General features: G+C 36.6%; 1 long non-coding RNA gene and 1 pseudogene across 1 annotated transcript; one reads left to right on the top strand and one right to left on the bottom strand.

The window, feature by feature from the left end:
* Window positions 1-2,739: 2,739 nt before the first annotated feature.
* On the top strand, window positions 2,740-4,780 carry LOC100447646 (zinc finger protein 816-like; annotated as a pseudogene).
* Window positions 4,781-20,567: 15,787 nt separating this feature from the next.
* On the bottom strand, window positions 20,568-46,124 carry LOC129054931 (uncharacterized). Its single transcript, XR_008519556.2, has 5 exons — window positions 45,897-46,124; window positions 45,219-45,289; window positions 22,684-22,848; window positions 21,050-21,239; window positions 20,568-20,624 (listed from the first exon to the last, which is right to left on the bottom strand). It is a non-coding gene; the product is annotated as an uncharacterized LOC129054931 (long non-coding RNA).
* Between the last annotated feature and the right edge of the window lie 25,965 nt (window positions 46,125-72,089).

Genomic DNA, 72,089 nt, shown 5'->3' with positions numbered 1-72,089 from the left:
AACCAGGACAATTTAAAGTCGATCAATAATGATACAGCTTTTCTCACTCATTATATTGGCAAATACTTTACGTTTAAAAATATGCAACATAGCCCAGAGAAATGAATACAATAGTGGGACTATAGCTTGTTATGTCTTTTCTGGAAGGCAAATAGACAATATACAAACATTTAAAATATGCATTCTGAGGCAGACTGCTCAGCCAAAATCAGGTGGGAGCCTAGAAAGGCTCCCTAATGAGGTGATAAAGTAAGTGAGTGACCCCTAGTGGTACACATTCCCACCATGGACTGCTGCAATCTTAGCCACCAGAAAGCCTCTTAACCCCTGCATGCCCTAAGAAAAATGTAGGGAGCCTGGAGCTCACACACTCCCTGAGTTGTAAGCATCTACAGCAATGCATCATTTTGAGTGTAGCCCACACCAGAGTACGTCCTGTCTTGTGTCCCAACAGCCTCTGCACTTCTACATTCCTAGATGCCTGCATGCCGATGATGGCTATTGCTGCCAGGACCAAAGTATAAGCCATTGGCAGCAAGCCCCACCACCCCTGGCAGCAGGACCACCATGTGTTTTTATGTGCCCTGAGGAAAGGCTACCCTACTTGCAGCTGCCACCTAAGGCCAAAGCATGTGCTCCTCAGCTGCTTGTTTATGGCTGCTGCTACCGAAAGCAACCTTATACTCTCCAGCAAAAGGGGCGCACCATAGCTGCTGCCACTCCCACCTAAGTATTTCACTGGTGGTGTGGAGATCACCTTGTTCCTGCCTACCACAGCCAGCACCTATGTGTATCACCAGAAGGCCTAAGGATAGTTCCACCTGGTTTAGCTCTGCTACCTCCCAACCACTGCCCAGTTCCCTAGAACATTCCTGAAGCCTAGGGATCACCCTAAACTGTAACCCACTGTTAGGACCTGAACACTCTGACTGGGGCCTGAGGACAAGCTGACTCAACCTGCCATGCCACAATCTGCACTAACCTGTATGTATCACCTGCAGCCTGGGGATTGTCCCATCAACCCCACTAAATCTACTACAAACAAACAACAATGTGAAATGCATGGGAGACAGAGGATTGTCCTGTGACTGCTACCACCACTGTCCATGCCAGTCCCACTTCCCAGGGTTTCAAGAACACACCAACCAACCCGACCTATTGTTGCCACTGCTGGCACCAACCAAGCTGCCTGGAAACCTAAGAATCGGCACACCTGGACCCATTAACACCAGGGCCAGCATACAGTGTCCTGAAGCCCAAGGACAGGCATGCTTGGCCTGCCACCGCCACCACTGGGCCCCAAGGACTGGCCCAACTGATGCCCTATCCCAGCAGAACTTTATAACAGATCCCACTAACAACTGTGCCCTAAGCCACAGAGGAAATCACAGATAACACTGACACTGTTTACAGCTCAATAAATAAACAGAGACTACACTGCTGCACACATCCAGATGCAAAGCCAAAGTGCCCTATACAACGAACACCATGGATACATCTTCAGAAAAATATCCTCCCCTATAAAAGCAAATTTTAAAAATTGGAAGAATTGATAGCTATTCCAGATGTACAGATATCAATGTAAGGACACAGGAAATATTTAAAAAAGCGAGGAAATAAGAAAACTTCAAAGGAACACAATAATTCTCTGGTAACAATTTCCAATGAAAAAGAAATTTCCAAATTTCTAGAAAATAATTTAAAAAATTATATTTAAGAAGCTGAAAGAGATAAAAGAGAACTCAGAAAACAATAAAAATCAGAAAAACAAATCAGGATATGAATAAGAAATTTATCAAAGAGATATATCTATCATTACAAGAACAAAAGAGAAATTCTGGAATTGAAAAATTTGTGTTGAAATACAAAATACATTTAAAAGCTTCAAGATTAGACTAGATTAAGCAGAAGAAAGAATTTCAGAACTTGAAGAACGGTCTTTTCAGTCAGACAAAAATAAACAAAAAGATATTTACAAAAAATAAAAGAGGCCTACATGACATATGGGACACTACAAAGTGACCAAACATTTGAATTTTCAGTGCCCCAAAAGGCAGAGAGAAAAATGAAAGGGATTGAAAATCTATTCTATAAAATAATATGTGAAAATTTCCCAAGTCTAGCAAGAGATTTACACATCCAGATACAGGAAACTCAGAGATCCTCAAGTCAGCACAATGCAAAAACATCTTCTCCACAGTACACTACAGTCAAAATGTTAAATGTCATAGACAAAGAGAGAATTCTAAAAACAGCAATAGAAAAGCATCTAGTCACTCATTAGGGACCCCCATCAAAGTAACAGCAAATTTCTCAGCAGAAACCTTACAGAGTAGGTGATGAAGGAATTATATATTCAAAGCGATGTAAAAAAATTTAGCCAAAGATACTATAACCAGAAACATTATCCCTTACAAATGAAGAAGAAATAAAGTCTTTCTCAGATAAGCAAAAGCTGTGGGAATTAATCAGCACTATACCAGCCTGACAAGAAATGCTGAAGGGAGTTCTACACTTGGAATAAAAAGAAACAGGTTCTACACCTGGAAGCAAAAGGACAATAACTATTATCATGAAAATCCACAAAAGTGGTGGACTGAAGGTTACACCACAGCTGTATGCTTCCCAGTTCTCTGGTGTTGCTATACTGGCGACATGGGGTCCCCACAGACCTAGAAATTCAGGCCCCTCTTTCTCAACCCAGAGCAAATTGAGAGTCCAATTGATTTCCAAAAACTCATGTTATGTAAGGAAGCCACCAAGAAGAGCAAAGAAAAGGAGCCAGGGATGGCTCTTCCTCAGTGACACTTGACTTTCAGGGATGTGGCTATAAAATTCTCTGTGGAAGAGTGGAAATGCCTGAACCCTGAGCAGGGGGCTTTATACAGGGAAATGATGTTGGAGAACTACAGGAACCTGGAGTCTGTGGATAGCTCTTTAAAATCCATGATGGAGTTCTCATCAATGGGGCAAGGCAATACAGAAGTGTTCCACACAGGGACATTGGAAAGACATGATTTTTGCTTCCCAGAAATCAAGAAAGATATTCATGACTTTGAGTTTCAGTGGCAAGAAATTGAAAGAAATGGCCATGAAGCACCCATGACAGAAATCAAAGAGTTAACTGGTAGTACAGATCGACATGATCAAAAGTACACTGGAAATGAGCCCATTAAAGATCACTTGGATTAAGCTTGGATTAAGCTTTCATTTGCATCTACCTGAACTGTACATATTTCAGACTAAAGGGAAAATTGGTAATCAAGTGGACCAGTCTATCAGTGATGCTTCCTCAGCTTCAACATCCCAAATAATTTTTTGTAGGCTCAAAACCCATATGTCTAATAAGTATGGGAATAATTTCCTCCATTCTTCATTATTCACACAAATACAGGAAGTACACATGAAAGAAAAACCTTTCCAATGTAATGAGTGTGGCAAAGCCTTTAATTATAGCTCACACTTAAGGAGACATCACATAACCCATTCAGGAGAGAAACAATATAAATGTCATATACGTGGCAAAGTCTTTCCACAGAAGCAATACCTTGCATGCTACCATAGAGTTCATACTGGAGAGAAACCTTAGAAGTGTAATGAGTGTGGCAAGACCTTCAGTCAGAAGTCTTACCTTCAATGCCATCATAGACTTCATACTGGACAGAAACCTTACAAATGTGAAGAATGTGACAAAGTTTGTAGTTGCAGATCACAACTTAAAACACATAGGAGAATTCATACTGGAGGAAAAAGCATACAAATGTAAGGTTCGTGACAAGGCTTTCTGGGATAATTCATGCCTTTCACGCCATAAGAGAGTTCACATTGGAGAGAAACCTTACACATGTAATGAATGTGACAAGGCTTTTAGTAGAAAAGCACACCTTGCACTTCATCATAGACTTCATACAGGAGAGAAACCTTAAGGTTTGTGACAAGGTTTTTTGGCATGACTCATGTCTTGTACAACATCAGAGACTTCATACTGGAGAGAAACCTTACAAGTGTAATGAGTGTGGCAAGGCCTTCACTTGAAATTCAGCCCTTGTAATGCATAAGGCAATTCACACTGGAGAGAAACCTCACACATGTAATGAATGTGGCAAGGCTTTTAGTAGAAAAGCAAACCTTGCACTTCATCATAGACTTCATACTGGAGAGAAACCTTACAAGTGTGAAGGATGTGACAAAGTTTACAGTTGCAGGTCACACCTTGAAAGACATAAAAGAATTCATACTGGAGAAAAACCATACAAATGTAAGGTTTGTGACAAGGCTTTCCGGAGGGATTCATGCCTTGCACAACATCAGAGTGGTTCATACTAGAGAGTTCATACTGGAGAGAAACCTTACAGATGTAATGAATGTAGCAAGGTTTTCAGTCAAAAAGGAAACCTTGCATGTCATTATAGACGTCATACTGGAGAGAAACTTTACAAGTGTAATGAGTGTGGCAAGACTTCAGTCAGAAGTCATTTCTTATAGGCCATCGTAGACTTCATATTGGAGAGAAACATTACAAGTGTAATGAGTGTGGCAAGACCTTCACTTGAAATTCAGCCCTTGTAATTCATAAGGCAATTTATACTGGAGACAAATCTCACAAGTATAATGAATGTGGCAAAGTTTTTAATCAACAATCAAATCTTGCACAACATTAGAGAGTTCATACTGGAGAGAAACCTTACAAGTGTAATGAGTGTGGCAAAGCCTTTAGTGGGCAGTCTACACTTATTCATCATCAAGCAATCCATGGTATAGGGAAACTTTACAAATGTAATGATTCTCACAAAGCCTTCAGTAATGCCACAACCTTTGCAAATCATTACAGAATCCATAATGAAGAGAGATCTTACAAGTATAGTAAATGTGGCAAATTTTTCAGACATCGTTCATACCTTGCAGTTCATTGGTGAACTCATGCTGGAGAGAAACCCTACAAATGTAATGATTGTGGAAAGGTCTTCAGTCAAGCTTCATCTTATGCAAAACATAAGAGAATTCATACAGGAGAGAAACCTCAAGTGTGATGACTGTAGCAAAGTCTTGACTTCATGTTCACACAGCATTAGACATCAGAGAATCTATACTGGACAGAAATCTTACAAATGTCATATGTATGGCAAGGTCTTCAGTCCGAGGTTAATCCTTGCAGAACATCAGAAAATTCATTTTTCAGATAATTGTTCCAAATACAATGACTATAGCAAATCATGAAGCTTTAATTGACATTAGAGCCTTCAGCATTGACTTGAGATTGAGTTGACTTAACATTGAGTTCAAGCATAATTGACATTAAAATGTTTATGTTAAGTATGGGGGGATCCAGCCCCCAATATTTCAGTGTAGGTTCTTTCTAAGTGTTGGCCAGTCTGAGAAATAAAGAGAAAGAGTACAAAGAGAGGAATTTTACAGCTGGGCTGCCAGGGGTGACATCACATATTGGTAGGTCCGTGATGCCCACCTGAGCCACAAAACCAGCAGGTTTCTATTAAGGACTTCAAAAGGGGAGGGGGTGTATGAACAGGATGTAGGTCACAAAGATCCCATGCTTCTGAGGCCAATAAAGATCACAAGGCAAAGGGCAAAGCAAAGATCACAAGACAAAGGACAAAATTAGAATTACTGGTGAGGGTCTATGTTCAGCTGTGTACATATTGTCTTGATAAACATCTTAAACAACAGAAAACAGGGTTCAAGAGCAGAGAACCGGTCTGACCTCAATTTCACCAGGGTGGGGTTTTTCCCAACCCTAGTGAGCCTGAGGGTACTGCAGCAGACCAGGGCGTATTTCAGTCCTTATCTCAACTGCATAAGAGAGACACTCCCAGAGCGGCCTTTTATAAACCTCCCCCCAGGAATGCATCCCTTCCCCAGGGTAATTATTAATATTGCTTGCTGGGAAAAGAATTCAGTGATATCTCTCCTACTTGCACGTTCATTTATAGGCTCTCTGCAAGAAGAAAAATATGGCTGTATTTTGCCTGACCCCACAGGCAGTCAGACCTTATGGTTGTCTTCCCTTGTTGCCTGAAAATCACTGCTATTCTGTTTTTTTTCAAGGTGCACTGATTTCATATTGTTCAAACACATATGTTTTACAATCAATTTGTACAATAGTGGTCCTGAGGTGACGTACATTCTCAGCTTACCAAGATAACAGGATTATGAGTTTAAAGTAAAGACAGGCATAAGAAATTATAAGAGTATTATTTGGGAACTGATAAATGTCCATGAAATCTTCACAATTTATGTTCAGAGATTGCAGTAAAGACAGGCATTTCCTGTATGTTTTAAGTTAATATTTCAAACAATCGAAGGTAAAACAACATATTGTAGTTGGTTACAATATGTAGTGAATCATTTTTCCTCTTAAGTTGAAAATGGTTTTAATGCAAAGCACCTTGTTTGAGCAGGCAGAGTCATGCATCCTGCAGGCAGGGCGAGCTCCTCTCCATCTGGGGCAGAGCGGGGGAGAGGGGCAGGCACCTCAGTAAAGGAGTGGAGTGGGGTGCTGGTTGCAGCAGGGACTGACAATTAGAACAGCTTATTAAACTAGGCAAGGTCCTGGGTTGTTTGAGTGGTTAATGGAAACTGAAAGGTGACATACAAAACTGCCTATTACACAAAGGAGGTGAAGGAATATTTCATTTTTCATGGAAATACAGTCAGGGCCCAGAGCGGTGGCTCACACCTGTAATCCCAGCACTTTGAGAGGCCAAGGCAGGAGGATCACTTGAGCCCAGGAGTTCAAGATCAGCCTGGGCAACATAGTGAGACCTCATCTCTACTAAAAATCAAAAAAAAAATCAGCCAGGTGTGGTGGTGCACACCTGTGGTCCCAGCTGCTTGGGGTGCTGAGGTCGGAGGATCACTTGAGCCAGAAAGTTGGAGGCTGCAGTGAGCTCTGATCTCGCCACCACACTCCAACCTGGATGACAAAGCTAGACCCTATCTCAAACAAACAACCAAATAAATGTGAGGTATAGTATAATTCCTTTTTTAAAAATAAAGGAAGATATTTTCTTCCTTTTTGTCTCTTTTCTTAGGACATTTATTTAGAAAATTTGTAAATGCATTTTCTCTGTCTTCTGAGGTGTTTTTTTTTTTTTTTTTTTTTTTTTTGACGGAGTTTTTCTCTTGTTACCCAGGCTGGAGTGCAAGGCACTATCTCACCTCACTGCAACCTCTGTCTCCTGGGTTCAAGCAATTCTCCTGCCTCGGCCTCCTGAGTAACTGGGATTACAGGCATGAGCCACCACGCCCAGCTAACTTTGTATTTTTTAGAAACTAACTAAACCTTTTTTCAGCTTAATGACCCAGGGATGTATTTCTGAAAAACTTGGGAGCTGTCTTTGAAAGGCAAACAGCAAGGGAGATAGTAACTTTATCTCAGTAGGAAATTAAATAATTCAAACATCAGATAACTCCAATTTAAAGCTATTGACCTTTAGGTAATTCTGAGCCTTGAGAGGAATGTGGCCATGTAACCTGAGTCCAGTGGTATGCAGGAGCAACTTCTAAGAGTTTTCCTGTAAGTAATTAGGAAGACTAAGCAGCCCCAAAGATAAGACCTCCTCGGATCATTGTCCCTTCTCATGGAGTGATAAAGTATCCTTCTTGAAGTGTATCAATCTGTAACCAACCAAATTGCTGTAACCTATGCACTACTCTTGAACAGAAAATGTCGTGATTTTGCTAAGGCCTCTCTGTCTTTCCCTCTGTGTGTGAAACCCTAATGTCTCTACTTTGGGACGCTGATCCCATTTATTTAGAGTTGATGTTTCCAGGTGGCTATTTCCAAGCTTTATGTTTAAGTAAATTCTATACTTAATCATAAAAAAAAAGAAAATCTACAAAAGCATAAAACTCACCGGTAGAGTAAAAACACAAATAAGGAAGAGAAAAGACTCAAATGTTACCACTACAGAAACCCACCAAACCACAATAAAACAACAAGAGAGAAATAAAGGAATAAAGGATATGCCAAAAAAAACCCCAGAAATCGAGAAAATGGCAGGCATAAGTTCTCAAATATCAATAATAATCCTGAAAACTCTGAGATCTGATGAATAAATTTAGTAAAGATGCAGGATAGAGAATCAACATACAAAAACCAGTAGCATGTTTACACACTAACAGTAAACTAGCTGAAAAAGAAATTAGGAATGCTGTTGTGGTGTGGGGGGAGGGGGGAGGGATAGCATTGGGAGATATACCTAATGCTAGATGACGAGTTGGTGGGTGCAGCGCACCAGCATGGCACATGTATACATATGTAACTTACCTGCACATTGCGCACATGTACCATAGAGCCTAAAGTATAATAATAATAATAATAATAATAATAATAATAATGAAAAGAAAAATTAAAAAAAAAATAAAATAAAATAAAATAAAAATAAAAATAAAAAAATGAAAAAAAAAAAAAAAAAAGAATGAAGAAGGAATGAGTTCTGGTGTTCTATTCCACAGTAGGGTGACAATAGTTTACAGTAAGATTTAGTAAATTACAAAATAGCTAGATAAGAGGTTTTTGAATGTCTTCACCATTAAAAAAAAAAAAGATAAATGAAAAAAAAAAAAGACACATGCACACGTATGTTTATTGCGGCACTATTCACAATAGCAAAGACTTGGAACCAACCCAAATGTCCATCAATGATAGACTGGATTAAGAAAATGTGGCACATATACACCATGGAATACTATGCAGCCATAAAAAAGGATGAGTTCATGTCCTTTGTAGGGACATGGATGAAGCTGGAAACCATCATTCTCAGCAAACTATCGCAAGGACAGAAAAACAAACACACATGTTCTCACTCATAGGTGGGAATTGAACAATGAGAACACTTGGACACAGGGTGGGGAACATCACACACCGGGGCCTGTTGTGGGGTGGGGGGAGGGGAGAGGGATAGCATTAGGAGATATACCTAATGTAAATGACGAGTTTATTGGTGCAGCACAACAACATTGCACATGTATACATATGTAACAGACCTGCACATTGTGCACATGTACCCTAGAGCTTAAAGTATAATAAAAATAATAATAATAATAATAAAAGAAGCACCAGAAAGAAAAAAAAAAAAAAAAGGAATGCAATTTCATTCTCAATAGCTCCAAAAACATGTAAAGTACCTAAGAATAAATTTAACCTAAAAGGTAAAAGACTACTACTACAAAAAAAAAAAAAACACTACAAAATGCTGCTGAAAATTTTAAAGATGATACAAGCAAATGGAAAGACATCCCATACTCATGGGTCAGAAGTAATATCATTAAAGTGACCATACTACCCAAAGCAATCTAAAGATTTAATGGAAAGCCTGTTAAAATACCAATGTCATTTTTCATAGAAATAGAATAAAAGAATTCTATAGTTTGTATGAAACCAAAAAAGAGCCCAAATAATCAAAGCAACACTAAGCAAAAAGAACACAGCTGAAGGTATTACACTGTGTGACTTCAAAATATGTTACAAGGCCATAGTAAACAAAACAGCACGGTATTAGTATAGAAACAGACACACAGACTAAAGGAACAGAATAGAGAAACCAGAAATGAACCCACATTTTAGACCCAACCGATTTTTGACAAAGTACCAAAAGCATTAATTGGGAGAAGGACTGTCTGTTCAAAAAAATGGTGCTGGGAAAATTGCATATCCATGTGCAAAATAGAACTGAACCCTTATCTCTCACCATATATAAAAATGAATGTGAGATGGATTAAAACATTAAACATATATAATAAACTATAATACTACTAGAAGCAAACATAGAGGAAACACATTGGACTAGGCAAAGATTTTGAAGTCACAGCTAAGACCTCAACAAAACAGGCAACAACATCAAAAATAGACAAATGGGACCATATTAAACTAAAAAGCTTCTGCAGAGCAAAGGAAACAACAGAATGGAAAGAAAATCTATTGAATGGAAGAAAATATCTGCAAACCACTCATCTGACAAGTTACTAATATCCAGAATATACAAGGAACTCAAACAACTCAACAGAAAAAAAGGAAATAATCTCATCCAAAAAATTGTCAAAGGATGTGAATAGATAGATATTTCTCAAAATAATACATACAAATGACCAATGAGTATATTAAAAAACCCTCAGCATCCCCAATCATCAGGGAAATGCATGTGAAACACACAATGAGATATCATATTACTCAAGTTGGAATGATTATCATAAAAAGACAAAAAAAAAAAAAGATGTATCCTGGCAAGAATGCAAAAAAAAAGGAACTAATATACCGTTGGTGGGAATATAAATAAGTACAGCCCCCCTGAAAAACAGTATGGAGATTTCTTAAAAAGCTAAAAATAGAATTACTGTACAATTCAGCAATCCCACTACTGAGTATTTACTGAAAGAAAAAGAAATCAGTATATTAAAGGGATACATACACCCCCATGATTACCACAGCACTACTCACCATAGCAAAGACTCAGAATCAACCTGTGCTCATTAACAGATAGATGAATAAAAAAATGTCGTATGTATACACAATGGAATACTGTTTGACCATAAAATGGAATGAAATCATTTTATTTGTAGCAACATAGATGGAAGTGGAGGTGATTACATTAAGTGAAATAAGCCAGGCACAAAAAAAAGATGTCATATGTTCTCACTCATATGTGGAAATTTAGTTGATTTCATGGAGGTAGAGAGTAGAATTATACATACCAGAGGCTGAGAAGGATTGTGCATGATGATGGTAGATGAAGAGGTTTGTTAATAAGCGTGAACATACGATTAAATAGAATGAATGAATTCTAGTGTGTGATAACAGAGTAACGCATCTATAGTTAACAGCAATGTGTTGTATGTTTCACAATAATTAGAAGGGAGAATCTGAAATATTTCCAATACAGAGAAATGATAAATATTTGAGATTATGAATATACCAAATACCCTGACTTGATTATTACACAATTTATGCATGTAATTAAATATTATATGCATCCCATAAATATGTACGAATATTATGTATTAAAACTACTAAAACAACTACTAAAATGAAATGTGTTTCATTTGGCATAGCAATTCTGATTCTAAGACATGAATGAAAGACATACATGTACATACAAAGAGGGAAATAAAACAATGTTCATTGCAGAAAAAAATTTCTTAACAAAACCAAATGAAAAACAATATCATTACCTTTAAATGTAGGGTATGTATTTCATAATATGGGTATATTATAAATTATTTAAATAATTATTTAAATTTCTAGTACATCCATATTATGGAGTATTATGCAGCTGTTAAAACTAATAAAAATAACTTATATTCTGTGACAGAGAAATATATCTAAGACTCTTGTTAAGTAAAAGATCCAGGAAAGAAGGCGTATAATATAATATTATTTATGTAAATGTGTAGTTTTGTATATAAGTGTGGGCAAGCACATGTATAAATACAAAGAAAAATGATTTATTGCATACGTCAACATGTTAGCTTTGTTTATTACTTTGAGATAGAAAAATTCGTGGGGGGATGAAAGCAAGGGAAAAGTCATGTTTTCTCAAAAGAGATATTTCTTGATCTTCAATAAAAGCGTATTTATTTAATACTTCTGTGATAAATGAATTCACAAATAAAAGGACTCGTAATAAATGAAACTTCGAAATGATCTAAAAGACCAATACATGAATATCTAGTATATTTTAGTCTATCTTCAGCTGTCCAAAGAGGGTTTAAAACAAGAAAAAACTCATATAAGGAAAAGGTGAATAAATCTGAATATGTAAAAATTTAACATTTCTCCATGTAATAAAACACTGAAAATGAATTGAGAGTCCACTGGCATCTTTAAAAAGCATTGTCATAGGGGTGGAATTAGCATCTTTTATACAAAAACATTTCTTAGAAAACAGGAGAAAAGGATTAAAAAATATTAAGGTAGAAGGCACAGGATATTTTCAAAGGAGAAAAGCAGTTAACAATCATCAAATAAAAAGACATAAACTTGGATAACAATCAAGAAAATGTACATTAAAAAATCAACAAGATGCCATTTTATGTATTAAATTGAGAAGGAATAAATAATATTTAAAAATAATTCTCTTAATGGAACTATAGTGAAACAGACTCTCTCAGCTGTTGTTGGTGGGAATGTAAACTGATAGACATTTCTGGAGAACAATTTAGCAATGGTTTAGAAAAACAACAAAAAGAAATATGTAGGGAGGTTAACAGTGATTGTCCCTGGATTTTGGGATTAGGAATCATCTATTTTTTGTTACTTCTACTTAAAAAAATTAAAAATTATTAATACCTTGAGTGTCCACAATAAAGGTCCTTTTAAGCAAATGACCTTGCGTCTACTACACAGACTATTGTGTAACTCTGGCATCGGCTTGCCAGAAGTTTCTGATTATTGGGTGAGTGTTCATTTTTATAATGAGACCGCAGAACACTGAACGGAGGATGGAACACAATCCCAACCAAACAACTCAACATTATAAAGTGGACAGGAGGAGGAATACTAGACTGTCATTGGTTGCTGCCTTTGGATGGTAAAAATGTCCAAGCCAATTCTTTCTACCTTTTGAAAATTTTCAAGTTACCCAAATGAGTGTATACTACGTTTAATTTGACCAAAAATGTGTGTATAACTGAGATTGGGTATTTTCTGGGGGAAAAGATTGCCCTAGATCTACAGGATATCTTATGTCCTATGGTCATTTTAATCTATTTTCCATGTCTCAAAAATAGAACTTTCATTGTTTTATGTGCAAGAGTTTCCAGTGTTTTGTTTGTTTTTTTTAAGATCCTGATATCAAGAAAGCATTTCTATTCTTCATCCCACATATTTCTTTTATTAATGTCTTCCCATGGTCTTTGAAATGTAATTTCAAGAGCTCAAAGAAGTCAACCTTCCTATACGCAATAAAAGTTTGTGGTTCTTAAATAACTTTAATCTTAATACTTTTTACTTTTTTTTTAAGGTACTCCCTTTCATATTAGCTGATTTGCTCCTCTTTTTCCCGCATGCTGCCTACAGAAATCCTACTTTAATTATACCACTGTTGGAACTTCAAAAGAAAGCCTCAGCACAATGGATTTATTCTTTTTCAGTTTAATTTTACTTGTTAAAGAAGTTTTCTTTAGCTACCAGCTTAAAAAAAAAGGTAGAGCTGAGTTTTATTAAACCTTGTTCTACAGCAGTTTCAGTTCAAGCTCTTTGAACCAGATCTGCTATGATGGAGGTCAGCCACTACTTTTTTTTTTAAAGATGATAACACACACACACACACACATTCTATTTTTATTCTTATTCTTCCATTGAAGTTATTTCTGTGAAAGGGGATATATTCCTTACTCTCCTATAATATAGAATATTCCTCTAAAATCCTTTAAATTAAATAAGATAAAATAAATGTGGTAGCTTAAATAAAAACCAGCATGGAGAATTAAATTATCCATATACAGTTAAAGTTCAGAAAATAGAAATAAATACATACAAATTTAGAAGACTTGGTTTTATTAAGGATAACAAATAATGGGCCCCTGACCACAGAATATTTTTGAAACTTTTCTGCTTATAATTTTTGTTATTTAATCCACTAACCACCCACTCCTGGCCATATCCTATAAAGCCAAGATGTGGTCCATGCATTTCTTTTTCTTTTTTTTTTTTTAACTTTAAGTCCTGGGATACATGTGCAGAATGTACAGGTTTGTTACATAGGTATACATGTGCCATGGTGGTTTGCTGCACCTGTCAACCCATCATCTAGGTTTTAAGCTCCACAGGCATTAGGAATTTGTCCTAATGCTCTCCCTCCCTTTACCCCCATCCCCTAAACAGGCTCCTGTGTGTAATGTTCCCCTCCCTACGTTCATGTGATCTCATTGTTCAACTCCCACTTATGAGTGAGGAAATGCGGTGTTTGATTTTCTATTCCTGTGTTAGTTTGCTGAGAATGATGGCTTTCAGCTTCACCCATGTTCATAAGCCATGCATTTCTTTCTAATTTCATCTGATGCCATGTTACAATGCACCCTCACCATGCTGTATGGTTACTAGCTCCTAAAATACACCATTCCTTCCAGATTCAAGGTATTTTAATTTTCAGTTTCCTGTACTGGGAATGTTTTTGTTTCTACTTCACCTAGGTGATTCCTATATTTATTTATATAAATAAATAAAAACACACAAACAACCCACACTAATGAGAGCACACCTCAAGGGCTCTTCTGTAATGAGCCATGATTTAAAGATTTTATAATAATTTTTCATTTGCCTTGTTCCTGAGTGTGTATCCAAGCCTAAAGCAATATATAATAATTAAGGGAGGCAAAAAAGGGCAGAGAGTCACAGAAGATTAAGGTAGAAAAGGGCTTGAAATGTCTCAGTCTAACCTTTTACTCTTTACTAGAGCCTAACCTTTTACTCTTTACTAGAGCCTAGAAGAAGGTGGCTCCAGGCGACATTCTGGCTTAAATAAAACACAAGAATATGTGCCTCTACGCAGCAGTCCTAAAAAAAATTCAGAAGAGAAGGACTAGGAGTTATCTCCAAGAAGGGTGTTCAAAGGCCAAAGGTGAGATTAAAAGTAACAGAGAATGAGCTGAAAAACAGAAAGTGAATTCTAAAACATTCTCTTTGTTCCAGCCCTGACTATTTCTCTACCCACAGCCTACTCTCTCCCCCTCACTCACTGAATTCCTCTTACAAGAGCATTTTCTCAGTCATTTCAGGGGGACAAACTCTTTCTCAAATTTGTTTTTTTATCATTTTCTCTACCTGGAAGAATTTTCCTTTTATTTAGCCAGGTGACTATCATACCATATAATCCTCACTTTAAAACATCACCTTTAGAAAAATAAATCAGGTACCTTTGTTTTGTTGTGCTGCAGCCCCCATAATTTTCTTAGACAGAATCTATGGTAATTTTTACTCATGTAGTGTTTTTGTTTCTGTCTCGCTACTTGACTTTAGTACCAGTTGGGTACATATTTGCATCTATTTTCTCACAATCCTGGAGCTAGAAGTCCAAAATCAAGGTGTCAACAGGTGGGTTTCTTCTGAGGCCTCTCTCCTTGACTTGCAGGTGGCCTTCTTCTCTTCAAGTGGGCACACGGTCCTCTCTCTGTGTGTGTCTGTATCCTAATCTCCTTTCTTAAAGGACACTAATAATATTGGATTAGAGCCCATTCTATTGACCTTGGTTTAACTTAATTGCCCCTTTAAAGACCCTGTCTCTAAATATAATTGCATTATGTGGCACTAAGTGTTAGGATTTCAACAGATGAATTTATGAGAAGTAGAGAGGGAGACATAATTGAGCCCATAAAACCATTATATTCTCAACGCCTTCCTCAGAGCTTGGCACACAGTAGGTGCTATTACAAAAGATATATTTATAAAAGAAATGACTAATTTGGTGCATGTTTCTTTGTTAAATTAGAAGGAATGGGAAACAAACTACTTTGTTTGTATAAAAGATCATGTCTTTTATAATACCTTAAATATTAAACAGTAAAATTTTCTCTGAAAGATTCAGGTAGGTTTCTGTTATATAAACACCTCAGTAAGGGATAATCCAATAAAATTTTCAGCCAGAGGAGCAAGAGATTGATCTTGAGGCTAAAATCTATGCATGATTTCAAAGAATCAGATGTTTTAAAGTACAATGTTTAGTCTTTCTTTTTCAGGCATGTGAAGAGTTTTTAAAATGCATCTTAGGCCGGGCGTGGTGGCTCACACCTGTAATCCCAGAGCTGTCAGAGGCCGAGAATTCGAGATCATCCTGGCTAACATAGTGAAACCCCATCTCTACTAAATATACAAAATTAGATGGGCGTGGTGGAGTGCACCTGTAATTTCAGCTACTCGGGAGGCTGAGGCAGAAGAATCGCTTGTACCCAGGAGGCAGAGGTTGCAGTGAGCTGAGACTGTGCCATTGCACTCCAGCTTGGGCAACAGAGTGAGACTTCATCTCCAAAAAAAAAAAAAGCATTTTACTTATAAATTAAGTCATTCCTCTTAAAATCTATGAAGCAGATACATTTAGATTTGGCTTTTGTTAGTTCAATAATCAGAAGATAATCAGATAATCTTGTTATGGGCATAGTTAAATGTATCTATACATGTATTAAAATTCATAGAACTGCACATCAGAAATAAGATTTCTTCATAGCTTTGTCCCTGTTTTAGAATAATTATGGGAACAATCATAAATATTAATTCCTATTTAATATGTATGTAGTCTGGAATCCCGAGGTGTGAATAGCAATATCTTATTACACAAACTAGAGTATTCATTAAGTGCTTTTGGATAATCTTTAGAGAGTACATTAAAATTCAAATATTACTATGCATATGAGCAGTCTGCAGAACTTAAAGAGGTATTTCAGAAATAAGAGGAGAATACCTTCCTGGAGTAAAAACTTATTAATCAAAACATTCAAATGAATATCAGCATAAAAGAAAAGAAGGTCAAGTGATTACATGGAGCCAAATTTAACAATAAACTCAAGAGAAATATATTTTAATAAAAGAGAGATATTGTGCTTCATATTTGCAGAATTCCACAGTACTTTAGTCGTGTCAATGCAGTTTACCTCTAAGTGCTTTGTTGCCACTACTGTTCTTCTTTTCATTGTTATTTTGTTCTTTTTGATTTTGACTTGTTTTTATGCTAGCAAGGCATTTACATATTTTTGTGACACATAAGAAAAGAGACCTTTTGAAAAGTATAACTACTATGAATTTTGATTATTTCAATGCTCTTTATTTTTAAACTACTATATAATACAATTCACTTTTTTCTTCTGATGTACAGTTCTATGAATTTTAACAAATGAATAGATACATTTAACCATGCCCATAACGAGATTAAAACCAATTCCATCACCCTAACAAATCTCCCTTGTGTTATCCCTTTATATTTACACCCTTCCCTCCAACCCAACTCCTGGCATACAATGATCCTCCACTGTAGTTTTGCCTTTTTGACAATGTAATGTAAATGTAAACATATACTATTTAGCTTTTTGAGATTGGATCCTTTATTCAGTATAATGCCTGTGAGATCCATCCAAGTTGTTGCACGTATCCATAGTTCTTTCATTTTTATTGCTGCATAATATATTTTATAGATTTACTAAAGTTGTTTTATTCATTATCCCATTGAAGGATGTTTGCTTGTTTTCAGTTTTTGGCAATTATGAATAGACTTGCTATAAACATTCCTATGCAGTTTTTTTGTAAAACAAAAGTTCATTTATCTAAGATAAATGCCTAAGAATGAGATTTCTGGCTCATATGATAGATGTATATTTAAATTTATAAGAATCTACCAAATTATTTTTTAGAGGGGCTATGTAATATTCCATTCTCATCAGCAATGTCTCAGAGTTCCAGCTGTTTTACATCCTCATTGGAACTTACTGTCAGTATTTTTTTTACTTTAATCATTCTAATGATAAGCACAATAGTTACTCATCCTAGTTTGTTTTTTTGTTTGTTTGTTTGTTTGTTTTTGAGACCGAATTTAGCTCTTGTTGCCCAGGCTGGAGTGCAATGGTATGATCTCGGCTCTCTGCCACCTCCACCTCCCGGGTTCAAACAATTCTTCTGCCTGTAAGCAGTTGTGTTTTGTTTGTTTGTTTGTTTGTTTTTGAGACAGAGTCTCGCTCTGTTGCCAGGCTGGACTGCCGTGGCGCAATCTTGGCTCACTGCAACCTCCACCTCCTGGGTTCAAGCAATTCTCCCTGCCTCAGCCTCCCAAGAAGCTGGGATTACAGGTGCCTGCCACCATGCCCAGCTAATTTTTGTATTTTTAGTAGAGGCAGAGTTTCGCCATGTTGGCCAGGCTGGTCTCGAACTCCTGACCCTCAGGTGATCCACCCACCTTGGCCTCCCAAAGTGTTGGGATTACAGGAGTGAGTCAACGTGCCATTTGTGTCGTTTTATTGTTTGGTTTTGTTTTTCAGGTAAGACTCTATCTACAAAGTAGGGCTGCTGTGGTTGACATCCTTTTCATCTCGTTAAGATGACACCCTGAGTTCCAACCCTTTCCTCCAGCCCTCTCTGGGGAAGGAAAGAAGAAAATCCAATCAAGTGACCAAAAGTCCAAAAGTGGTTATTGACTGCCACAAAACACATCTCTTTTGAGAGCAATGACATTCACATTCAAAGAACTTTCTATCTGGGGTCAGCATCATTTTAACCTGTAATTTGGGTACATATTCTTTCCTTTTAGTCTACAAACTAAAATTGAAAGTTCCTTCTCTTTTAAATGTCTTGCATTAAAGGTTTCTTAATTCTTTTAAACTGTCCAGATGATCTAGACATAATTTAGCAAGCCACAAAAAATAATTCTGGAACAAATATCAACACACATAAACAGAATACATGAGATGCATGCTTATATACACATGCTATGTTATAGACTTGTATGCATATTACATACATGATGTGCATATATATATTTATATATGGATGCAATTGGATAAACTCCTCTTAAAACTGATAAGCAATTAATAATGCTTAATACTAATAGGTCTCTCAGTTGGAACTCGAGAAAAATCAGGACCATTTTAATGAAGAAAGAAAGCATGTACTGTAATAATGTTGACTCTCTATTCATATCCCAGAATTATATTAAAGACTCAGAAGATAATAGGTATAAAGATTCTTAAAATCTTTAGAGAAAGTTTTGTGTAAATTTTTTTTGTATTTGCATACCCATATGTATGCTAATAACAAAGTTTCTCTGGAGATGCTTTCCTGCCAGGGGCACTATATTTTAAAGATGATATCAAGTTACGTTTATCATGTGAGAAAATAAAGCAACTTTGGCGTAGCAAGAGGAATAATATACAAGCTCAAAAATAAAGTCATAGAAGGAAAAATGATGCACAATCTCAACAACATTTTACATTCTTATTGCACATTTCATCTTAAAGATCAACAAAATGTTCCAACTAATCTTAAATGTGGGAGTTATTCAACCTCCTGTCTTAAGAAATTGTCTGAGGGATAGAAGACTTATCTTTAAACCCACCCAGCCACGTGGTTCAATGACTTAGGATAGAAAGTTAAAATCTCAAGTAAGTTTATTGACTTTTCACATATCATGTCAATCAGAGCTTGAGTCAAAGTGGGTAAACTGACCCAAGAAAGTAATCAAAATCTACACATTAAATTTGTGCATCTGTATGTACAAATCTTGTTTTTAACAAATAAAAACAAAATTTACACAATGTAGTTGCTCATTGCTGTCTTTTTTCTATAGGCATTTTATCACAAATGTCTAATATTATGAACAAAAGCGTAAAAGAGCGATAATTGAGATCTCTTTCATAATTAGCCTAACTTTTTTATGGGGGAAACAGGTGATGATTTTTTCTATAAGATTTCCTAGCCTATGGAGTATATGAGTCTTCTGCAGTCTATCTGTTGCAAAGCTTCTCATCTTAAGTGAAATAGCATCCTCTTTCAGACATATTGTTGCTAGGTTACTATTAAATAGAATTATTATTGTGCAATATATTCATAAAGGAAGAGTCTGGAGATAAGTAAGAAAATAATTATAATAACTTTGTAATGTTTATGCAACTTGATGAATTAATATATATACAAAGGCATTATTTAGGGGAGGGAAACAAGGTAGATTTATTTTCCATTTTGAATATTCTTAGTGATTCATTGAAAGTTTCTCATGTATCCCAAGCAACTTGAAAGCATTTCAATTAAAGAGGATAATTAATCCACAATTCCAGGATTTCTCATAATCAGTATTGTAGCTGTTTGACACAAATGCTGTCATTAAACAGAGGAAAGTTACAAATGTTAGATTTAGAGGGAATTTTGAGTTGTATTTATTCTAGTCTATAACTATTACAAAGAAATGCAAAATACCCCAGTTTAGGGATTATGTGCTTTATTATTGAAGAGTTCTATTAAATATCACATCTTCTACCAATGGTTTGGTGGAGCTGATACTTTTACTTACCCTTGTTATAAAAAGCAATCATCATTTGTGTATCAGAATCACTTGACAACTTTTTTAAACATGAGATGCCCAAGCCAAAAATGTGTAGATGGAGCCTGGCATCCATACATCCATATGTTTTAAAAGCTGCATTGCTAAATTTGATAAGCAACCACAGTAGAGACCTACAGGTCTGTAGACTATTGAACAGCATGTTAATCCTCCAGAAGGTTTAAAAATGAAAGGGTAGAGGCACATGTAACTCTAAGATTATGCATCAGTTGTGTTAATATTACTAGAATATCAGGATCACAATGTATAATTTACACTCTAGAGGAACAATTTCAACTAAATTTATATCTTATACCAGGCCTCTAGAAACTTTCTCATTTGCACTCCAGAAATTATACTGCTTTAGAAAAAATAAAACGATACAGTGAGCCACTAACTCCATCTGCAAATTTTTAAAAATAAAATTAGAACCAAATTACACCTCTAAAGTGTAAGCGTTAGATTTGGACATTTTTTGCAAGTGAAGGGTAAAATATAAAACCTGGCAGGAAATGGAAAATAGAATTTTTTTTCACTTACCACTTTATAAAAGTGACTGTAAAATGTGCAAAATCACCATTGACATTCAGGCAATCCCTGAAAAATAGGTTTGAATAGGATTAAATATGAATTGAACTAGGTGAATTATGAGTGACCAAAAAAATAATGCAAAATGCTATAGAGTACACTGATTTTTTTTTCTGAAATCTATTTCTCTAGATTGATGATTCAGTGAGTAAGAACAAATGTTTTTATTTTTTTCTCCATTTCACAAAAAAGGTTTTATTTCATGCCTCATCATAGACACTCAGGCAAACTAACATAGCAATTGATATCCTTCGTTTTAAGAAAATTCAGAAAACTGGAGAGCTGGTAGGATTTTCAACAATCGAAAGAGAAATCATTTCAAATTTCTACTTTTGCCATTCTTCATACTTTTTACCTCTAAGCTGAAATGCAGCGAGCTAAAGACCAAGTTTTTACTCTAATTCTTCAATGGGAACAATCAGCCTGTTACTTACTTCTCTTTGCCTTTCCTCCCCATGTCAGCCTCAGGTAGACCAGCTCTGTCTCTGGAGAAGGGCAAAATTGACTTAGGGCCTCTCAGAGAGGCCTCTCATTCCTGCAACCCTCAGGCAAGGGCTTTATCGTCTACAGCTGAGCCCCAGCCTTGCAGCCTTGTTGTTACTGTTTACAGGTGATTCCCAAAACCTGCAATCGAATTTTAGCATAAATCAATGAGTGAGCAAGTTGTGAAAACTGCATATCCATGATAGGTAATACTTCCTAACAGGGAGTTATCTATCTTTCAGAGTTTATTATCAGTATTAAATTTTCAGATGTATGTAAATGCATGGAAAAATCTGAAAAGATAATGTACCTAACTGACAATAGTGGTTATCTCTGGGAAAGTGAGATTAAGGTTGGAGATTAAAGTGATCTTTAGTTGTTCTATAGTATTTTGTGTAATTAATTTATACTTTATGATATTTTAATTTTATTTAAAAAACTAATGTGAATTTAATGCATGGTTAACATTTAAAACATTTAAGAAGCACTCTATAGAACATATTGTAAAATAAAGACTCTATTGTTGGAAACCTTGCCGATGCAAAGGTGATCCCCTCTCTTTCGGAATGGAAATGCTCCTAACCTATTATGATTGATTCTAGTCAGAAATATGTTGTTCTGGGTCTACTAACCCAAAAGACTAGATATTGAATTATTGATTTTATAACTTTGCTCATCAACGGAGGGAGTAAGAGGAGGGTAAAGAACTGTCCATTTCTATGCCCAAGATAGACATCTCTGAACTTGCACATACTTTCAAAACCCTTCTCGGGCCGAGCGCGGTGGCTCACGCCTGTAATCTCAGCACTTTGGGAGGCCAAGGTGGGCAGATCATGAGGTAAGGAGATTGAGACCATCCTGGCTAACACGGTGAAACCCCGTCTCTACTAAAAATACAAAAAAAAATTAGCCAGTCGTGGTGGTGGACGCTTGTAGTTCCAGCTACTCGGGAGGCTGAGGCAGGAGAATGGCATGAACCCAGGAGGTGGAGTGAGCAGTGAGCTGAGATAGCGCCACTGCACTCCAGCCTGGGTGACAGAGCAAGACTGTCTCAAAACAAACAAACAAACAAACAAACAAAAAACTCTTCTCAATACAGTGCTCCAGATGGCCACTATTAGTCTGTATGTGTTGGTTCATACTACCTGATAAAGTTTTCTCTGGAAGCAATGGTGTCATAATATAATATATACGAAACTTCTGTACTGCATCTCCTTAACATGGGGTATATGAGAATAGTTAGGTGAGCTTTCTAATATACACATTCATAAGTTCCTATGCTAGAAAATTGATTTTGTAGAAATAAGATGGAATTTTAATATGCATGTGTTAAGTACAAAACGTCCAGCTTATTCTGATAGATTGGTTGTGAATTTCAGGTAGTATAATTAACATTATATATTTATAAATATTGATGGCAGTGTAGGCCTATTACATGTAACTTCAGATGACCTGGGTTGGAATTCTGATCCTAGAACTTATTAGTCAGAATTCTGACCTTGGGTCATCATAGAGTCACCCCAAGATTTAGGTTCTTCATTGACAAAATGGGATTACTTATGTTGCCTCTACTTCTCATACTTACCACAATGCAAAAGGATCCCTGGTTTGGCCATATCTGTCGTGGGACTGTGGAAAAATCACTTCACCTCTGGGTCCTCAGTTTATTCATGTTTGAAAGTTGGATGGTTCAACTAGATCTGTGATTCTCAATCTCTATTCTGAGTCGAGCCCTCAGGGGTGAAGTAACCTGGGGAAATGGAACGTAACATGCAGCAAGGAATAAGATCTCTAGTCCTCTTCCCCCACAGAAGCCACAATGTCATATGTTTTCATAATGGATATTTATGTGAGGTTCTTTATCAGCCAAATATATCTTAAAGCACCAATCAAGATAATCTCTGAGGTCATATCAGCTCAAAATTCTTTGAATCTAATTCCCAAGATTATAGAGCTCAAATTAGATCATGTTTGTTAGTTTGTCTTGTAAAATGAAAAGCTATCAAGCTGAATTGCTTTGAAAGTTTTATATAATAAGCTAAAATTTCCTGAGCTTCCTAAATGGACTAACCTCCGTACTTTTTTTTATTGTCAGTATTAGCTTAATTCCTCTTGCCCTTGCACCCTTATGCTGCTTATAAATGGACCCACCCTTTCCTGATCACACCCTTTCACCAGATTCTCTGCTTCCAGCCAAATGCAGACATCAGCCAATTTCAGCAGAAGTAGAGCACGTGTTTGTAGTAACCCTCTTCTCTCTCCTTTTCTATCTGGCAGTGCCTAGGAATAGCCATGTGTCAACCTTAGAATATGGATGTTCAAGGAAGATTTCTGAGTTTCCATATTAAACATCTTAACCTCTGCTCAAAATTGAATCTATGGCAGGCAGCACTTCCTTGAATAACATAGCTGAGCAAAAAGTTTTGTCTTGACAATTGGGTCACTTCAGAGTCTAGCTCAACTTGCCCTTCTCACACCTTATTCACATACACATAAATGTGTCACTCCTGAAGGTTCTCAACATGAAAATGCTGAATTTTGAATCTAGCCATTTTACACTAATAATTCACACACATGAATTAGTAATGACACAGTTCAACAAGAACTTAATTCATAATGTGCCTACTTGCATTAGGGTCACGGGTTACATAGATAAACAGTGATTGACCTTGATTAGCATGGAAACTTGTGAAGAAGTCAGATGTATAAGATTACTATAGATGCAATGCAGTCAACAGAAAGATAAAGGTCTGTGTGGTGTGTTATGTAGTATGGGGCATCCTGATCTAATTTCTATGCTCCAGGTAGGTATCATGGAAACATATGTTTATTCACGAAAACTAAATACGACTTAGCCAAATAAAGAGAATTGGGAAGAGTTTTATCCACTGAGAAAACAGCAACAACTTTAAAGCAGGCAAAACTAAAATTTGTTATTACTGGAGTGTAATATGTGAAGTCTGTGCAGAATGACTGAAAACATGGTTGAAGAACAAGAAAGTGTCTTGGAAGGACTTTGTGCTAACGTTAAAGCTTTTGGACTTTATTCAGTAAGTTTAAGACAACCCTTGAAGTGTTTTAAGCAGAGACGTGATCTACTTCCACAAATTCTGCTTAGTTTTACATATGTCTTGAAATGGTTTGTTTGGGTAAACCTCTGCTTCTAATTTGCTATTTATATTTGCACATCAAAAGATTTTTTTATGGAAAAGTACATGTAAATTATATGAGACCAGTGCTGTAAATGTAACTACTCTGAAAACATTTTGCAATTACTGCTGTGGAATATGTTAAAGCATATATGTTTACGTTGAAATCCAGATTCCTAAATGTTAACCTATCTCTGAATGTTTGCAATGATTCCATCTTGGCAAACACATACCTCATTTATTGAGGCTTACATTTTACTGACACTGGCTTAACAAGGCACTAGAGGCTTTAGTTTACATTTCTCCATAAAATGCTGTTACAATTATGCAGATCTGTTCCTACGGCCACCATTGCTCTACCTAATTATTTTTTCCATACTCATTTGAGTGTTTTGATTTTTTTTTCAACATATTATTGGCTTCAAAGTGTTCTGAGGTCCCCTTACACATTTGTGATATTTCTCTAAACTAGATTCTAAAATGTGACAGTTGGCTATCTTTTATGAGGCAGTTTGGAATTTTTGGATTCTCTGCACTTGGAGGTTGAATTGGTGGTATCTTCAGTATCCTCTTGGGTGTATTAGTAGGAAGGAGATGATAAAAGTCTAGCCTAGTTCTTCTTGCCCTTGTCCTTTTATGTTCTTTATTTCTCCTTGCCAGCCCCTTTCCCACATACTTTTGAATAATGTAAAAGAAGAGTTATCCAAATTATTTGCTCCATTTCACTTCTACATAATGAGTTCTGATATTTTTTTCCTATTTCCATTTAAGGCTATCTCAGCAGAGAAGGAATGTATTTCGGCTCTGATCTTTAACACTGAAAGACCGGCAACACACAAATATCACACTCTTCTAGACAATGTACTTTATTTTTATTTTTATTTTTTTGAGATCGAGTCTTGCTCTGTCACCCAGGCTGGAATGCAGTGGCGCAATCTCAGCTCACTGCAAACTTCACCTCCTGGGTTCAAGTGATTCTCCTGCCTCAATCTCCTAAGTAACTGGGATTACAGGTGTGTGCCACCATGCCAGGCTAATTTTTGTATTTTTAGGAGAGATGGGGTTTTACCATGTTGGTCAGGCTTATCTTGAACTCCTGACCTTGTGATCCACCCGCCTTGGCCTCCCAAAGTGCTGGGATTACAGGTGTGAGCCACCATGCCTGGCCTAGACTATGTATTTAAAACAGTATCTGAGTAGTAGGAGTAGTAATAATTACAACAACAATAATAATGGCTATCAGTGATTGAGAAGTGACTGTTATGACTTACACATGACTTGCATGAAGTATCACATTTAACTTTTATAACAATCTTATAAGGCTGTCGTTAATATTATCTCCAATTTGCAGAGGAGAAAACAGTATTTATTCAGATTGAATAAATTTTCCCAGGTAGCTAGTAAGTACAAGAGATAGTGTTCATCCCCAATCTCTCTGACTTTAAAACCTGTTGTGTTAGCCCCACCAGATGTCTGCTTTGCAATCCATACCTTCAGGGATTCATTGATTTCGTTCAGCAAATGATAATGGATAGCTCATTCTTAATGAGAACATGTATTACAAACTGCAAGGATACAAAGAGGAATTAAAACCTGGATTCTGCTCTCAGGAATCATACAATATAGAATAAAAATAAGTATAATAGGACATAGAAAAAGAAAACACTGAAAGAGCACAATGTACAGCATGTGTTATCTAAGTTCCAAGAAAAAGGACATTTCCCAGCTGGATGATGGAAGAGTTCTTAAAAGTATGGTCTCACTAATAATCCAGGAAATACAAACTGAAACTATGATTAAAAATTCTGCCAGCCGTGTTGACTCTCCCTTGTAATCCCAGCACTTTGGGAGGCCAAGTTGGGTGGATCACTTGAGACCAGGAGTTCAAGACCAGCCTGGTCAACATGGTGAAACTCTGTCTCTACTAAAAATATAGAAATTAGTTGTATGTGGTGGTGTATGCCTGGAGTCCCAGTTACTTGGGAGGTTGAGGCACAAGAATCACTTGAACCTGGAGGTTGCAGTGAGCAGAGATCATGCCACTGTACTCCAGCCTGGATGACAGAGTGACTCCATCTGAAAAAAAAAAAAAAAAAAAAAAAAAAGAAAAAAGAAAGAAAGGGAAAAGAAAAAAAAAATCCTTACATACTGACCAGATTGGCAAACATTTTTGAAACTACCAGTAGTGTTAAAGAGGATGTAGAGCAAAATGAATTAATGTAAAACCGATTTTTTGTAATCTAGAATATCTGAAAGTGCACATATTCTAGGGTACAGCAGTTCCTCTCCTAGGATATCCCTTACAGATACTCATTTATTTATTTATTTATTTATTTATTTATTTATTTATTTGAGACAGAGTCTCGCTCTGTCACCCTGGCTGGAGTGCAGGGGCGCAAGCTCGGCTCACTGCAAGCTCCACCTCCCGGGTTCACGCCATTCTCCTGACTCAGCCTCCCCAGTAGCTGGGACTACAGGCGCCTGCCACCACGCCCGGCTACTTTTTTGTATTTTTAGTAGAAACGGAGTTTCTCCGTGTTAGCCAGGATGCAGGATGGTCTCGATCTCCTGACCTCGTGATCCGCCCGCCTCGGCCTCCCAAAGTGCTGGGATTACAGGCGTGAGCCACCGCGCCCGGCCCCTTACAGATACTCTTGTACTACTGTACCAGGAGAGACACACAGTATGTTTCATTGAAGCACTGTTTATAAAAAGCCAAAAGTGGACAACCTAAATGTCCATCAATAATAGATCTGATTAAAAGAAAAATTGTGATGTATGTAATAGGATATTATATAGCAATTAAAATGAATAGACCATAGTTAAATGCATTAACATCAGGGCATCTCACAAGCAATGTTAAATGAAAGCAGATAAAATCATATAAGTGGAAATGATTCCTACTATAGCAATTTTTAAAAGAGGCAATGTTGAGCTATTTCTTAAAGGATAAACATATAGGTGACAAAACTGTAAGTAAAACCAGGAGAATGATTACCGCAAAGGTCAGACTATTGATGGTCTCTATTGTAGAGGCAGTCCCTTGTGCACTCAGAGGGCTTACATTGCTGTTGGCAGTAGTCTATCTCTTAAGATAGGTGGGAGTTACATGAGTGATTTTCAGTTAGTCTTTATACTTTACTATTATCTTTTTTGTTGCTTTTTAACTTTTTTATAGGTACATAGAAGGTGTATATAATTATGGGGTACATGAGATATTTTGATACATTCATGCAGAGTGTAATAATTACAACAGGGTAAATGGGGTGTGTATTAGTCCGTTCTCACACTGCTATTAAGAACTACCTGTGACTGGGTAATTTATGAAGAGAAGAGGTTTAATTGACTCACTGTTCTTCAGGCTTAACAGGAAGCATGACTGGGAGGCCTCAGGAAACTTACAATCATGGCAGAAGGCGAAGGGGAAGTGAGTGCCTTCTTTTTATGTTGACAGGAGAGAGATTGAGGGGAGAAGTGCAACACACTTTTTAAACACCAGATCTCAAGAGAACTCTCTCACTCTTATGAGAACAGCATGGGAGAAATCCAATCCCAAGATCCAATCACCTCCCACCAGGTCCCTCCTCCAACATTGGGAATTACAATTCAACATGGGATCTAGGTGGAAACAGCCAAACCATATCATGGGGTATCCATCACTTCAAGCGTTTATCATTTCTTTGTATTATAAACATTCCAATTATACTCTTTTAGTTATTGTAAGATGTCTAATAAATTAATGTTGACTATATTACCCTGTTGTGTTATTAAATACTAGATCTTATTCATTCTGTATAACTATATTTTTGTATCAATTAACCATATCCACTCCCCCTACCCCATTGCACTTCCCAGCCTCTGGTAACTATTATTTTACTCTCCATGAGTTTAATTATTTTAATTTTTAGCCCCCATAAATGAGAACATGCAAAGATTGTCTTTCTGTGCCTGGCTTATTTCACTTAACATAATGACCTCCAGTTCCATCCATGTTGTTGCAAATGACAGGATCTCATTCTTTCTATGGCTGAATGGTATTTCGTGGTGTATATACACCACACTTTCTTTTTCCATTCATCTGTTGATGGACACTTGGGATGCTTCCTAATCTTGGCTATTGTGAATAGTGCTGCAGTGATGAGAGTGCAAACATCTCCTTGATATAATGACTTCCATTCTTCTGGGCATATACCTTGCGGTGGGATTGCTTGTTCATATGGTAGTTCTATTTTTAGTTTTTTGAGGAAACTCCATACTGTTCTCTGTAGTGGCTGTACTAATTTACATTTCCACCAACAGTGTATGAGGATTCCCTTTTTCTCCATATCCTCACCAGCTTTATTATTGCCTGTCTTTTGGATAGAGCCATTTTACCTGGGGTGAGATGATATCTTATTGCAGTTGTAATTTGCATTTCTCTGATGATCAATGATGTTGAGCACTTTTTCTTATACTCAATTGCCATTAATATGCTCTTCTTTTAAGAAATATCTATTCAGATCCTTTGCCCATTTTTAGTTAGAGTGTTAGATGTTTTTCCTATTGAGTTATCTGAGCTCCTTATATATTCTAGTTATTAATCCCAATGCCTGTGGCAACTATTGCCTGGCTACCACTAATATTTATTCAAGGCCCAAAGGATCTTTAGTGAGCAGTTGATTAATTCAGCCAGGCTTGTGTCCTTCCCTTCAGGGTGGTGAGTTCCCTTCTAGTTCAGGGTGGGTTTAGAAATGTTATCTAGGAATTAGGTCCAGGAGTTGAAGACTTTAGGAATCTACTTGGTAGTTTATTTTACTGTGGCTGAGCTGGTGCCCAAGTTGCAAGACAAAGTCCTTTTTACTCTTCCCTCTCGTTTTCTCAAGCAGAGAAGTCTCTCCCCATGGCCACCACTGTCCCAGTATGGTGACAGGTGCTGCCTGCTACCTCTGATGTTTATTCAAGGGCCAAGGGCTCTTTAGTCAGCTTATGGTGAATCTTGCCAGGCCTGAGTCTCTCCCTTCAAGGAAATGGGCTCTCTTCTGGCCCAGGAGAAGTCTAGAAATGCCATCCAAGAGCCAAGGCCTGGATAAAAGACTTTAGTATTATGATTGATGTTTTATTTTACTGTGGCTAAGGTGGCACTTTACCGTGGCTAAGGAAGAGTAAAAAAAATCCTTTTTACTCTTCACTCTCCTTTCCACAAGCAGAAAGAGTCTCCTCCATGGCCACCATAGTTGTAATATGTTGGGTCACACCTGAGGCCAGCACGCTACAGGGTCTCACCCAAGGCCCATGATGAATACTGCCTGGATATCACTGATGTTGAATCAAGGCCCTGCAATTGTCTTTTAAAATGCTTACCTGTTACAAATATTCCTCTATATGTAAGAGATTGTTTTGTGAAAGGAAAATATCTTGGACCCCCAAAATCACTAAGCTAAAAGGAAAACTCAAGCTGGAAACTTCTTAGGGCAAATCTGCCTCCCATTCTATTCAAAGTTATCTCACTGCTCACAGGAAATAAATGAGTATCTGATACTTTCTTTGGAAAGGCTAATCAGTAACTCAAAAGAATGCGACCCTTTGTCTTTTTCTCTCACCATTCTGTGATCTGAAAGTCCTCTGCCCACTTCAAGTCTTCCTGCCTTTGCTTCAAGTTGTCCCGCCTTTCCAGACTGAATCAATGTACTTCTTATGCATATTGATTGGTGTTCCATGTCTCCCTAAAATGTATAAAACCAAGATGTCTCCCAACCATCTTGGGCACATGTTGTCAAGACTTCCTGAGGCTGTGTCACAGGTACAAGTCCTCAACCTTGGCAAAATAAACTTTCTAAGTTAACTGAGATCTGTCTCAAATTTTGGGGGTTCACAGTTCAAATACATACAATTTTTACTTTTGAAAGACTGAACTAAGAAAGATCTTGTAATGAAAATGTCATTTACCTAAAAATAAAAACATTTGGAACTGTGGAGAAAGACAGGAAGGGTATCATAAGCAAATTTTTGTACTTCCTAGTGATACTAATTTAGGCTGAGGTCATTATAAAACATTAAATGAATAATCAGAATCATTGTGAGAGTGAAAGACCCTAAGTAATTAATATGTGTGTGTTTAGAGAAAAATAGGGAGGTAACATATGCCTGAACATGGGCTTTTGTGAACAATAGTTTCTGGGGATGATTGTGTTTAAGCTGAAACAAGGACTAAAATCAACAAAATTAAATGTGACTGGGAAATTTTCTGTCTGTTGTAAGAAGGTTTCAGAATGTGTCTGAGATGAAGCAACACTTATGTAATAGACAGCAGTGCAAGATGTAGTGAATTAGACCATTTGAAGATTATAAGCCCTAAAATGCATTTACAACCTAAAAGCATATTTTTATATTAATTCATGTTACATAAAAGCAGAGGTGGTTAAGTAGTGAGCCTAAGAAAAAATAGGTAAATATTGTGATACAAAGAGTGCAATCTTTTATTGAAGAAAACTCCACCACAAATCCAATAGAGGAAAGCAAATAGTGTTCAAATCTTTGAAATTTAGATGTAGAAATGATGGGAAATATAAGTTTTTCAAGCTTGAACCAAAATTCTTATGTTCCTGTAGCTTCTGAAGATGTCCATCCCAAAGCAGTCTAGAGCTTACACATCTTAAATGCATTCAGAGGTCAGAGGAAACGCAGTGGTGGGAAATGTGATAAAATGAAGAGAACCCACATTATATACATGTACTCAAAGTCAATTTTGGAAAATAAGTAATACAGGTATCCCTCCTCCTCAATTCAATTCCATCTTCAGGCCACTAGACTGTGTTCTTTTTTGTTTCTTTTTGTTTTTTTTTTTTTGAGATGGAGTCATGCTTTGTCGCCTAGGCTGCAGTGCAGTGGCACAATCTTGGCAACCTCCACCTTCCAGGTTCAAGCAATTCTCCTGCCTCAGCCTCCCGAGTAGCTGGGCCTACAGGTGCACACCACCACGTCCAGCTAATTTTGGTACTTTTAGTAGAGATGGGGTTTTGCCATGCTGACCAGGCTGGTCTCAAACTCCTGACCTCAGGTGATCCACCAAGGTTGGCCTGCCAAAGTGCTGGGATTATAGGTATGAGCCACTGCGCTGGGCCAGACTGTGACTCTTGATGGCCAGTTGCCTTGGATGAAGCACAGAGAATGGTTTGCGGCCACATAATCGGGAAGTGGCATAGCACCATGTAAGTCTACTTGGTCTACTGACTTATGGTTCATCACTTTTTCAATTAGCGTAGCATGTTTTCCCTTTCTCAGTATTATGTTGTCAACTGAGAGTGGTAGGAGGTTGGAGAAGATAAAGTGATTTCTATTGTCTATCCTTACATGTGGTGTAAGCTAGTCTTTCCATTTCAAAAGTACTATCATTTCGAAGGCACGTGAACCTAAATTAACATACAGGTGTGGATTTTTAAATCTCATGAAATAAATGAGGTCATTGTCTTCAGCACATTCTTGACATTTTAATGAAGCATATTAACAAAAATTATGTTCCAAAGTCATTACGCCGAGCTATTATTCTTTGTTATACTAGAACATCACTGGATCTGAGGGAAAAACTCCCACTAAAATTATGTTATGGTAATATTATCAATAATGACATAATTACCATGATATTAATAACAATATGAGGGACTTCATTCTAAAATATCACTTCATAGTCAAACAGGTTGAGTGTAAATAAGAAGCAATCATTTGTAGCTCATGGGCAATTCTCTGCTTAAATTTTCATAATGTAATTTGCAATAAAAAATGACAGTACTGAGAATCACACTTTACTTGCCAACAGGAAAGCTTCACTTTCCCTATTATCCTTCACTGAAACTATCCATTCCAGGTCATTCAAATTTTTCACTCTTCCAAGATTCTGACACTACAGTGAAAATATTAACATACTCTAAACTTGGATCCATATAAATAAATTATAGTGTCTTTTAATATTGCTGCCCTATCTATTCCACTAGTATCATTATTATTATTACATTGATCACATGAAATTATAATTGGCAGATTTAGCGATTCTGAGATTGAAGCAAGTCTAAACTGTCAAGCACTTATTCTTTTACCATTATTGTTGATCCATCAGGTTAAACAACTCTTTTCACTAACTAAGGATATTCTCCACTAAAATATAAGATAGAAGAAGCGTTTTTGGCTTCCACACTTAACAGTTAAAGGGCTTAAATGGTACTGAAATTTTCTGATGCTTACTTGTATGTTCTATAAAATGGGACGTTTCAAATGGAAGAATAGCATAGCAAAAAAAACAAAGAGAATCACCTGGGGGAGACTGGCTGGCCACATGCACAAATGAATTCACCTTTTCCAAGATCATGACCTTGGTTCATCAGACTTAGACCCAATCATTCCCAAAGTTCTGGAGTTAATTAGGGATGATAATTTACACTAGCAAAACTTGCAAGATTTGGAATATCGAAGATGGTTTATGCTAATGCTATATTATGAAGAAGAAACATTTATCTAAGTACAGTATAACCCACACAGAGTCCCCATCAAAATCATGAATAGAACCATTCATGCTATTTAAGTGCAGAGTTGCACCATACGTTGACCAAAACTTGCCATGGGTTTATTCATCTTATTGTTGCCAAATATTAGCCAGACATTTACTATCCAGAAGAATGTTATGCTCTCTAATATGTATGTTCAAGCCATTTGTCTTTTGATGGTCATCTTCTAGCTACACAGAGACTGAACCAAAGCTTTGTAGTGACAACTTTTCTATACTTGGCCAATCTCAACTTTTAAAGTTCCCGCTCTAGTACTGTATAAAATAAGGATGTATTGCCCCTTTGTAAGTATATAAACAATTTCAGAAATACACAAACATAGAAAGAATAGTAATAATAAACCCTTATGCCCCTATCACCTAGGATAAACAATTATTAATATCCATGTATAGTTTATCTTGTTAATCTATACTCCCCTTCACCCTATTATCCTTGTTTAATATTTACAACAACCTGTGAAATGAGCTCATCATCTCATTTTTACAAAGCAACTGATGATTTGGAAGATTTAATAATTTTGCAGAGGTAGCATATAGTGAGTGTCAGGTTCAAGAATCAAAGACACCTCTGTATATTCCAGAGTCCTTTCTCTAGCCTGCTTGTGTGTATTACACGAAAGTTAGCAGATTCTAGCTCCACAAGAATTGCTGTATCAGTCAGAGCACTGCCATAAAATAGATGGCACACTTAAATTGGGTAATTTGTGGAGAGGTTAATGAAGTGACAATTTACAAAGGATTAATGAAGTTCCAAGAACTAGTAAAATCAGAAAAGAGTATAACCAATCTTAGGCCCAAATAGGCAAAGGAAATGAGTGGTTACTAGAACCCAGATTCAGAAATGACCATGTGGTCACATGATAGGAGCCATTATTCTCAGTTCAAGAACAAAGCCAGCCTGGGTGAATCTACAGAGATTGGCAATGGAATATCTCACCCTCTCTTTTCCCATTTCCCTGCTTCTTAATTGGCCAAATTGAATCAAATGCCAGAAGTCAGGGTAGTCTACTGACACATTCCACAGAAGGTTAGCCTCCTGGGACACAGACAGATCTGTGTCCCTCTGACAGATCTAGAGGGGATAAAAGATGATATTCAGCACAATTGTCTACTAGGTCGAGAGAATACATGGTATGTTATCTTGAGAAAATAACCCTATTTTCTTCAGAAATTAGAAACTTTGATGGAAAATAAAAAAATGATACTTATCTTTCAGTAGAAAAGCTGCATTACTTATTACATTGGCAAAGTAGATAGAATTTTCCAAGAATTTCTAATACTCATTAAACCCAAATCTGAGTCAAATAGATTAGAAATGACTTGGGCACAATATTTAAAGTAGCAGGTAACCTACAGAGTATATGTTTGTTGAATACATGTTGGTATAGAGCAGCATAATTGGGTTTTAAAGTCAATACCCAAAATATTAGGGAGGCATATGGTGAGACCAGCTCGGTCATGGAGACCCTAACCCAGTGGTGCTAGAGGAATTAAAACAAAGACACAGAAATAGAGTGCAAAGTGGGAATCAGTGGACTGACAGCCTTCAGAGCTGAGAGCCACGAACAGAGTTTGACCCACATAGTTATTGACAGCAAGCCGGTGATAAGCATTATTTCTATAGATTATAGATTATAGATTAGCTAAAAGCATTCCTTAAGGGAAACAAAGGGACAGGCTCTGACTTGTTATCTGCAGCAGGAACATGTCTTAAGGCACAGATCGCTCATGCTATTGTTTGTGGTTTAGGAATGCCTTGAGCGGTTTTCTGCCCTGGATGGGCCAGGTGTTCCTTGCCCTCATTACAGTAAACCAACAACCTCTAGCGTGGGTCATAGCCATCACGAGCATGTCACAGTGCTGCAGAGATTTTGTTTATGGCCAGTTTCTCATGGCCTGTTTATGGCCAGATTTTGGGGCCTATTCCCAGCAGGCATAGAAGCAGAAGGTAACAGCTACATTCTTTTTTTTTTCTTTTCATTACTCTGGTGAGCCAATGGTAGATATTTATTATAGAAATATCACCCCTGGCTGAAATTCAGAATTGCTGGGGTTTGAAAAGATGCAGATGCTTAAATTCATCCCAGCCTCACCTATTCAATCAACATCACCAAGCAAGGGCTTGGCATATGCACTTGTTAAAGCCTCTGAGATGATTATCATGCATCACCAGGGTAAAGATGTCTTCATTTGTCTTGAAGTTTTTGCTGACAAATACATGATGTATCTAAAGTTTTAATGTGGAGTGAAGAAAGAGGAAATCCAAGAAAACTTTGCTGAAATATAATTTCCACTAAGGTAGAAATTTGTGTCTCTTTTGTTCACTGATATATTCCAAGTGTCCAGAACAGTACCACAGTGCCTACCACAGAGTAGTAGGTAATCTATAATAATTTGTTGATAAATGATTTAACTCAAAAATGAGATAATGAACACAAAGAATTTAGCATGTTGACCACCAAATTATGGCATAATAACAATTAAATCTTTTTAATTCTCATATTAATTGATTATATATATATGCTTATATTGGCAAATTGCCCAAACTCTCCCTCTTGTCACTTTTCAGCATAGTGCTGCATCCAAATCCTAGGCAGAGAGAAATAAATAATTGTATAAACTGCCATTGATTTTCACAGTTGTACCATCCTTTGGGAAGACAGTCCACAAAGCCAATAGAATTGATGTTGTTCTGAATTGTCATTGCTGTGTATCACTTCTGTACACAGGCTGCTGTGTACAGGCTGTGTAACAAAAATACCATAAACTGGGTGGCTTATACACAATGGAAATTTATTTCTTACAGTTCTAGAGGCTTGGCAGTCCAAGATCAAGGCACCAGCAAATTTAGTGTCTGGTAAGGGCCTACTCCCCATAGTGCATTCTCACTGCATTTTCCCATGGTGAAACGGGAGAACAAGCTTCCTCAGACCACTTTTTAATCTTGCCCATATGATCTAATCACCTTCCAAGGGCCCCACATTTTAAAACAATCACACTGGGGATTAGGTTTCAACATATGAATTTTAGGAGGACACAAACATTCAAACCATAGCACTGAGTGAATACAGTTTCTAGTCCAAGGTTCTATCCACAAATGTTCCTCTTGCCCATTTTCCATATTGTATATTCTTATGCCTGTCAAAGCGTAAAATATGCCAGGATGGCCAGGTCATAAGGAATGTTAATGCTTCACTAGAAAGAGCTCTTCCTCATGAAAATTGAGGGTGTCGTATAACTCTAAAGGCACCAGTTCAGATGCCCCTTTGTCAGCTTCTAGCCACTTGCCTAGTAAATTCTTAACAAGGTTAGTTAACCATCCTTCCTTCCTCCCTCCTTTCCCTTTTACAGAGAGGCTTTTTCCCATATTTCAGAGACAAAAATAATTTGGCATCCTCAGCATTGATCACTATCTAACCATTTGAGTTTTAACATATACAGGAAAGGAATATTTATAGAATGCCACCTACATATCAGACATTGGATATTCCAAGGTAATATTTAGTAAAGCATATTCTGCCTATCACTATTCTTATAGGCTTCAATTTGTGCTCAGTGATCAAAAGATTCCCTGACCCATATATTGTACAATTCTATTTATATGAGACGGCCAGAACAAATGAATTTATAGAGACAGGAATTAGATGAGTGGTCTCTAAGGGTTGGGGGGAGATGGAGGCATGGTTGTTGGTGATGAATAAGAGATGTCAGTTTCTTTTTAGGATATTGAAAGTATTCTAATTATTCTGGTGATAGTTACATATCTAGAACCATCCCATTACTGGGTATATACCCAAAGGACTATAAATCATGCTGCTATAAAGACACATGCACACGTATGTTTATTGCGGCATTGTTCACAATAGCAAAGACTTGGAACCAACCCAAATGTCCAACAATGATAGACTGGATTAAGAAAATGTGGCACATATACACCATGGAATACTATGCAGCCATAAAAAATGATGAGTTCACGTCCTTTGTAGGGACATGGATGAAATTGGAAATCATCATTCTCAGTAAACTATCGCAAGAACAAAAAACCAAACACCGCATATTCTCACTCATAGGTGGGAATTGAACAATGAGAACACATGGACACAGGAAGGGGAACATCACACTCTGGGGACTGTTGTGGGGTGGGGGGAGGGGGGAGGGATAGCACTGGGAGATATACCTAATGCTAGATGACGAGTTGGTGGGTGCAGCGCACCAGCATGGCACATGTATACATATGTAACTTACCTGCACATTGCACACATGTACCATAAAACCTAAAGTATAATAATAATAATAATAATAATAATAATAATAAAAAGTCTGTGTAAAAAAAAAAAAGAAATATTCTAAAAGCAGTTCATTTAAGTGGGTGAATTGTACAATGTGTGAGTTTTATCTCAACAAAGCTATTTTTAAAAGAAAAAGAAAAACACTCCATGATAAGTAAATTTAGAATAACTCATTACTAAAATACATTTGCATAATAAAAATTCTGAAAAATCCTACAGTGAATTATATACAGTTAAAGTCTAGTTAAACTTATTTGTACATGGATAGCCTCATTTGTTTGTTTTGCCTCAGTATAGCCACTCAAATCCCTAACAGTTTTCCCCTAACGTTTTTCTAAACAGAAGTTAGGGAAGTACAATTATTTGACAAGAACTCTTTTAATCTTCACAACAGTTCTTCATGAAGTAGTTCTTCCCATTTTAGCAGATGAAATACTGAAACTCAGAGATGTTAACAAATTTGTCCAAGATATCACAGACAGTAAGGGATGAAGATAAGGTGTGAATCTCAGTTCCCACACACATCCATGTAATTGAATGCTAGGTAAACATTAAGAAAACAATGCAATCTATATATATTGATGTGTAGACAGAGCTACAATAAATCTAAAGAAAAAAGCAGGCAAACACATTTCTTATGCAGTTTAAATTTTGGAAAAAGTATTTATTTACATGTGAAAATGACTGTTTTGTGAGTGTGTACATATGTGTAAGATATACACTAAAGAGATGGTAGGCATTACAGATTGACTAAAAATGGATTCTCAACTTATGATTATATTCTAATTATTCAAAAAGATGTGTATTAATCATAAACAAAAAATCATTATAAATAATTCTTTCCTTTTAAGTCCCACCCTTTTTTTTCACTTTCCTGTAAGGACCAAAAGTATCTTGAAATCTGTTTAATATGATAGAGATGTAGCTATGAATCCCAAATGTCCTTTTTCAGAAATACAGGAATTTTGAGTTTTAAACCAAATTTTTCAGATTAACCCTTATTTTCACATTTTTGTTAAAAATTCTGCTTCTGCATCCACAGAAATAATAAAATCTAGAATAGTCACTTTCTTTTTATACTTGGTAAGTTGTTGCAACATAAAAAGCACACACAAAAAATTAGAGTCAAAAGGGCCATGAGAAATAAATGAGTTAATTCCCATTGTTGTAAACATGAGGAAAACAAGTGCAGAGAGGTTAAGCAGTTTGTCCAAGCTCACACAGTTTGTTGGGGGGAGTGAAGGTTAATCTTTACTTCTCTCAATTCCCACCCTAGCCCTCTTTCTGCTAAATGATATTATATCCTCAAGATAACTTGAGTTGCTGCATATTGCTGACACTAATCAAAAACAGACAAATTTCCTCATTGCATGGACAAAACCTGTCAAATGGTACTCAGCAGATATCTCAAGACCAAAGCTTTCAGAGCTACAAAAACAATACTTTTAGTTGTCCTATCCCAACAAGCAACAGAACAAATGTTTTCAAATTGGCTCTGTGAAGACCATGCCATGCTAATATAGTGACACATTGTGCCAGCCAAGGAAAGATTGCTGGGCTCCCCTTCCAATCCTGGCCACGGTTGATATGCTTTGAGCTGGGTTGCATACATAAAACTCTCTGCTATAAGTTGTTGCCCTCATGGGGTTTTTCTCCAGGTAGTTCTGTGGTTGACTTTGTCCTTCATTAGGTGAACACAGGGGCTAAGGAATGCTAAAGAGGCATGATGGGTAGGAGTTCAGGGATTTTCCTTTTCACACTGTATTAGTCAGTGTTCAATTAAAGAAGTAGAATCACTAGAGTAGATAGATAGTGAGGTAGTGTGAGGAAGAAAGAAAAAAAGTACAGTCATTACACCAGCATCTAACCTTCTTGGGAAAGATTGCATAGTCATGCCAGCATCCTTCCCAATTTGCTCTTCCCCAGATCCATCAGAAAAACAGAGAAATAGAATGTGGACACTTCTTTAGCACTACTCATGTTGAATGTAAGCACAGACTCATTCAGGTGCTAAGCCAACCCTTCAGACCTCTACCCACCCACCTCATTTTAGGCAACCAAAGTTTTAATAGCCTGTTACAATTCTCTATCAAGCTATTACTCTGAGGAGGGTTATCTGCTCATTGTTGAATATTATAGGCTGTAAAGTGTTTTCTTTGGTCTGAAGCAATGCTGGTTGGCCATCCAAAGGGATAAAATAGCTTCTGTCCCATTCTTTAATAGTATTCTGAGCATTTGTACCCACCTGCAAGTAAGCAAACCTGGGTTCCGAGTCAGTGTCTATTCCTGTCATGACCCGTGTGCAGCCTCTGGGGCTATAGACATTAGTCTGATTTGTCAGTTACATGTAAGGCCTTCTTCCTGGGGAATCTGCTACATAGCCATCTGTAGTCTCTGTCTCTTTGGCTGACAAATAGAACAGTTCTTACTGGCATTTTGTGCCTCAGAGGGTGCAAAAGGACAATGTCTACATTCAGCCTGTCCCTGCATTGATGCAGTCCTCCTATACCGTCATCTCATGGATTCAGGTGGCCCCTTTAAGGGAATACACCAAAGGTTCACCTGGTGTTTCCAATCACCTTCCAAATCTGAAGAGGAGTTCTTCTTATTGGCACTGACAAGTTCAACTTTAATGTGCCCTTCAAATTTCCATAGGGCTGTGCACACCATATTGACATCCCTTTAACAAGCCAGGTTTCCACTGCCCTCCTGACTGATCATATGGCCAGGATATTGGTCATCCCTCACGACTTGTTATAAACATAAACACAGAAGCTTTTACCACTTCAAATCTTCCATGACTTCTAGGAAACCAGCAAGCAATTCATCCCACTGAGCTAACTTCTTTCTACCTCCCTTCATCAATGTGGCGACCTTCCAAACAAGATGTTCTCTGTTCACCTTGGAACTGCTGTCCACAAACCAGAAAGTTCATTGTTGTTCAGTTGACAGCTGTTTATAGGGCACTATCCAGGCAACAAAAAAATAATACAATTCCTCACACAGTTCCAGAATCTGTCCTAGGGAAAATGAGATGACCCGCTCATGAGTATCTCCACCTTGTATTACCCACGTGGAATCATCCTGCATAAACCATTTCCATTGTATTATGAAACTCTTCTGAGCACTGCCATTCCCATTAGAGTACTTCTATGATGTCTCTGAAGACATCATAGGTATTTCAGGTTTCAAGATAATTTTTATGTTCTTTAGTCATTGAGCCAGTTTCATTTAATATCCAGGAGCATGTTAGTCTCTCAAGCAGAAATTCTCTAGTTCAGAGTCCCAGTAGTCATCACTGGCATCCACTCACAGTCTTTTGCCACAAGCCTCAGGCTACATTCCACATAGAGCATCACACAGAGAGTTTGTTGCTATCAACACTCCAGCTTGAATTCTACACTTTATGGGCTTGAGCAATCTCACTGGGTTCCCATTTAGCATGGCCAATTAATATTGCTTGAAGAGTAGATTTACATGCCTTCTGCTTTACAGTACTAGGCAGGAGAAACATTCTTCAGTGAGATGCAAAGTCCATCCCCATAATACAATCAGATATAAGAGCTACAATCACTTCACATAAAGCCTGTTCAACCATACCAGTTCTCCTGCAAACTTTTACCTGAATTCCATCAACCCTTACTGTAGCTCCCATTAGGACTTTATTAGCAGGTTTCAATTTTACAATACTAGGTCGGGGAAGTGTTCCCCAGCCAGACATCATATCCATTCTCATAAAGCATTCGGAAAAAGGAGACACAACTTCTTTATAGAAAGCCTGTTTAAGCTTTCCAATTTCCAGAATCCTCTCAACACTTATATTTTTATGTCCTTTCAATCTGATAATAACCCACATCAGGGTTTCACCAATGAGTTCTGACACCACATCGCCTGTGTTCCCATATCAAGGAGTCCCAGAAACTTATCTTCTAACCATTTCACCCAGTGCAAAGTGTTTTGGTCCCTAATAAAGTGTTAAGCCAAGAGACTCTGGCCATTTTGTTAATTTTTATTTAGATTAATCTGCCTGACCATTGGCCAAAATGATTACAGGCCAGAGTTTTCATTGTAATATTTGTCTTTCAGCTTTTAAAATTTCTTCTGACATGGGTAAATAGTGTGAACTTATTTGAATCCCTTTAATGTTGGAGGAGCAGCTAGGGCTTCCTTTGGCTCGTTCAACTTTTGGGAGTGTTCTATTTAAACTATAGTTTTAACCTCATCAATGTCTGTTTTATTCATCCTGCTTCTTAATAACATCTAAAGATTTTCTCACTGCTGGGATAAGTTTTGTTACTCTCCCCACTCCTCCCCGCTTCATTTTCCTCTTTTTTTTTCTTCTATCAACATTTGCTGCATTCACCTATTTTTTAATAATCATTTAGACATCTCTACCCTACTAAGACCAGTTCCTTGACTCACCTTAGCTTTTCCCCATTCTCTCATTAACCAATCTAATATTTTTATTAGCATCTGTAAGACCCATGAAGGGGAGCCAAGACAGCAAATTCCACAAGTCTCCTGAACTGTTGTTTGGTTTTGAAGTGATATGGTTATATGGGATGCCCATGTAAACAGGGACCCTTTAACCATGGCACTCAGCAGGACCTGGGTTACAGGCATAATCAGTGGGTGAATAGCCCAGCTATCATAAAGTCAGTCTCACATGGCTTGTACACAAAGCATATCTATTACTTCATCTGGGGCTAATCCACTTGGCATTTATAGAGGAAGGTGGGCAGTCCCCCTTCTCAAGGTAAAGAGACTTTATAGTGGCCTTTATCCAGTCTACCAGGATAGCTGTTCACTTGGAAATAATCTGTTGTGTGTCTGGATCATGTACAGCTATGTTTGATTTTTCCACAGTGAGCTGTGGATCGTGTATCAACCCAAATGTGCTCTTTGAATTTGCAGCATTTGAAGCCAAAGATACTGCCCCCAAATTAATTACCCTCACATCCATTTTAGTAAAGGTTCTTTAAGAAGCTGATGATATTGATGCAGAAAATGAAACAATTCCTTCAGATTACATTCCCTGGTTTCAGGAAATTCTTTGTTTTCCCCTTCTTCCACTTTGACTGTCTCCTTGGTGACCAGAGGTTGAAGAGGTACTTTCTGTTGTCCTTGAATAATTTTTCCCATAGGAGTCAGCTTTGAGGTTAGTGGCAGAAGCTCAGATGCACTGGAATCTGAGCTTGGTCTAGCATCAAGGTCCTACCTAGCACTCTCTTTTAATTTCATTTTAACTGTTACAAATAACAATAACCAAGGGATAGCATATTTTGCCTTTTTCATATTAATTTTCATTTTCCTTATTAGTTTGCATTTTCTTACACATTCAGTGAACCAGCTTTCTGGGAGTCATATCCATCCCTACATCCTACTGGTAACTTTTACCTTTAGTAACTGAGCACAGCACAGCTGCTGTTCCATACCATGGGTGACCATGTGACCACCTAGAAATCTAAGGTTCCTCATCCTCTGCCCTTTCATTCTTTCTCTTCCCAAACCACATGCTTCTGTGAGCTAGTGCTATTCTAGTAAATCCCACTTATCTGACACCAAATTGATAGCATTTTTTTCTTCTATACTTAGACCACTCTCATTACCTCACTTCGGACAGCTGAATGTTTGTTTTTTTCACACACGAAGCAGACACCAAATGATTGTGCCACCATTTAACTTAATTCCAACACTATCTACCTGGAGATAGCATCAGATCCCACAAGTTGAGGGCTCAAATCCCACAAAACCACCCTTCCACTTTTTATTCTAATTTCAAGTCCAGTCTGTGACCAGTGTATCTAACAAAGTGGTTATAAATTAGAGGTTCTCATGACTCCCTCTTGAGGCTCAATTATTTGCTAGAATGGCTCACAGAACTCTGGAAAACAATTTGTTTATTACAAACTAAATTAAAATAATTATAAGTGGTGTCTTATAAAAGGATACAACCCAGGAACAGCCAGATGGAAGAGACCCATAGACAAGGTATGCAAAAAGGGGCATGGAACAACTGTGCCCTCTGAGGAAGCTCCACTCTCAGTTCTCCAAGTGTTCTACAACCCAGAAGCTCTCTGAACTCTGTTGTTTTGGATTTTTATGGAGACTTTATTATGTAGCCATTATTGATTAAACCATTGCCATTGGTGATTGGATCAACCATCAGCCCCTCTCTCCTTGGAGGACAGAAGTTGGAGCTGAAAGTTCTAACCCTCTAATCATATGGGTGCTTTTACTGGCAACCAGTCCCCATCTTGAGGCTACTTGGGAGCCCACAGGCACCGGTCATCTTGTTAACATCCAGAAAGACACTTATCACATCTGAGATCCCAAGGATTTTAGGAGTTATATGACAGGATACAGGGGCAAAGACCCAATATATGTTTCTTATTTTTATTATGCCACAGTTGGGTGGATAGGTAAGTAGGTAGGTAGGTAGATGGATAGATAGATAGATAGATAGATAGATAGATAGATAGATAGAGAGTGAGATAGATCAACCAATAGATATATCAATTTTCAAAAAAGATGCTGATGTCTGAAGACAAATCTGACATCCTTAGCTAAGCCTCAATGTTATTAAAAGCTGATCTGATGCTTACAACTATATGACACAGTTCTCTCATTAGACAAAACCAACCTCACCAAACATGTACCTCAGACAAGGTCACTGTGCAACCCAAAATAGCAAACAGTCCTCTCTCTCTTTAAATGAGAGACTTCTATGTTTTGCCATTTGTAGCTTTGTTCCTACTTATCTCCACTTATAGATAGGATTTGTTAAAATATTCAATCACAAAATTACCTCTACTTTCTGATAACGTCCAATCTAGAGCAAACCTCTGTTTTCTTAGAACCTCCCCAAAGTTACTCAACCAAAGCTCAAATACTATAACAGATTTTTCTAATCCCCTCTTACTGAGATATCCAACATTTCCCCACGGCGTACGATTGCCTTTGCTGCACTGAAGATACCTGAAGTTGAACAAGTTGGGTTTACCATATATATATATTTTTTAATATATGTATATATATGTGTGTATATATATAAATAAAATATGCATATATATGTATGTACATCCACATACATGCATATATACAGATTTATATAAATATATGTTCAAATACATGTAAATATATATGCTTATATATAATATATACATATATACCTACATACGCACACACACTTACACACATATATTGGCTTTATTTTTATTACAGGGATTTAACCTTACACAAATTGTGAAAATTTCTTAAACAGTCTCTTGTCATGATGTTATCTGCTAATACAATGCTGGATCTTGAAGTGCACAGGGCAAGAAGTTGGAAAAGGAAAGATGAATGTAAACCGGGTAAAAGCAAGAACAAGCTGTATCCCTGGAGACAGCAATATGGACTCATGTTTAGCTAAACATACATACAGATGGTTACATACAGAAATATTTATAGATATGTCTCTATACACTGGTTAGTATACACACAAATATCTTCTGGCCCAAACAGCTGAGAGGGCCAACAAGCAAAGAAACTCCTGTAGCAATAATCATACCTGGGTGTCTAGACAGTGGTTTCTAATATCATTTTTTAATAAAAGGAAACAAAACTACTGGGAAAATGGCTGATTCTAGAAGTGAAATGAGAAATATATGAGATGAGCCTACATCATCTTGCAGTGCCGGCAAGTAAGAAAGTGCTCAAAAACAAACCAACCACTATGATAGGGATGTCAGAGAGATAGGAGCCAACTGAAAGGGCTCCTAATGGCCAATATTAGAACAATTTAAGAAACAAAATGAAGTAGTATAGGATTATAACCCTAATAAGAACATAAATATTCGTGAGTTTATATTGACACAAGTAAAGGATTGAACAAAAGAAAGAAGTAAATGGGGCAGAATAGACAAATCTCTCATGCAGAAGAAGAATTCTGAATAATAGAAATAGATATTCTGCCCTTAAGAAGGTAGAGCATAATTTCCCATTCATAAATGTGAGCTGACCCTAAGGGGCTTTCTTCCAAAGAGTGCAGTATGGAAAGAGGAAGAAAAAAGAGTTACTTCACAATGGGGAAACCTGACCAACACTACCTCAAACCAGGTGATCAAAGTTAGCATCAACAGTGATTAATCATATTGATAGTAAATACCTTGATAAGATGGGAAATATGGCACTTTACTTCTGTGTTCTTCCTCCCAAAAACATATTATCACAGTGTAACTAGGAAAGAGAAAGATAAACAGACAAATCACAATAGAGGGACATTCTACAAGATACCTGACCAGTAGTTTTCAAAGCTGTCAAAGTCATCAAAAACAATGGAAGTCTGTGAAACTGTGACAGCCAAGAGGAGCCTAAGGAGGTGTGACTATTATGTGTAATTTGGTAATTCTAGATGAGACTCTAAAACAAAAAGAAAATACTGGAAAAAAATTAAAGAAAAAGTATGAACTTTACTTTATAATATAATGTACAAATATTTACTACTTATAACCAATATACCATACTAATATAAGATGTTAATAATAGGCATGAATAGGTATGGGGCATATGAAAACCCTATCTTCACAATAATGTTGTAAATCTAAAACTATTCTATAATAAAAGGCTTATTTAAAAAAATAAATGACCAGTTGGAACTCGTAAGTATTAAGTAGGCTCAGAAAGATGGACTATGACTTGTGTCAGTTCTTGTTTCCCTTGACCTTGATGGCATGGGTGTCCTGCAGAAGCTAGGACCCTTCCCCATGGAGCTAAACACCCACACCTGACACAAGAGTCAGAGAATCTGAAGGAGGTTCCTACGGAAGAAGGAGCTATTGCACACCCTTTCTCGTCTCTGTGCTCATGAAGTGGGTCAGTAGGTAACTGGCGTGTATGAGCTTCCACAGGGCTGCTGCTTCACCTCTACACTCCAAATCTCACACAAGAATCTGCAGTTTACCTATGCAAAAGGAAAACAGAAGTGAAATTGTGGAAAATGTGGTTCAGCATAGCCAAGCTGGCACATAACAAATCCACCACACCATTGTACATAGACATTCTAACCCTTGTTCAATGGGGCAGTGATGTCACAATATAAACTAAACACAACCCCAAGAATGGCAGAGCAGACTTAAATGCATATTAAAGTATTTATTATAAATTTTCATTGTTTCTTTGGAATAGATTTTGATAGAAAGAGGATAGTCAGAGACAATGTGAATTTAATAGTGTCCCTGATGGAAAATAGAAAGAAAGCAGAGAAGAGGACTAATAGATGGGCATGAGAGAAAACAGACTTTGGCTCAATGCCAAGACTCAGCATTAATCTAAAAGAATATTTTTTCTTCTCCTGTATAAAAATGCTTATTTTAACCTAATAAATATTGATGTATTGATATTATTATTTGTTAGAGCTGTCACTCAAGAATGGCTATTATGCTAAATAGTTAACATAAAATGTAATGGTCACCTGGCTAGTTTCCAAAAGCAATTCATAACTAGGAATGTATTAATATGATTCAATCAACATAATTGTTTTATTTTAATTTTACGTCTTAACTCAAAAATTTAAAAGCTGCCCTAAAGTCATTTCCTGGCTACCTTCTTTGTTGTTGGGACCATAGGGGTTTATTGACTCTTTAAGCTATGATTTTCTCAGGACTGATACAGTCTCTCAACTTGACTGTACAATTTTTGTAACAAGAAATCACACACAGTATGTCTTCATCGAATCCCTCTATCTCCAACAATTTGCAAAGTGTCCAGGACATAACAGGGTCCAATAAATATTTGTTAAATGAGCTATTTAATGGTGTGGATAAACTTGCAAATAAAAAATTAAGATTATAGTAGCAGTATGGTTTATTAATAGATTATGAGCTTTGGAATCAGGCGACTCTGCCACTTGAGCCTTGAGCTGGTTATTTAACATCTAAAATAAAAATACATATAATCCATATACTGATGATTCACAGTTTTATGCTTTTAGCCCTGAACTACAGTTCTGTACATCCAGTTGTCTGCTTGACATTTTCATTTGGACATCTAGTAGACTTGGCAGACTCAACATAGCCAAGAATAAGCTCCACATGAGTTCATCCCCTATAAATACAGGCTTTTATGGACAGTTCTACATTTATTAAGTCTAACTCCATTCTTCTAGTTACTTATGCCTAACATTTGATGTCATATCTAATCCCTCATTTACTATCAACTCTAGAACTAGTTCATCAGCAAATTTTGTCTTCTCTATTTTCAAAATGTTTACAGTGTGACCACTTTCCACTGTCCCTACTGCTGTCATTCTGGTATGAGCCACTATCTCGCCATGATTATGCCAATAGGGTCTTCCTGGTCTCCCTACTCCTGTCATTGCTGTCTTGCAGTATGTCCTCAAACCAGCAGCCAGAGTTATTTCCTTAAAAACGTCAGTCAAGTTTATGTTTCTACTGGGAGTCAAAGTCAAATTCTTCACTGAGCTACAATGCCCTATAAAGTCTGTCCCCCCAACCCTTCATTATCTTCTACAAGTTTGTCCCTCACACTCTCAGCCCAGCCACACTGACCTTCTTAGGATTCAGTTTTACTTGCAACAAACTAGGGATAATGATAATAATCCCTAACCTAGATCTTATTAATGTATTAAATGAGAAAATATGTATATGGAGAGTTTAGCACAGAGCCTGGCTTCTGGGAAGCATTAATATGAGTGAATAGTGGCTGTTATTATTTTTGAAGCTGTTATCATCATCACCACTATTATTGTTTCCCAAGGAGGCATCCTTTGAAGACAGTATACTTGCCTGGATTATTGACCTCTTCAACTATGTGACTCAAAATCACTTTTAACTGCTTCCCCCAAGTAAAATTTGTAGAAAAATTTGCTTCAGACCCTAGAAGGACTTCCAAAATGCAACTTCAAAATTATTCTGGGTTTCAGGAACAACACTTGCAAAACAGTATTTTGTTGGGTAAACACTCAATTAATCATATAAGTTCTAGTAATTTTTTTAATCAGCTGTATTACTGTAGTCATTCTTTATACAACAGAAAGTATAATGCATTTTGATTCAAATTTGATTAATATCCTGAACATCAGCAGTAAATACAATTTAAATTTAGGTTATGCTTTTGTTTCCTTTCTGAGACATTTTTCAAAGATGGGAGCAAGAGGAAGTTTTTATTACTATTGTCATTGTTGCTGTTTATTTGTTCACTTGTTTCTCAGTTTCTCTTTCTGTCCAGGTTTCAGAACTTAGAAAGAAATCTGACACCAGTTTATCCTGCTGCCTAATGGTAAACTTGGGAAAGCAGGGTTTTTTTTAATACTTCTACCATTAATTTGCTTAAAATCAGGACACAAATTCAAGTCTCTATGTCTTATGGTACAATTCCAAACCTTGTGAGATGCTGGAAAATTTCAATTAATATAATTTAAAGCTATAAAAATCTTTAGCAATTTGTGGCACTCTATTATAATTGACAGGTTACTTATCTCTTTTCCTTCTTATATTTTAACTAATAGAAGCTAAATATATGTCTATGAATGTTGACTGAATTGAATGAGGCTACCTTAAACAGAATTCATAATATTTTACTCAGAAATGTATCACTGTAAATAAGATTAGAAGGCAGAAAACTTTGGATCTCTTGTAATTCATAATCCATCTTTGAATTTCTAGACTTTGTTTATTTTAGTAATAAGATGTAATGACCTCCCAAGGTAAAGCCTCCCTATATACTGCCTCACTGATCCGTTCTAGAGAGTGCAGGTCCTGTGCAATTTAACTCTCAACTTGCCTACTCTTATAGCACGCACATACACACTCTACCTCACAGACATGCATACACTCACACACACACACAGCCATATTCAAGACTATTATCAGCAAAAGAACTACACCCTCTACAAAACACATTCAAGATCTGAGTTTTCACATGGAAGTGAAACATGGAAGTTTTAAAATTATAAAATGCACGTAGGCATCAGCCATGTTTACAAGTGCCAAAACATTTTTTTTCCTTTTTTTCTTTAAGATAGAGTCTCACTCTGTTGCCTAGGCGGGAATGTAGTGGCATGATCACGGCTCGCTGAAGCTTTGACCTCCTTGGGCTCAGGTGATCCTCCCACCTCAGACTCCTGAGTAGCTGTGACAAAGGAGGACAAATGCGGGAATAAAGACAAAGACAAAAGAGTATATTTGGAATAAGGAGTCAGGGGGGTCCTTGCTTCTAGTGAACAAGGGCCTGAGCCTTTATAGCCCTTCGCATTTATTGAGTAAAGGAGATAGGGAGAAGGGGGTGCTGTGGTCAGCTGCTTGACTTGGTGCAGGCCTGCACGACTGCATTCTTTGAACAGTAGTCTCCAGACGTTCTAGTAGATAACCTCAAGGAGCACAGTGCCAGGGAGCGACTGCCCCCAGCAAACCTTCTGGCAGCAGGCACAGAAGCGAGTTTGCTCACGTTCTGTGCTCATGATAAACAGTTTGCTGTTTGATCATATAGCCTTCAGTGGAATGCCGTGTTAGTCACAACCCTCAGGCCTTTGGCTCCCTACAGCATGCCACCAAGCCTGGCTAATTTTTATATTTTTATTAGAGATGGAGTTTCGCCATGTTACCCAAGCTGGTTTTGAACTCCTGGGTTCAGGCAATCCACCTGCCTCAGCCTCCCAAAGCGCTAGAATTACAGGAGTGAGCTACTCACCCAGCCTCAAAAAAATTTTTTAAAGGTTTAATTTTCTCTAATTGCCTCCCAATATTCCATGTTGGATTTCCCTTCCCTCTTGTTTAAAAGCATATTGATATAGCCTTCAATTTTCCAGTAATTTGGGGTATTAAATATTCAGTCTATTTTGAAACCTCAATTGTAAAATCTATTTTATTCTTATATCAACTTCCACTCACCAGCTTCCAAACTGGACCTACGATGCTGGCTTCCTAGAGTGGGATAATGTGATGGTCTATCTTGTCTAATGATTCCCTGAGCAGAGAAGTGTACCAATACATGGAGCCACACAAACTGCTCAGGTTCTTTTCCTTGGCCTACAATGACCGAGACTTTGAAAGAGAAAGAGTTTTGGTCATATAATCTTCCCAGGCACAATTATCCATAAACCCTTTTCTCTGTGTTATTCATTAAGCCTTTCTTCATTTGACTAATATGAAGGACTGAAACTCAGTTCTTTCACATGAAATAATTACTCCTCCTCAAATTGATCTTTGTTTCTTCTGTGAATGTTCCTCTTGGTTCTTTCCTTTCAATGCCCCTTGAGCTAAAGCCCTGGCCCTCTACATCATTGTAATCTATGCCATTCCTTCCTAATTGAAGTTATACTTAACCTACTTTGTGATATTTTAATTAATCCTTCAAGCCTTCTTCAAGCAAACATCCTCACTTGAAGTTTTACTTCACTTGTATTTATAAGAACTTAATTAGCCTACGAAGGCTGCTTCTTTTGAACTTCCTCTTTGACTCCACTAATTTGGCTGCCATTTTTCTTAGATTCTAAGATGCCCTCTATTGTAAGATGCATTGTTGATTAATAACAACTTTTCTTTTTCGTGTGGAAGACTTGGCAGTTCTGAATCAAAAGTACCTATTGTCTTTCATAAAACATACTAACTGCCAGAGGATATTTATTCATATAATTGTGTAGCACTTTCTTTTTCACTATCACAATCAAAATTTGAATTAAAATCTTCTCTTCAGCCGGAGTCTAAAGAGACTTCTTATTTTCTTAAAGCCCCTGGATTTTAGGCATAGCATCATAGTAACAAGCCATTATTCATAACTGGTGCTCATGTGAATTTAGAAACTTCCTTCCCCTCGTCTTCTTCTGTAGGTATTTTAATCGTGCCTGATTTTGGTGTGTTTGCAATATAACCTACAGTAAATAATATGAGGAGTTTTACTTTTTTCCTATGCTCTAGAATTGTTTCATCATAAAAATCCGTGGTTCCTTGTAGGCCTGATAGAAATGCACCTATGAAACTGTATGTAAAGTGATATTTAGAAGTAGAAATTTCCAGGGGATTTTTTTGGTTATTGATTTAATCAAATATTTTGAGTAATTTCGTTTAGTTATGGTTTCTTTATATTGACTATTTAATCTAGATATCTAAATTTTTCGGTGTAAAGTGACAAAAGCATCATTTTATAGCCGTATTGCCAGACAACCACTTCATTTTATTTTCCACATTTATTTTTATTTTCTTGCCTACAGTATTAAAGGCTTCTTCCCCTTCATAAATCCCTTCCTTCTTTTCTCTGTCATGTTCCCTCTTCACCTATCTTACTGTATTGAATACTTAGTTTACTTATTTCTTTTTGTTTGCTAATATGTTAGAAAATATTGGCAACATTTCACGCACACACACACACACACATACACACACACACACACCATCCATCAGAAGGGGACTGCTGAATCGAAGATTATATTAAGACTGATACATATTCCTGGAAATAACAGGAACAAATATTAGAAAGCTAATGAGCTTTTTTATTATTCCAATTGGCTATAACTAGAGGAGATAAGAAACCAATCACGCTACAGAATAGTAGAGAACCCTCTGACTCCTAAAAACCTCAGTAGCTTTTGTTCAATAAACAAAACACTATTTCCTCAGTATAGGTGTAATATGTATAATGCCTAAAAAAATCTTGCACATTGATTAGTGACCATGTTAGTCTCTACACATCTCCAAAATGGGTGCAGGTGGGGTGACAGGCATCACTACTCACCCCACAAAGTCTAAAATGCTCTGCTAGACTGTAAGACGCCATTGCATGGAGGTAAGAAGAAAGGCATGAGAAATTTATGAACTTTATCTTAAAGAAATGAAGTTATTCTGTAGGAAAGGCATGAAGTTTGATCAAAAAAGAGGTGAATAAGTGAGTGCCTCCAGCTTCACCTTCAGAGCCTGGGTTAAGAGTAGAGTTTACTGAAAGAATACCTACCTCCAAACTCTGTTTTTCTATTGAAGAAAAATAACTCTAGTTATCTTTCCTTTCATACTTAGATAATACCTCCAGCAATTGATGTGTGTGTTAGTATTGGCTCCTTGGAGCTAAGAGTTTCTTAAGGGCTATAATACTGAGGCTGAATCTTGAAAAACTAGCAAGGTTTATTAATGTGAGTGAGAAAGAAAAAAATATGAGAAGAGGAAAAGGTAAGCACAGAAGTGTTCTCATCTATACGAACAAAAACGTTGTCATCTAATCTGAATTCAAATTCAACTGAGAGAAAGACTTGGAGAGAGGCAGATGAAGATAAAAATATCAGCTTTATTCCTGATGAAAATCATACTGCAATATATGATGTAAATGTATGGCCATGACTACTTTCTGATAATTTCCTGTAGTAGACAACTTTTTGTTTGTTTGTTTGTTTGTTTGTTTTTTGATACCGAGTCTTGCTCTGTCACCCAGGCTGGAGTGCAGTGGTGTGATTTCGGCTCACTGCAGCCTCCACCTCCCAGGTTCAAGCTACTCTCGTGCCTGAGCCTCCTGAGTAGCTGGGATTACAGATGCCCACCACCACGCCCGGCTAATTTTTCTATTTTTAGTAGAGACTGGGTTTCACCATGTTGGCCAGGCTGGTCTTAAACTCCAGACCTCACGTGATCTGCCTGCCTCGGCCTCTCAAAGTGCTGGGATTACAGGCGTGAGCCACCACGCCCGGCCAGTAGACAACTTCTGATGTGGCTCCTGGTGATGCTTGATACTCTAGTATACTCCTAGTATTCACACCTTTATGAATCCCCTGTTCTTGAGTACAGACAGGACCTAGTGACTTGCCAACAATAAACAGAATACAGAAAGAGGTATAGGATGCCACTTCCAAGATTGGATTATCAAGAAGCTTTGTCTTCCATTTTGCTTGCACTCTCTCTTTCTCTTTCTGGTTCTTCTCAGCTTGCTCGCTCTGATGAACAAGCTGCCCTGTTGAGTGCTGCCCTCTGGAGAGCCCCGCATGGAAAGAACTTGTGGGTGGCCTCTGAAAAACAGCCACATGAGTGGGCTTGAGAGTCAATCCTTTCTGAATCAGGTCTTGTGATCACTGTAGCTTTGGACAACATCTAGATTTCAGCCTTAAGAGACCACAAAGCACAGGATATCCCAGATAAATCTAATCAGGATTGGTGACCCATAAAGCTGTGAGCTAATAAATGTTTTAAGTCAATAACTTTTAGGGTAATTTGTTATGCAGCAATAGGTAACTAATAAACCTCTCCTAGAGAACGCACTCTCCTCTCCCAAAATAAGACGAACGTATTGAAGAGAAAATCCCTATGTCCAAAACGAGATTAGGTCTATAGCAGCATGAAAACCAGAAGATGCTAACCAACACATTCCTCCTTCAATTTCAAAAATTCACCAGTTAGATAAATACTTCTTCTTCCCTTGGGAGTGTTATTCAAGGAGCAGAATTATGCAAATATGACCCTGTGTTGCTTAGACAACAAACTAGGTTAAGGTCCGTGAGCTCACTTTCCTCCTAGCTGAAAGGGGAGCCTTGGAGTTTAAGTTTCCATGGGACTGAGATCATCTTTCTTGTGGTCAAGGAGACTGCATCATCCCAAGTTACAAGTACAAAGACCTCAAATTCCAAGTACAAAGCTGTCTTGTCCAGGCAATATCGCAAATTGCAAGTACTACAAATACAGACTGCTCAGTGGCAAGTATTCTGTTCATTTCTCCACTGAAAAGGCCATTTTCTCTTGCTTATTCTATAAGAAGGATCACCAATGGAGTGGGAAGACTAGTTCCCCCACCAGAGCAGGACCCATGCTAGGTTTAGTAGATGTCCACTTCTAGATTTTCAGCTACAATGTTCACAAGGCTTGATTCAGAAAGGATTGACTCTCAAGCTCACTCATGTGGCTGTTATTCCTTGGAATAACGGAGAGCTTGAGAACTGCATATGGCTCTGTCTTTTTGTCTCTGGCTCAGGGTTTCCTTTTTTCCAATACAGTTTGTTTTATAATCTATGCTCTGTTAAGTCGTGGACTCCATTCCGACCACTTGGACCTTCTTTCCCCTAGAAAAACACAGACAAATAAGTGAGATCCTAAAGATCCATCAGAGGTATTTATTCTATATTTTTCCCTCCATCAAGAGTGGAAATGTACGGAGAGAGAGTTAACAATTGCTCTTCACCCTTGCACACATGCATGTGTGCATGCACATGCATATACATGCACCAATGAAAGGTAGACAAATACAAAAAGATAGGACAGATTTGGGATATACAACTGGGTCTGTATGGCAAGACAAAAAGGTAAGTTGACAGTCACGGTGTATTGAAGTACCAGAATGACACATCCATAGGGCCAGCCTGTTGCACAACTTCATGTTGCCCAACCCAGTAAGGAGTGGTTCCCCCTGTAGTCGTGGAATGCAGTGGTCTTAGCAGAGCCCTTAGATGACCCCAGTCACTATATATCTTCTTCTCTCCTTGACCTTTCTTATTTTAGAGATGACAGTTTTATAGGCACAAGCAAAAAAAAAAAAAAAAAAAAATCAGTGCAAAACCTGCCACCAAGGCACTGAATTGCCTCTTACCTTCCTTTTGTTTTTGTGGGCCTGCCCAAAATAAGTAGCAGGATGATTCATCATAGCCTCTGGAAGTTGTCTGACAGAACTCTATTCCAGTGTGTGACTGAAGCTACTTATAGCTTATGTCATTTTCTGCAATGACTCAGTTCCAAGCAAAGATTAATGCAGTTAGAGCATTTTGCAGAAATAGTAAATCACCCTTGCAACTGATTGCGACTCTAGAGCTTCCTCGCCTGTGAGTTATTCATGTAGCTCTCCAGCGTTGTTTTCATAAACAGATATTATTTCATTGGTTGCTAATCATTTCTGCCAGTTAGAGTAGGCTCAAGGCCAGGGGAAATAGGGAGGTTTTATTCAAAGAAGCAAAGTTTTCAAGGTATAAAAAATGTCAAACTACTCCCTGTTCCAGACTTTTCTTATACTAATGAACACTGAATGTATGTTTAAGAAAAATTTGTATTCAAAGTTTGTGTATGATATCTCATCTGATCATGCCTTTTTTTGTAATCAACCCACTGAATTATTTAATTTTTCACAAGTTACTTTTTCGTTACATTCACTGGGTTGGCAATGACATTTTTCTGTGTCAAAATAGATGAGAGTCATGAAAGTAAATACCATAAGATTTACCAGAAAGACTAATCTATCATTGCTTCTTTTATTACTTATTCTCAGACGATAACATTGCTAGAAAAAATAACTTTAAGTGAACAGCATTATAACTAATGGCTTGCTGTTTGTTTGCTTGTTTGTTTTTAATCATTAAAAGTTTTTTTGGGCTGTAATGGTGCATCAGACCAGAAGCTACCAGAAGCACAGAGACCCTAGAAAAGCGTGTAGCATATGGTAGAGACTCCATAGGACTACTGAACAGTAGAGCAAACGTCTAGCAGGACTACACGTCTTTCTTGGACTTTTCAGTGATCCTTATTTATGTGTGAGAAACATTACTTAATGGTAATATATAAAGAAGTCATTTCAGTTGACGCCCTCACTGCTCTCACTCTTGAACCAAGACTATTTTGAATTCCAACTTACTTATTAGATTCAATGCTCTCAAGAAAATTTATAGTTTAAGTGCTCCACCAATCTCTGAAATAAAGTTTAGAGAAATCATCCTTGGAAATATCAACCTAAGAGCTAACTGTGCATCAGACACCCTTTCCTGCTGGGTTTTGCACAGGCAAGATACTCATGTGTCATTCCTGGTGGATGAAATGTCTTTAGCATCTCCTTCCTTCACTTATGTGTAAAGAAGCTTGGTGGTTAATTGTCTAATTTAGCAGATACAAAACTAGACAGGTGAAGGAAAAGGAGCTTCCTCAGGTGAACTTCAGGCAAAAAAACCTCAGAAAAAATATTTAGCTCCATGTTATAACTTTGCTGACAACATTTTCTTCATTCAGAGTCACTGCAATTAGGCCCATCAACCATTATGGGTGAAATCAGCAATCTTTAAGTTTACTTCCATTGCTAACATTCAATTTTCTCTCCCAAAAGTTAGTTATTTTTCTCTTTTATTCTTTTCCTCATAGTTACAGAGATTAACTAATATGTTTCATTCATATTTTGTGTCAAGCAGGGCCTAGAAGAGTGAACAAGGCTGAGACATCTCATAGTGGGTTCAGTAGGCTTAAGAAAGTAAAGTTCTTCCTTTTGGTTATGGATTCTCAATTTAAGCCCAAGTAGCATTAACGTTGTCAAAGTTTACCTGGTAAAACACAAATTTTCTTGCCAATGCAAACAATCAGTCTGAAAATTGTAGGAACTAACATATAGGGTCCAGATATTAGAAAAGCTTAGAGACAGGTGTGGTCAAGCGTGCATATGAAAAGTCACCTAGAATAATTCTAGAAGTAAGCCAGACATTTCCAAAGGGTTTCTGTGCGGTAATTTATTAGATTCCATTGGTTTATTGGACTCATTTAAAGGATATACTATAAAACAGATAAATCAGTTCATATTGTCATATCACTTATACTTTATAATCATTTTTATTTGATTTATCTAATAGAGGAAGAGTAGTGCAGTCTTTATACTATTTCAGTCTTTTTTTCTTAACTTGGAACAGTAAGAATGGAACAGAATCACCCTTGACAACTGCTAAGGCAGAATGACTTTTAAGTGGCTTCTCTACTTATAGCACTGAGAATAATCCACTGCTCCAATATTACCTCCACCCAACCATCATCAATAAGCTAATGCACTTATTTCATAAAGTCTAAACAACCTTACAATTTCTAGCAGCAGTGTCAAAAAGAACTTTCTGTAATGCCAAAAACATTCTCTCTATATATGTGTACTGTTCAATAGATGACTATTAGGCACTTGAAATATGGCTAGTGCAACTAAAGAAATCAGTTTTAAATTTTTATTTAATTTCAGTTAATTTAAATGTAAACAGCAATTTATGACTACTGGCTACCATATTGGACAGTGACAGTTTTATAGTTTCAGCATCTTGTATCTTACCTCTTTACAGAGACTTTTGAATTATTTGAGCCAAACAAGGTATGTTTCAGGCCACCTCATCATTATGCCGGCTTATTAACTCAATTAGAATATCAGGCCATAATGGCTTTATTTTACTTTTGATTCTTATTTGAAAAATATCTACATTATACCCATAAACAAACACACACACACACACACACACCTACACACACACACACCTCCATCTTATTTCCCAAACCGTGCACATAAAAACACAGGCTTAGTGCTTAATGTAAAAAAAAAAAAAAAAAAAAAAGTATAAACTTCAAAGATGTTTCATGGTACCTAGGCAGGTAGGGCTTTTATTCCTGTTTCATTGTGACCAACATTATTACAGTCAGGAACAACTTTTATTCCGAAAACTTATCTTCTAAAATAGCTATAAATACTAGAAAAGCATACGAGAAATTGAGCTTGTGAGGAAAGCTACAGAAGAAAAAGTAAGAAAGGCTTTGGAAAAATATGCATTATGATTTCTTGTGCATGCGGTAATAGAGAGACATCTTAACTAAGGTAATTTGTATATTTGTAAGAGTCGTAAATGACTCGATTCCAGTCCCAGTTCTACCACTTACTAGGTGTAATGACACTGGCCATGTTAATGAACCTCTCTGAGTCTGAGATTCCTTATCCATCGAACAAGATAATTTCTGACACTTAAAATCATTGTGGATATTAAATAAGACAATATGTGCAAATAACTTAGTATGTAGTAGACTTTAAATATGTTAATTCCTTTTCTTTATATTTGTAAGGCAAATGTTTTGAAACATATGAAAACTAATTGAAGCCATATACTCCAGAAATATGCAATCAATAAGATACTTCTGTGAAATGAGTTCACTGTGACTTTGTTAGTAGGTTCTATGAAACTAGGGTATCTCCAGACTCTAGGCAGATGGTCACATTCTGAAGGGGAATAAAGCATCTTTATCAGAAGATTCTTTTTGGTTGGTTCCTTCATTATCAGAAAAATGCCATTTAAACAGATGGATATGAATATAGGCAACAAGAGAGGCTGCACTTGTACCCCTAGTCTTGGCATGTGGCACCAGATTCCCTTGGCATGTGGCACCAGGCTGTCAAAACAGCTGCTGTGCACTTTCCCCCACCTGCAGTTACAAAGCTCTGCCAAGAGTATCCCAGCTTAGAGAAGAACCTGTATAGTTCATTCTCCTGGGTTGGAGGCCACACTTACTGTCTTTGGAGCACTAGGGGCGCCTTTTCCCATCTTTCTTTAAAATCCTGGGAATGAAAAAGATAGGTAACCTTTCCAGTTCATCTATCCTTTCATTAACATTGAAGTGACAGCAAGTCCTGGTAGAAAAAATGGGATATATATTCAAAACTCCACTTGACTATTCTTTTGCAGTTAAATAAAGTTACTTTAACAGCTTTGATCCTTAGTTACACCCTTTCCAAGTGGAAATAAACAATATTTGATAAAATCGTAGTGGTAGTTAGGAATAACGATGAAAGAGAGTCTAGATAGTTGTGGTGGTCACGGTAGTACTGGGAGTTGCAATAGCAACATGTAACATTTATTTACTGTTTGTTATACATCAAGTATGGTTCTAAATGCTTTACAAGTATTAGGCATTTAACGCTTATAGTCATCGCACAAACATATGTATTTTTTAAGATAGTTGAAGACAATGAGGCAGAATGAATTTAACTTGCTCAAGATTACAGAGCTAGAAAGGTATGAAGTTGTAAATAAAACTCAGGCAGTCTGACTCCAGAGCCTGCATACTTAGGAATTACTATAGGTGTTAAGGGAATGGCAACTATCTTTATGGGGAAAAAAAGATTCACAGAAAATTGAGTATGGTAATGAAATCTCCATTGATGAAACGCAAATGACAGCTATAGGGCCTGTGAATGATTTCTATCTGGTACTTCTTGCTTAGGTAGGAAAAATTTGCTGAGGAAAGGATAATTCAAAGTCACTCCTTTTTATGGGAACACAGAAATAGTGTTACAGAAGTCACATCATTACATGAGTATTATAAAGAAGCAGTATAATTTAAGTAATTAAGCAAATCCTGAAAGAATTGTTTTTATATTTTAATTGCTGACAGAATAAATTAAGTTAATGGATTTTATATTCTTTAATTTACATTTGATATTAACTATAGTCTATATTTATATGTAGTTTTACACACAGCATATTAAACATGGCTTGATCTGATGAAATTGATTTTATTATATCTGGCAAAAATTAACCATTTGTGGAAACGAGATTGGTCTCACTTATACGTTTGAAACCTTTTGTACCAAGTAGTTTCTGTTTTTGCTTCTAAGTGTCGCAGACCTAAGGAAAATAATGTCAATTCAACACTACAACAAAGTTAAAAAGTAGATTCATTTGGATTCAGTTTAAGCTTATAGAAATAAAAAGCCTTCAGTGTGCTTACTTTGAACTGAATATTTAGAACATGAGATCGAATGCTCTGTATTATACAGGCAACAAGTCCTCAAATATATGCTTTGGTTCATATAAAGTCTGTAATGAAAAGAGACGTTAGGGAAGTGGAGACAGGTTGAGATAGAAACGCCTACAATTAGGCACAGAGATATTAAGAAATAAAGAAAAGGGAACAGATAAAAGAAAGAAGATGGAAAAGATGGAAGATGGAAAAGAAACAAAAGGGAGAGAGACCTCGGCCTTGCTAAATTCTGTTCCCAAATTCTTCAGTTCATCTCTGCTTGGATTCTGTCTTCCTATGCCACAGCCCAAAAAGTATATGCCACAGCCCAGAGAGTACACTGAGGCAGAAACCTGGGGCAATAGTAGGGCCACTTAATATGAGTTCCTTCTCTCAAAGATCTTAATCTTGTCACCTGACATGTGAATATAGTTGGTCATACCCTTTACAGAGTCTTAGAGCTATTTACTTTGAGGGGCATGGCAGGCTGAATAATAACTCTCTGAAAATACTAACATGTGAACAACTAGAACTCATAAATACATCACCTTATACCGGAAAATAAATTGCACATATAAATAAATCAAGCGTCTTGATATGGGGAGATTATCCTGGATTATCTGGTTGAGCCCAATGTCATCACAGGGTCTTTATGAGAGAGAAGGAAGGTCGGAGTCAGAGAGAGGAAGACGTGAAAACTTCTAAAGAAAATTTAGGAAAAATATTTTGTGGCATTTGGTTAGCTTTCTTAGCTGCAACACCAAAAGCACAATTCATAATAGAAATACATCATAAATTGAACTTCTTCAAAATTAAAAATTTCTGCTCTTCAGAAGACATGAAGAGAATTAAAACACAAAACAGGGCAGGAGGAAGTATTTGCAAATCACATATCTGATATGATGCCATTTACATAATATTTTGTAAAAGACAGAACTATAGGGACAGAAACGAATTTAGTTGCTGCTGGATGCTTGAACTGGAGAGAGTTGACTACAGTCTCCTTCAGAGGTTGACTGTGGCATTTGTTACACTACTGTATGCATTTACCAAAACTCACAGAACTTTACACCAAATGCGGTGAATTCTACTATATTTAAATTATAATCCAATTGTATTTGTCAGGGTTCTCTAGAGGGACAGGACTAATAAGACAGATGCATATATGAAAGGGAGTTTATTAAGGAGTATTGACTCACAGGATCACAAGGTGAAGTCCCACAATAGGTCATCTGCAAGCTGAGGAGCAAGGGAGCCAGTCCGAGTCCTAAAACCTGAAAAGTGGGGAAGCTGACAATGCAGCCTTCAGTCTGTGGCCAAAGGCCAGAGAGCACCTGGCAAACCACTGGTGTAGGTCCAAGAGTCCAAAAGCTGAAGAGCTTAGAGTCTGGTGTTTGAGGGCAGGAAGCATCTAGCACAGGAGAAGCATGACGGCCAGAAGACTCAGCAAGTCTAGTCCTTCCATGTTCCTCTGCCTGCTTTTATCCTAGCTGTGTTGGCAGCTGATTAGATGGTGCCCACCTGAATTAAGCGTGGGTCTGCCTCTCCAGTCCACTGACTCAAATTTTAATCTCCTTTGGCAACACCCTCACAGACACACCCAGGAACAATACTTTGCATCCTTCAATCAATCAAGTTGACACTCATTAACTATCACTCCAATAAAACCAAGTTAAAAAGAAATTCTCAATTGAACTACAGGGGTATACAGGGGTATACACGGGACATGAACTACAGGGGTATACACAGAATGAAATCCTGTCATTTGATGTACAAATTCTACTAGGGAAGGCCGACAATAACAAGCAAACATATAAATATATAATATAATTTCATTTGACTAATTGATATAATGTTATTTGGCCAAGTCATTTATATTAATGAGTACAATAAGAAACAAACAGAGAAAGATAAAACAGTGTGCTTTCCAAACTTATTCATGCAATGACAAACAATAAATAATACTTAACATTTAAAGAGCACATTGAGTTAAGTAGGCTAAGGCCATTTGCAGTCAGAGAGAACTGGTGGTGAGCGGGGAATAAGAGGGTACAGTAGCCCTAGGCCTTGCCTGGCCATTCTAAGGAGCAGGGGATCGAGGCTTGGTAATTAATGGCTCATAGACTGGAACATTCTGGGGTAAGGGAATGGATTGGGGGATGACTTCTGGTTTGGCAAAGAGAGACTGGTGAAATGTCTGGAGACATAGCATTGAATAGAGACCTAGATAAAGGGGGCCAGCCCTGGAAAAATCTGGGGGATGATTGATCTAGACAAAAGAAGAACAGTCACAAGGAACTTGTTTCTCATAGAGGAATTTGGCAAGTTAGAGAAAAAGCAAGGACTACATAGCAGAGAGTAATGGGAAGTACAGTGGAGGTTAGAAGGTAAGGTCAGACAGGTGGTCACAGCCAGGTCATTCAGTCTTAGAGTCAGTGGTAAGATACTTGGGACTGATTTACACCTAATATGAAGCCATTAGAGGGTTTTGAGCTGGAGAGTTATGTGATTTTATTTATAGTTTTACAAGATCAGTATGACTTTTGGTTTAATACTGTTTTTAAGGGGTTAGTAAAAACAAAGAGATTAGTAAGGTGGCTACTATATTAGTCGAGATGAAAGATAAGAAAGGCTTAGCTTAGTGTGTTACCTGAAAAATGGGTGAAAACTGTGATACAGGAGTTAAAAAGAAATTACTTAGGCAGATAGAGAGGGTATGGAAATCCTCGGTAAAGATTTTCCTTTTAATAAAAAGCAGCCCCAAATCATTTTCTTTTCTAACAAAGAGCAGCCTGTAAAATTGAGCTGCAGACATAGTTGCCAGAAGAGGAATACTACCTGTGACCAGGCATGTTCAAAATGGCGGCTCCATCTTCCCTTCCGTTTGCCAGCCACATGTACAGCAAGGAGTGGACAAGATGGTGTTGGTCAACTGGAAGCCCATTTGAATAATAAGATTAGGGTGGAGTGGCCAGCCTTCACCACACTGTGTCAACGTCACACCTGATTGAACCAATCTGTGTGCCCTACATAAATCAGACACTGCCTCCTCAAGCCAGCCTTTTCCTCTGGGAAGCCCCTCTCTCTCACTAGAGAGAGAGCTGTTTTCCTTTCTCTTTCTTTCTCTTCCTTTAGCCTATTAAACCTCCCATCCTAAACTCCTTGTATGTGTTTCTGTCCTAAATTTTTGTGGTGCAAGATGACCAAACCTGGGTATTTACCCCAGACAAGGCAACCACTTCAACTGGTCAGATTAGAAAAATAATCTAAAGGTAGAGTTTAAATCATAATGTGATTTATTTATGGATGTGAGAAGGGAAATGGCATAAAATGTTTTCTAGATTATTGGTCTGGAAAACTAAGTGGATGGTGATACTACTTAGTAAATGGAGAAAATTGGGAGAAAACATCTTGGAAGATGTTTTCAAATATGTTAATTGGACACGCCTGCTAGAAACCATGAGGTAGAATTACAGAGTGTGGTAATGCAAGGACAATTCAAGATATGCAAATCAATAAATGTGATAAATCACTTTACAGAGGAAAGGACAAAACCTGTATTAGTATTTCAGTAGACGCAGAAAAATCACTTGACAAATCTCAACATTCCAACATGATTAAAAACTATCAACAAATCAGGTATAGAAGAAAGTAAATTAACACAATAAAGGTCATACATGACAAACCCGCAGCTAATATCATACTGAATGGAGAAAACTTGAAAGATTTTCCCTGAGATCTAAAAAAAGACAAGGATTATCTCTTTCACTATTTGTATTCAACAAAGCCCTGGAAGTCTTAGCCAGAGCAAGTAGGCAAAATAAAGAAATAAAAGTCATCCAAATGGGAAAGGATGAAGTTAAATTGTCTCTGTTTGATGATGATGTAACCATATATATATTTTTTAAAACTACCAAAAAACTGTTAGAAATAATAAACAAACAGTACTGTTGCAGGATACAAAATTAGTGTATGCAAATCAGTAACATTTATATACACTAATAGCAAACTATCTGAAAAAAATCAAGAAACAACTCTATTTACAAAGTTATTTAAAAAATAAAATAAGAATAAATATAAACAAAGAGGTAAAAGTTCTCTACACTGAAAACTATAAAACATGGATGCAAGAAATCAAAAAAGACACAAATAAATAAAAAGATATCTCATACTGATGGATGGAAAGAATTAATATAGTTAACGTGTCCATGCTACCCAAAGTGATCTACAGATTCAATGCAATCTTCATCGAACTACCAATGACATTCTTCACAGAAATATATAAAAGCAATTCCAAATTTTGTATCAAACCATAAAAGACTCCCAAAAGCAAAAGCAATCTTGAGCAAAAATAACAAAGTTGGAGGAATCACGCTATCTAACTTGAAGACAAACTACAAAGCTATAGTAACCAAAATACGTAGTACTAGCATAAAAACAGACTCATAGACCAATGGAAGAGAATAAAAAGCCCAGAAATACTCCCCATTTATAGCCAATTTATTTTCAACAGAGGCACCAAGAACATACAGTGGAGAAAAGACAGTTTCTTCAATAAATGATATTGGAAAACTGGATATCCACATACAGAAGGGTGACATTAGACCATTATATCTCACCACATACAAAAATCAATTAAAATTGATTAGACTTAAGTGTAAGACCTGAAAGTATAAAACTTCTAGAAGAAAACATAGGAGAAAATCTTCTTGATATAGGTTTAGGCTAAAAATTTTGGATACGACCTCAAAAGCACCAGCAACAGAAGCAAAAATAGACAAATGAGATTACATCAAACTAGAAAGCTTCTGCACAGCAAAAGAAACAATCAACAGAGTGAAGAACAACCTACAGAATAAGAGAAAATAATTGCACACCATACACTGGATAAGGAACTAACATAAAAAATATATCAGAAACTCAAACTGCTCAATAACAAGAAAACTACTGTATTTTAAAATCGGCAAAAAACTTGAACAGACATTTCTCAAAAGAAGACATATGAGGACCAACAGATTGCATACATAATGTTCAACATCTCAAGTCATCAGAGAAACACAAAGTAAGACCACAAAGATGAATGACAAAAAGTGTTGGTGAGGATGTAGAGAAAAGGGAACACTTACACACTGTTGGTGGGAATGTAAATTAGTAGAGCCATTTGGAAAATTATGAAGATTCAATCAGAGAATAAAATCAATTTCTGGGAATATTTATTTATAACAAAATACAGTTGGAGATACAAAAGAGAGACTATTCACTAGTAAAACCTGAGTTACTAGCCTAGAAGACAAACTAGAAGAAATACCTCAAAGAATGAAGCATAAATGCAAGATAATGGAAATAATTGAAAAAAGATAAGATAATTGGGTGCATGTGAAGAAAACCTAATTGAAAAATAGTGTTGCAGAAGAAAAAAAAACTACACCAGCAAAATAATATTAAAAAAAAAAGAGAAAATTTCCCCCAGTTGAAGAATATATACATCTGTAAATTTAAACTACACACCAAATTCCAGGCAGAATTAATGAGAAAAAAAAAAAAAAAAGAAACCCTAAACGTATCTGGGTAAATTTCTTGAATTCCAAGGATAAAGAAAAATACTGATAGTGTCCAAAAGAAAAGCCTGAGATATTTACAAATAAAACAAAGTCAGTTCTGGCATAAAACTTTCAGAAATTAAAATATATATGCCTTTCACTTTTTTTTAGAACACCTCTTTCAATCAGTCTTTCAAAAATGGTCTATGAAGATTAACTTTCTTGGTACTTTTTATGTCTAAGAATTATTTCTTTTTCTGTTCCACTTGATTTCTAGCTTGGATACTTATTTAATTCTGTATCCAAATTATTTTTCTCATAGCTTAAAAAAATTAAAATTTGTGTCCTCATTATCATCTAATTTCCATTTTACTTAGAATGCAATTTAGAATATCCCTTTTGAGGTTGTCTTATTTCCATGGGGTTGTAAATATTCCCTTTAAGGTATCTAGGTATAGGTTTTTGCCATTAATTTTATCTAGCACTGATACTTTCAGTCTAGAAATGTATACTTTTATCATCTGCGGGAAATTATACTGTTACTTATTTATTCCTGTCCATTCTCTTTGTTCATTTCTTCTGACATTCAGTTATATGGTTATTGGATCTTCATTTACCTCACTGTCTCTTCTTTAATCTTTTGTAATTTTTTTTTGTTTTTATGTTATTTTATTGGAATAACTTGGATTAATCTAACTCAATAATTCAGACTTCCACTGAATTCAAACTTTGATTGAGCTTTTTACTTTCTTTGTAAATTTTATTTTTCCCGGATTTATTATAATATAATTGACAGATAAAATTTTTACATATTTACAGTGCAGGATGTGATGTTTCAAGATTGTATATATTGTGAAATGATCAAGTTAAGCTAATCAACATATCCATCACTTCACTTATCATTTTTTTGTGATAATGTTTAAGATCTATTCTCTTAGCAATTTTCAAATATGCAATACATTATTATTAACTACAGTCATGTACAATAGATTTACAGAACGTGTTTATCCTGTCTAATGGAAATTTGTACCCTTTGATCAACACTTCCCCATCTTCACCCCATCAGCTCCTAGCAACCATCATTTATAAATCATCTGATAAGAGGTTAATATGCAAAATATATAAGGAACTCAACTCAATAGCGAGAAAACAAATAACAATTAAAAATGGTCAAATAATCTGAATAGAGGTTTATTAAGAGAAGAAATACAAAGGGCCAACAGGTATATGAATAAAAGGCTCAAGTCACTAATCATCAGGAAAATGCAAATTAAAACTATGATGAGATGTCACCTCACACCTGTTAGAATGGCTATTATCAGAAAAACATATATATATATATACACACCTATATATCACATACATACACATAAACACACACACACACACAGACAAACAATGGTTCATTGTATGAAATTGTATTCATCCTTAAAAAATAAGGAGAGTCGATCATCTATGACAATATAGATGAACCTGAAAAACATTATACTAAGTGAAATAAGCCAGGCACAGAAAGACAAATATTGCGCAATCTCATTTATATGTAAAATCTAAAAAAGTTGAACTCGTGGAAGCAGAGACCAGAAGACTGGTTAATTTTTTTTCACTTTATCACATTTACATTTACATTAAAGAACACCAATTAACTTACTTTATAGTAGTCTATTTTGTTTTATGAATGTGATGGTCTCCTAAATATATCTGAGAATTTAGTTAGATTTATTGTTTCAGTTACCTTTTGATTCCATTCTTCATGGTTTTCTTGGTATTTATTGTTTTCTTTCTGCATTTAGGTATTCTACTTTCATGTGTGTGTTTACCTCAATTCTGGATTCTACTCATGTTTTAAAATAAGAATACCCTGTATACCTGCACTGAGTGGCAGAATGGACAGTGCAATGGGATGTGAGGAGGGTTTATCTTCGCAATTTATGTGTTCTCTGTATTTCCATGGCTGGCAAGTGACCTGGAGAACGGCCTTGCTTCTCTAGCATGAACTACAACATTAGGAGTCTCCTCTTTTGCAACTCCCAGGTCAGAATTTAAGCTTTATTCTGGAGATAAAGCCTGAAGTCGCCCTCTTTTTCTGTCTTCTTTCTTCATAGTGTTTTGTTGTTTTTTATGGTTCTCTTTGCCTTGTTTCCAGCCCCAAACTCATACTAAGTGTAATCAATGAGTTGGAAAAGTACACCTCTTCACTGTGTAGTAGTGACTATGTCAGAGGGAGAGTAGCCCATATGACTCAGTTGCTCAGAATGATTTGCTTTAATCAGTTGCTCTGACAATTGCCCCAGAACCACATGCAGCTTTGAGTATTTTTTGACCCTTTGTATGGACTGCCTCTTCTTTCCTGTTTATGTTTAAGTTTTCTTTATCCTTACATATCCATCAATTCATTCTGATTTGTTTTCTATCTTCCAGGAATTTTTCAAAATTTATGAACTATTGACCATGTCCTTTCTAAAAATTTTTTTTACTACTGTTACTGCTTGTACTGTTAAGTTTATTTTTTCCTACATAATTTTGTGGGGGAAGGAAAACAGATGTAGATGTTGCACCTGAAATCTTTATTTAATCTGATGTATCACTTCTCACCTATCACACTGGTAAAACTTTCAAAAATATAAGACAATAGCTCCTGTAGGTAACACTGTGGAGAAACATGCACTTCATGTTTCCCCACACAAAGAATGCAAATTGTACAACCCTTTTGGTGGGAAACTTGGCAATACCTAATGAAACTACATATGCCCTAACATTTTGATTCAGCAATCTCACTTCTAAAAATCTATCCTGCATATGTATTTTTATTCCTCCAACACTATAAAAATACATATGCACAAGGTTATTTATTGCAGTGTTGTTTATATATGCAAAATATTGGAAACAACCTAAATGCCTATATATATGGCAGAGTGACTGAATAAACTATGATACATTCACATAATGAGAACTATGTAGCTATAAAAAATAATGAGAAAAATCTCTATGAACTGATATGGGATAATTTCATTTGACATACTGTTAAGTGAAAAAGCAAAGCAGAAAAAAATATCTATAGCATGCTGTTTTCATATAAGAAAGAAGGGGACATAAGAAGATACTGATGTAGCTGCTTATTTGTAAAAACATGTTTTTGTTTCTGATTAATCTGAAACTAAAGACAAACAAAAAAAAACCTGTTTACCTGTAGGAATAGGTAGGAAAGAAAGAGAGAAAGAAATGCAGAATGGTCTCAGGGTAGCAGAGATGAGGAGGGAATATATCTGACTCTTAGATATATTTGTATATATCTGACCCTTAGAACTACAGTGATGTTTCGCAAACACTTTACATTTCTTAAAATGTAAACAAATATGAACAACCAGGATGTACGTGGTACAAATAGTACCCCCATTAAAGAAAAATTAAGTCAGGCTAGGCTTCCTGTCAATAAAGGATAAAAAAAATTGTTAAGCAAATAATTGGTCCTACCAAAGATTCAGTAGCATTATAGAAGAAAATAAACAGAGGAGTTTCTCACAAGTTTAAAAAGGACCTGAGGAGATGTTGATCAAAGGATACAAAATTTCAGTTAGGAGAAATAAGTTCAAGAGATCTATTACACAACATGGTAACTATAGTTAATAACAGTATATTGTGTATTCTTGAAAATTGCTGAGAGTAGACTTTAAGTGTTCTCACCACGAAAAAATATGCAAAGTAATGGCCGGGCATGGTGGCTCACACCTATAATCCCAGCACTTTGGGAGGCTGAGGCAGGCGGATCATGAGGTCAGGAGATTGAGACCATCCTGGCTAACACGGTGAAAGCCCGTCTCTACTAAAAAAAAAAAAAATACAAAAAATTAGCCGGGCATGGTGGTGGGCGCCTATAGTCCCAGCTACTTGGGAGGCTGAGGCAGGAGAATGGCGTGAACCAGGGAGGCAGAGCTTGCAGTGAGCCGAGATCCACCACGAGATCCACCACTGCACTCCAGCCTGGGTGACAGAGCAAGACTCTGTCTCAAAAAAAAAAATAATAATAATAATAAATATGCAAAGTAATACATATGTTAATTAGCTCAATTTAGAAATTCCACAATGTAAACATATTTTAAAACAAGTTGTATAAAATTTTTATTTGTCAAATAAATAAATAAATAAATAAATGTTTAAAAGGTATGTTTCTAAATACTGCACACCATAAAAAATTATAATAAAACTTAGTGTCTTTTCTTTTTCTCTCATGAAGAAGCATGCAAGTAAACAAATACAAAATAACATGGATTATCTAAAATAAGCAGGAAATATGGGATGGCCATTGATACGGTTTGGCTGTGTCCCCACCTAAATCTCATCTTGAATTGTAGCCATTACAATTCCCATATGTTGTGGGAGGGACCCAGTGGGAGATAACTGAATCATGGGAGCAGTTTCCCCTATAATGTTCTGGTGGTAGTGAATAAGTCTCAGGAGATCTGATGGCTTTATAAAGGGAAATCCCTTTCTCTTGATTCTCATTCTCTCTCTTGCCTGCTGCCATGTAAGATGTGACTTTTGCTCTCTGCCATGATTGTGAGGCCTCCCCAGCCACGTGGAACTGTAAGCCCATTAAACCTCTTTTCTTTATAAATTACCCAGCCTCAGGTGTGTCTTCATCAGCAGCGTGAAAACGAACTAATACAGCCATGCAATAGAGACATAAAGTAGAATGACAGAGTAAATGAAAAGAAGGGAGAAAAAAAAGTGCCATATTAAAATCAAAATGAGACTCTAAAGCGCAAAGATTTAAGCTGACTCTAAAGAAAATCAAATAAGAGAAAGGGATGAGAAACATTTTTAAAATGTGGAGAACAATAAGTGAAAAGATGTACACCATAACATAAATACGTAAAAGGAAAGCTAATACAGTGGAAACAAATGAATAATCAGTGTGCTTTATGAAGAAAATGATGTTATGGAACAAATCAATATTTAAAATATAAAAAAAATTATGACTGATTAGAGACTTCAGTCTACAGATTGAAAGATTCATGATATAAAAGTCAAAACTAACATACACCACCTGAACAGGACAAATTAAGTCAACTGGAGTGATATGGGATTAGAATCTTAAGAGAGTTTTCACAAGGCTTCTTTTAATTCAGCAGTATTGCAGAATCACAGTCAGTTTCTCTTTCTGCAAGATATATCTTTTAACTGGGAAGAGTTTATGTTTTTCAACAATCACTGTGATATGACATGCTACTTCTTTAATTAGAGAGGTCTGTAGTGGAGACACTTTGCACTCTCAATCATTAGGCAAAAGTGATCATTTTTCTGAGAATATCTTATTTTCTGTTTCCATTTGAATTATTCCAGTTCCACGTTAAAGCAATTTTCTTACCAAATTTTGAACTCATTTATTTGGCTGCTTTTAATTTAGACATAAACCAAAGGCAATATGTTTATATGGCTTTTCTGACACTTTTATTGCTCATCTTTAAAGAAAAAAAAAGCTCAGTGAGTTTTACATTTCAAAAATATTTACTCTTTTTTTTCAAACTATTGCTTTTGAATTTTTGAGAAATGTTAAGAAAAAAATGTAGAATAAGAAATGTTATGGTGTAGACATGGTAATTTATTGAATCTTTATTAAACAAAAATTGACTTATGCCAGGACCATAGGTTTTAACAAGTGTATAGTTAGAACCTGAACTAGGGTCTTGCATATCATTTCAGTGAATTTTTAGGAAAAGGTTTTATTTCTTCTCTTTAATCATGTATTTAATTTAGAAAAGCACTACACTCAGATTCAACATCTAATCCTGTAAGACAAGCATGCCTCAGATATGTTACTAATGTAAATCAATGAAAGAAAAGTAAAAGACTGAAAGATCTTAATCGATCACATCAAGGTCCAAGTGTTTTTGCTATAAAGTCAACTGACACTAAACCAGAAATCCAATATTATATTTCATTTAAAATTTGACTGCCTTAAAATTATGATGAGCTTAATGAGTTACTAAGTGAAAATGTCAACAAATCAGTTACGGTAAATTTAACTTTTGTAGAGTCTTACACAGAGTAAAGACAGTAATCCTGGACCAAGACATGTTGCCTCAAAAGTATGTGCTTTCACAGCAACAATCAGATCTTGTGCATTTGTTATGAGCACTTATAGAAATTGCTTTTCTATTGGTCTCCCTAACTCAAGCCTCCTTCCCCTTGTTTCCTACATTCTGTGACTAGCAGTGCTCATGCAGGAAATATCTGATAGGTAACGCTTGTTATTGTTGAATTTTTAAGAAATAATTGGCAAAAAGAAAAAATATATATGAAAATAATACCTGCACTCACTTGTTTATATGTGCCCATCAACAGTGAATTGGATAAAGAAAATGTAGCATATATACCCCATGGAATATTAAGAAGCCATTAAGAAGGAATGAAATCATCTCCTTTGCAGCAACGTGGAGGCAGCTGGAGGCCACTATCCTAAATGAATTATTAATCCAGAAACAAAACCAAATACCGCATGTTCTCACTTATAAGTGAGAGTTAAATAGTAGATACACACAGACATAAAGATGGCAATGATAGACACTGGGGACTCCAAAAGGGGGGAGGTAGAGAAGGGAGGGGAACAAGGTTGAAAAACTACGTCTTGGGTGCTACATTCACTATATGGGTGATGGGTTCAATAGAACCTCAAACCTCAGCCTTAGTGAACAAATCTGCACATATCCCTTGAATCTAAAACAAAGTAAAATTTAAAACATTAAAATATTTGGCAAATTCTAGTTATCCTTTAGGAGAAAGGTTGTCTTTGATAGCAAAAGGCCAAATGCAGTGCTGGAGATCAAGAAGGACAGCATCTCAAGACTATGGGCATTATTTTTTTATTAAAGAAGGAAATTTTTAATGGCTTTATTATTCTATATACTCTTCTCAGATCAGTTTGATTTAGGCTAACAATGGTCACATCTCACTTACCTGGCACAATGCTGGTAAACAATTCAGTCATAAATAGGAAAGAATGGATAATCT

Source organism: Pongo abelii, chromosome 19, assembly GCF_028885655.2.
Source record: "Pongo abelii isolate AG06213 chromosome 19, NHGRI_mPonAbe1-v2.0_pri, whole genome shotgun sequence".
In the NCBI taxonomy this organism is placed as follows: domain Eukaryota; kingdom Metazoa; phylum Chordata; class Mammalia; order Primates; family Hominidae; genus Pongo; species Pongo abelii.
The sequence above is the reverse complement of the archived record's forward strand: the minus strand, read 5'-3'. Positions and strand labels throughout refer to the sequence as shown.